This window comes from Hyla sarda, chromosome 8, assembly GCF_029499605.1.
Source record: "Hyla sarda isolate aHylSar1 chromosome 8, aHylSar1.hap1, whole genome shotgun sequence".
In the NCBI taxonomy this organism is placed as follows: Eukaryota; Metazoa; Chordata; class Amphibia; order Anura; family Hylidae; genus Hyla; species Hyla sarda.
Window position 1 is genome coordinate 125,749,469 of NC_079196.1, and position 72,089 is coordinate 125,821,557.

General features: G+C 45.0%; 1 protein-coding gene across 2 annotated transcripts; it reads right to left on the minus strand.

The window, feature by feature from the left end:
- Positions 1 to 10,395: 10,395 nt before the first annotated feature.
- Positions 10,396 to 41,088, minus strand: LOC130284650 (uncharacterized). Of its 2 annotated transcripts, none has more exons than XM_056535202.1 (4): positions 41,027 to 41,088; positions 13,814 to 13,955; positions 13,065 to 13,216; positions 10,396 to 11,651 (listed from the first exon to the last, which is right to left on the minus strand). In XM_056535202.1, exons 3-4 carry the CDS (start codon positions 13,157 to 13,159, stop codon positions 10,910 to 10,912), a joined length of 837 nt encoding a protein of 278 aa, XP_056391177.1. In that variant the 5' UTR covers positions 13,160 to 13,216; positions 13,814 to 13,955; positions 41,027 to 41,088; the 3' UTR covers positions 10,396 to 10,909. The 2 variants fall into 2 exon arrangements, with proteins under 2 accessions (XP_056391177.1, XP_056391178.1); XM_056535203.1 differs by lacking the exon at positions 41,027 to 41,088 and adding an exon at positions 23,273 to 23,353.
- Positions 41,089 to 72,089: the final 31,001 nt, after the last annotated feature.

A 72,089-nucleotide genomic window follows, 5' to 3' on the forward strand; every position in this document is an offset into this window, starting at 1 on the left:
CTCAATGAAAAGGGTAAATATTTATACAGGTCTCATATCAAGAGTACCAACATATAAAAATTTAACTGAAATGCCATAGGAAGTGAAAAACATGCTAACCGGACTAAAGAAGGAACCACATGCAATGATGGTACACATCAGTAAACCCCCCCCCCCCCCCCCACTCCCCAGCTACCCACCAAACCTCTGATGCGTTTCACTCAACGGGGCTTTATCCAGGAGTCACTCCTGGATAAAGCCCCGTTGGGTGAAACGCGTCGGAGGTTTGGTGGGTAGCTGGGGAGTGGGGGGGGGGGGTTACTGTTGTGTACCATCATTGCATGTGGTTCCTTCTTTAGTCCGGTTAGCATGTTTTTCACTTCCTATGGCATTTCAGTTCAATTTTTATATATGTTGGTACTCTTGATATGAGACCTGTATAAATATTTACCCTTTTCATTGAGGCCCTTTCTGCCTTTGTACATATCTCATGTTTACACATCTATATATTTACCCTGTGACTTACCTGTTTTTACATGCCATAGGCCAGTGCACCCGGATTATTTCTTTATTTCTTTATTTCTGGTCTCCCCCTGCTCCCTAGTTCCCACGTATGTTTGTCCACGCTGTGTTTGTTTTATGTATTATTGGAACTTTCCATAAATAAAATGTATTCTTTTTTACAAATGGTCCATCTTTAAGTGGGTTATTTTCTTTTCGGTTTTATAGTTAGTGTGTACACCACAGGACCTTAATTACCTAGCATAGGTATTTGAGCACATTGCCTTTCTTTTGTTTGGGATGATTGATTCCCTGTACAGATAAGTAAACAGGTACAGGGTAATATTGCAAAGGCTTAATAAAATTTGTGGCTAGTAATTGTTCCTATAGTAAACAATAACCTACACATTACAAAATAGCAGCAATATCATGACCGCAGTACAAACAAAAATTATGTTCAATCAAAAAAAAAAAGAAGACAAGTAGGTACAGGAGCAGGTGTCCCCCCCAGAAACAGGTCCCCAAGCATTCTGTCACAAGCAGTGACTGCCTCAGTGACTGCCGCATTTGATTACAAGCATGAATTAATGGGGACTGACATTAATGTGAACGAGCCCTAAGTCAGTTACCCACCCAAACACATTTGCATAACTTATGTACAATAATGATGTGCAGGCTGATGTGCAGGTCGGATGAAGCATTCCTTCATGGTGGCAATTAAAGGGGTACTCCGGTGCTTAGACATCTTATCCCCTATCCAAAGGTTAGGGGATAAGATGCCTGATCGCGGGAGTCCCGCCGCTGGGGACCCCCGTGATCTTGCACACGGCACCCCGTTTGTAATCAGTCCCCGGAGCGTGTTCGTACCGGGTCTGATTACTTGCGCCCACAGGGGCGACGGCATTTGACGTCACTCCTCCGCCCCCATGTGACGTCACGCTCCGCCCCTCAATGCAAGCCTACGGGAGGGGGCGTGACAGCTATCACGCTCCCTCCCGTAGACTTGCATTGAGGGGCGGAGCGTGACGTCACATGGGGGCGGAGGCATGACGTCACACGCCATCGCCCCTGTGGTCGCCGGTAATCAGACCCGGAGCGAACATGCTACGGGGACTGATTACAAACGGGGTGCCGCGTGCAAGATCACGGGGGTCCCCAGCAGCGGGACTCCCGCGATCAGGCATCTTATCCCCTATCCTTTGGATGGGGATAAGATGTCTAAGTGCCGGAGTACCCCTTTAAGGCTTAAACCTTTAAAAATCAGGAGAAAGAAAGGGACCCCTATTTATACATAAGGATCACTTGCTTTGTACCTGGACAACATTTGCCAAATTAATTTCTCTACACTGGGAAGAGAATGACTCCAAAAAATTTGCATTTTTTTCACATAAGAAAAGACATTACTTACCACTGTAAGGGTGCGTTCACACGCTATTTGTTTTTGCGGATTTTCCGCTGCGTATTTCGTTTCCAAACACTCAGCAAACTCTTAGCGTGTTTGCTGCGTGTTTTCCGCACAAAAATACGCATTTTCATGTTTCGAATGTCTTTTTCTTTTGTGCGTTTTTTCTGTGCGTATTTTCCGCAGCTGATTCCCTTTTTTTTTTCATGTGTCCATCATTTTGACAAATGTGATTTGATTTCGGATAGAATAAAGTTGGGTCAATTCTTTGGAAAAAAAAAAAGGAAGTCTACCTGTTTGTTTCCAAGAGTGTGAGTCCAAGGACAGTGTTGTTCCTGCTACTGGAAAGATGCCTTTGTTTCGTGGCCGAGGACATGGTCGTGTTCGTTTGCGTCGCCCAATGTTGAAGTTGCTGTTGCAGTCGGTTATTTCGATTTTGCGGAGGCAGCGTCATGAGGTAAATTTAATTGTATATGGATTCCTTTTCTTGGCCCTACATATTTGCTTCACACATTGATATTTTTGGTTTTGGAAATTTTTAGGAAGAATTGCGATGTTCTCGCCAATGGGTTCACCCTCTGCTTCTTGAACACGATTGGAAAGGTTGTTTTGTGAATTTGTATCAGGATTTACGAAGGTGCTTTATTTTAGTTTTGTATGCTATTTAGCATGTTACCACTACAATGTGTTTTTTTTTTCTAGATATCCAGACAAATTTCAGTCTTTTTGCTGATTGTCAATATCTACATTTGATAATCTGCTATCTATGGTTGAAATGGACTTGACTTTCAGTCATACTATCATGCGCAATGCCATCTGTCCCGAAGAACGTCTGCTCATCACCTTGCGGTAAGTATCTTATGTGTGCTTGTTTAATGTAGTTAATAATGATTTTTGTTAATAATTTGTGATGGTTGTTTTGTGTGCAATCCTATATATATTTATGTTTAAAATGTTAAATGTTCTTTATAGTAATTTTGTAATGTTGTAGGGTTGTTAGATTTTTAAAGTGTGTGCATTTTACAGCATTTAGAATTATGTTAAATTAGCCATGTGTTATTACTTTGTATTTTTTATTTATTTGGTTTTGGGTTAAATTAAATAAATAGTGGTTAATATCTTTGTAGAACAACTTACTTGTTTTTAATGTACGCCTTTTTCTTTTTTTTCAGATTTTTGGCCACAGGAGAGAGTTTTGCATCCCTGCATCTCCAATTCCGGGTTGGTAAATCAACCATCTCTGGAATTGTGAAGTGCACATGCCATGTGATCTGGCAGAAATTGCAGCCCATAGTGATGCCTTGCCCTAACGAGGAGACTTGGTTGCAGGTAGCAGCAGGCTTTCAATCTGTGACTAACTTTCCGAACTGTCTGGGGGCGGTTGATGGCAAGCATGTGAGGGTCATGCAGCCACCCCACTCAGGATCACTGTTTTATAATTACAAAAAATATTTTTTGGTTGTCCTGATGGCTGTGGCTGATGCCCATCACCGATTTATTGCCATTGATGTTGGCTCCTATGGCAGTACAGGTGATTCTCGTGTGCTGCATTCATCACAGATTGGACAGCAAATTCTTCAAGATTGTGTTTCGCTCCCAGCCCCACGACCTCTTCCTGGATCCACCCTTCCAGTACCCTTTGTGATGGTATCGGATGAGGCCTTCCCTGGTCTAACCAACCTGTTGCGCCCATACCCACGTAGAGGACTGGATGCTAGGAGGAGGATTTTTAACTATCGGCTGAGTCGGGCACGAAGAGTGGTGGAGTGCACCTTTGGGATTATGGTTAGTCAGTGGAGGATCCTGCACACAGCCATCAATTTAGAAACAACTACTGTTGATGCTGTCATAAAGGCATGCTGTGTTCTCCATAACTATACTCAGAATGAGAATCTGGGGCAGCATATGGAGAACACACATGATTCTTTAGACTCGCTGACCAATTTAGGACCCGAACCATTGGACAGTGATGGTGGCTCTGTTCGCGATTCATACGCTGATTATTTCATATCCCCTGAAGGTGCCACGCCTTGGCAATATTCCTGTGTTGGTGATGAGCATCCCCCTCCTCCACAGAGGCAACATCAGTAGACGTCATCTGAGGACCAAGATGGAAGCAGCATTGTAATGTGGCGCATGGTTTACTTTGGAGTGGGCAACAAGCAAGTTCATGTTTGACACCATGCATTATTTTCCTCTTTGTTTCTGTTTTTTTTTTGGTATATTTTTGGTTTAACTTTTGCAAAAATTCATTAAAAAAAAAATACATGTGCCTTTATGTTTAGTCATGTATGTGTTTATATAATAAATCTGTTATTTTTGTGGTAAGGTTAATTTTTTCATATTTTACCATATAGAAAAGTATGTTTGGTGCCCTTCAAAGCATAACCACGTTAAATTTAAAACCTTAATAGGCTTACTCATGTGTTTTTAGTTATGTATACTGTGTTTTGCCTAAACATAAAAATGTAGGTAGGCCATATGCATAAACTCAGCTTTATCTTCACGTAACCTTTACTTCCATCTTGCTTAGCACTTTCCCATTATGTATTGTTTGTTTGGCTACACCATGCTTTTTATAAACATTATTTTTACAAAGAAAAACATACCGGAACATTTTTAGAACATATAGCACTTTATTTTTGGCAATGTGTCAAGTCTGTTTTTTTTCTAATTAGAAAACCAAAATATAAAGCTGCCAAAGAAACAGGCATATTGAAATTACAAACAGTTTTTAATAAAAAACAAACACATTGTTACGCCGAGCGCTCCGGGTCCCCGCTCCTCCCCGGAGCGCTCGCTTCACTCTCCCCGCGGCAGCGCTCCGGTCACGTCCTCTGACCCGGGGCGCTGCGATTCCGCTGCCAGCCGGGATGCGATTCGCGATGCGGGTAGCGCCCGCTCGCGATGCGCACCCCGGCTCCCCTACCTGACTCGCTCTCCGTCTGTTCTGTCCCGGCGCGCGCGGCCCCGCTCCCTAGGGCGCGCGCGCGCCGGGTCTCTGCGATTTAAAGGGCCACTGCGCCGCTGATTGGCGCAGTGGTCCCAATTAGTGTGTTCACCTGTGCACTTCCCTATATCACCTCACTTCCCCTGCACTCCCTTGCCGGATCTTGTTGCCTTAGTGCCAGTGAAAGCGTTCCTTGTGTGTTCCTTGCCTGTGTTTCCAGACCTTCTGCCGTTGCCCCTGACTACGATCCTTGCTGCCTGCCCCGACCTTCTGCTACGTCCGACCTTGCTTTTGCCTACTCCCTTGTACCGCGCCTATCTTCAGCAGCCAGAGAGGTGAGCCGTTGCTAGTGGATACGACCTGGTCACTACCGCCGCAGCAAGACCATCCCGCTTTGCGGCGGGCTCTGGCGAAAACCAGTAGTGGCTTAGAACCGGTCCACTAGCACGGTCCACGCCAATCCCTCTCTGGCACAGAGGATCCACTACCTGCCAGCCGGCATCGTGACAGTAGATCCGGCCATGGATCCCGCTGAAGTTCCTCTGCCAGTTGTCGCTGACCTCACCACGGTGGTCGCCCAGCAGTCACAACAGATAGCGCAACAAGGCCAACAGCTGTCTCAACTGACCGTTATGCTACAACAGTTACTACCACAGCTTCAGCAGTCATCTCCTCCGCCAGCTCCTGCACCTCCTCCGCAGCGAGTGGCCGCTCCTGGGATACGCTTATCCTTGCCGGATAAATTTGATGGGGACTCTAAGTTTTGCCGTGGCTTTCTTTCCCAATGTTCCCTGCATCTGGAGATGATGTCGGACCTGTTTCCCACTGAAAGGTCTAAGGTGGCTTTCGTAGTCAGCCTTCTGTCCGGAAAAGCCCTGTCATGGGCCACACCGCTCTGGGACCGCAATGACCCCGTCACTGCCTCTGTACACTCCTTCTTCTCGGAAATCCGAAGTGTCTTTGAGGAACCTGCCCGAGCCTCTTCTGCTGAGACTGCCCTGTTAAACCTGGTCCAGGGTAATTCTTCCGTTGGCGAGTATGCCGTACAATTCCGTACTCTTGCTTCAGAATTGTCCTGGAATAATGAGGCCCTCTGCGCGACCTTCAAAAAAGGCCTATCCAGCAACATTAAAGATGTTCTGGCCGCACGAGAAATTCCTGCTAATCTACATGAACTTATTCACCTAGCCACTCGCATTGACATGCGTTTTTCCGAAAGGCGTCAGGAACTCCGCCAAGATATGGACTCTGTTCGCACGAGGCGTTTCTCCTCCTCGGCTCCTCTCTCCTCTGGTCCCCTGCAATCTGTTCCTGTGCCTTCCGCCGTGGAGGCTATGCAGGTCGACCGGTCTCGCCTGACACCTCAAGAGAGGACACGACGCCGTATGGAGAACCTCTGCCTGTACTGTGCTAGTACCGAACACTTCCTAAGAGATTGTCCTATCCGTCCTCCCCGCCTGGAAAGACGTACGCTGACTCCGCACAAAGGTGAGACAGTCCTTGATGTCTACTCTGCTTCTCCACGTCTTACTGTGCCTGTGCGGATGTCTGCCTCTGCCTTCTCCTTCTCTACAGTGGCCTTCTTGGACTCAGGATCTGCAGGAAATTTTATTTTGGCCTCTCTCGTCAACAGGTTCAACATCCCGGTGACCAGTCTCGCCAGACCCCTCTACATCAATTGTGTAAATAATGAAAGATTGGACTGTACCATACGTTTCCGCACGGAGCCCCTTCTTATGAGCATCGGATCTCATCATGAGAGGATTGAACTTTTGGTCCTCCCCAATTGCACCTCGGAAATTCTCCTTGGACTTCCCTGGCTTCAACTTCATTCCCCTACCCTGGATTGGTCCACTGGGGAGATCAAGAGTTGGGGGTCCTCTTGTTCCAAGAACTGTCTAAAACCGGTTCCCAGTAACCCTTGCCGTAACTCTGTGGTTCCTCCAGTAACCGGTCTCCCTAAGGCCTATATGGACTTCGCGGATGTTTTCTGCAAAAAACAAGCTGAGACTCTACCTCCTCACAGGCCTTATGATTGCCCTATCGACCTCCTCCCGGGCACTACTCCACCCCGGGGCAGAATTTATCCTCTCTCTGCCCCAGAGACTCTTGCCATGTCCGAATACGTCCAGGAGAATCTAAAAAAGGGCTTTATCCGTAAATCCTCCTCTCCTGCCGGAGCCGGATTTTTCTTTGTGTCCAAAAAAGATGGCTCCCTACGTCCTTGCATTGACTACCGCGGTCTTAATAAAATCACGGTTAAGAACCGCTACCCCTTACCCCTCATCTCTGAACTCTTTGATCGCCTCCAAGGTGCCCACATCTTCACTAAATTGGACTTAAGAGGCGCCTATAACCTCATCCGCATCAGAGAGGGGGACGAGTGGAAAACGGCATTTAACACCAGAGATGGACACTTTGAGTATCTGGTCATGCCCTTTGGACTGTGCAACGCCCCTGCCGTCTTCCAAGACTTTGTCAATGAAATTTTTCGTGATCTGTTATACTCCTGTGTTGTTGTATATCTGGACGATATCCTAATTTTTTCTGCCAATCTAGAAGAACACCGCCAGCATGTCCGTATGGTTCTTCAGAGACTTCGTGACAACCAACTCTATGCCAAAATTGAGAAATGTCTGTTTGAATGCCAATCTCTTCCTTTTCTAGGATATTTGGTCTCTGGCCAGGGACTACAGATGGATCCAGACAAACTCTCTGCCGTCTTAGATTGGCCACGCCCCTCCGGACTCCGTGCTATCCAACGCTTTTTGGGGTTCGCCAATTATTACAGGCAATTTATTCCACATTTTTCTACCATTGTGGCTCCTATCGTGGCTTTAACCAAAAAAAATGCTGATCCCAAGTCCTGGCCTCCTCAAGCAGAAGACGCCTTTAAACGACTCAAGTCTGCCTTTTCTTCGGCTCCCGTCCTCTCCAGACCTGACCCTTCCAAACCCTTCCTATTGGAGGTTGATGCCTCCTCAGTAGGAGCTGGAGCTGTTCTACTACAAAAAAATTCTTCCGGGCATGCTGTCACTTGTGGTTTTTTCTCTAGGACCTTCTCTCCAGCGGAGAGGAACTACTCCATCAGGGATCGAGAGCTTCTAGCCATTAAATTAGCACTTGAGGAATGGAGGCATCTGCTGGAGGGATCAAGTTCTCCTGTTATTATCTACACCGACCACAAGAACCTCTCCTACCTCCAGTCTGCCCAACGGCTGAATCCTCGCCAGGCCCGGTGGTCTCTGTTCTTTGCCCGATTTAATTTTGAGATTCACTTTCGTCCTGCCGATAAGAACATTAGGGCCGATGCTCTCTCTCGTTCCTCGGATGCCTCAGAAGTTGAACTCCCTCCGCAACACATCATTCCACCTGACTGCCTGATCTCCACTTCTCCTGCCTCCATCAGGCAGACTCCTCCAGGAAAGACCTTTGTTTCTCCTCGCCAACGCCTCGGAATCCTCAAATGGGGTCACTCCTCCCATCTCGCAGGTCATGCGGGTATCAAGAAATCTGTGCAACTCATCTCCCGCTTCTATTGGTGGCCGACTCTGGAGACGGATGTTGTGGACTTTGTGCGAGCCTGCACTATCTGTGCCCGGGATAAGACTCCTCGCCAGAAGCCCGCTGGTTTTCTTCATCCTCTGCCTGTCCCCGAACAGCCTTGGTCTCTGATTGGTATGGATTTTATTACTGATTTACCCCCTTCCCGTGGCAACACTGTTATTTGGGTGGTCGTTGATCGATTCTCCAAAATGGCACATTTCATCCCTCTTCCTGGTCTTCCTTCTGCGCCTCAGTTGGCTAAACAATTTTTTGTACACATTTTTCGTCTTCACGGGTTGCCTACGCAGATTGTCTCGGATAGAGGCGTCCAATTCGTGTCTAAATTCTGGAGGGCTCTCTGTAAACAACTCAAGATTAAATTAAATTTTTCTTCTGCATATCATCCCCAGTCCAATGGACAAGTAGAAAGGATTAACCAGATCTTGGGTGATTATTTGCGACATTTTGTTTCCTCCCGCCAGGATGACTGGGCAGATCTCCTCCCATGGGCCGAATTCTCGTATAACTTCAGGGTCTCTGAGTCTTCCTCCAAATCCCCATTTTTCGTGGTGTACGGCCGTCACCCTCTTCCCCCCCTCCCTACTCCCTTGCCCTCTGGTCTGCCCGCTGTGGATGAAATTTCTCGTGACCTTTCCATCATATGGAGAGAGACCCAAAATTCTCTCTTACAGGCTTCATCACGCATGAAGAAGTTCGCGGATAAGAAAAGAAGAGCTCCCCCCGTTTTTTCCCCTGGAGACAAGGTATGGCTCTCCGCTAAATATGTCCGCTTCCGTGTCCCTAGCTACAAGTTGGGACCACGCTATCTTGGTCCTTTCAAAATTTTGTGTCAAATTAATCCTGTCTCTTATAAACTTCTTCTTCCTCCCTCTCTTCGTATCCCTAATGCCTTTCACGTCTCTCTTCTCAAACCACTCATCCTCAACCGTTTTTCTCCCAAATCTGTTCCTCCCACTCCTGTTTCTGGCTCCTCGGACATCTTCTCGGTCAAAGAAATTTTAGCTGCCAAAAAGGTCAGAGGGAAAAATTTTTTTTTAGTGGACTGGGAGGGTTGTGGTCCTGAAGAGAGATCCTGGGAACCTGAGGACAACATCCTAGACAAAAGTCTGCTCCTCAGGTTCTCAGGCTCTAAGAAGAGGGGGAGACCCAAGGGGGGGGGTACTGTTACGCCGAGCGCTCCGGGTCCCCGCTCCTCCCCGGAGCGCTCGCTTCACTCTCCCCGCGGCAGCGCTCCGGTCACGTCCTCTGACCCGGGGCGCTGCGATTCCGCTGCCAGCCGGGATGCGATTCGCGATGCGGGTAGCGCCCGCTCGCGATGCGCACCCCGGCTCCCCTACCTGACTCGCTCTCCGTCTGTTCTGTCCCGGCGCGCGCGGCCCCGCTCCCTAGGGCGCGCGCGCGCCGGGTCTCTGCGATTTAAAGGGCCACTGCGCCGCTGATTGGCGCAGTGGTCCCAATTAGTGTGTTCACCTGTGCACTTCCCTATATCACCTCACTTCCCCTGCACTCCCTTGCCGGATCTTGTTGCCTTAGTGCCAGTGAAAGCGTTCCTTGTGTGTTCCTTGCCTGTGTTTCCAGACCTTCTGCCGTTGCCCCTGACTACGATCCTTGCTGCCTGCCCCGACCTTCTGCTACGTCCGACCTTGCTTTTGCCTACTCCCTTGTACCGCGCCTATCTTCAGCAGCCAGAGAGGTGAGCCGTTGCTAGTGGATACGACCTGGTCACTACCGCCGCAGCAAGACCATCCCGCTTTGCGGCGGGCTCTGGCGAAAACCAGTAGTGGCTTAGAACCGGTCCACTAGCACGGTCCACGCCAATCCCTCTCTGGCACAGAGGATCCACTACCTGCCAGCCGGCATCGTGACACACATTGCTTAATTTCAAAAATGAAAATCTAGCAACGCAACATTGTACAACATTGCAAAAGGCAATGTGTGCAAACCATTTCAAAATGGGTAAAAAGATTCACAAAGAAAGTTTTTAGGCACCAAAAACCCTAAAGCCAGACATTTAAACTATTCAGCTACTATATAACATTTGCGCAAAAAATAAGGACATTGCCAGAAAACATAAAGGCTCACATGTGATGTTTTCACATACAAAGAGTAAAGCATGACAGTTTACCCAGCAGGGAGTCTTATTGCATTGCATGTTTATGGCAATCTCACATTTGTGCATACAGTGTTGTAACGACTAATTTATCAAATAACAGATATGGTTATGTCATGGACCATGTAAATGACCCTACATTTTTTTTTTAAGCAGCTGCATATGGCCAAAAATATCCACATCCTTACATTGCTGGTTTGTTTGGCACTTTCAAAAATTAAACAAAGTTATTTTCGTAACGTAATTTAAACAAGGCCAATAATCTTGGCTTAGAAAGGCAGCTAAATAGCATTATCTAGATGGTAGACTCACAGACCGTGATCAACTTAACCATAACATTATTTTGCCTAAGTGCTTAGAAAATGTAAACTAAAATTGTCAAATAACTTAAGAAAAGTCATTACAGTGTCTGATAATGTCTTTGCTCTTGGCCAGATGTTAGCTCAGATGGTGATGTGAATTCCCTAGTGACCTTTCTAACAATACTATGTGATTCTTCTTCATCACATGGTTCATGTAGTAAGGCTAGATATGAAGAAGGATTTGAGCTACATTGTGCATTGTACTGTTGTTGCCACATTTCCTCTGTGGTGTTTGTAAATCTGGGATTAGGAGTTGAATTGTCAGACTGTACTGAGTTATCCAAAGTGTTGTTTGGCGGAGGTGTATTGACCATGTTATCACAGCAATATTTTTTACGTAAGTTGCCTATAGTCGCAATTACCTCAACATTATCTGGAATAGGATTAGGGGAGGCATATAAAGCCATAATTTCAAAAAGGGCAGGAACACATGACCATTGTCTTCCTTCAGGGAGTTTGCCCAGCCTTTCAGCCATTGTATATGTGATATGGTCCCAATGGTCCTCCGCATCTACCCTTTGAAGCATTGCTATTGCCTCACTTTCTACTGTGATTGATCGCCCCCTACCCCGACCGCCTGAACGGCCACCTCTGCGACTGCTACCAGCATTAGTATTGTATCCATCATTTGCTGCTCGTCTACTTGCCAAGTCCACATTTGGCTCAGATGGTCCAGCAACATCTTCTTGACTTCTTTCTTGATCTTGTGTGGACCCTGATGATTGTTGGCTTTCGTTGTCTGGTTCCAACGTCCGAGGATTTGTAATGTTGCCACTAGAACTAAAAAGAAAAAATAACAATATCAACATCGTTGACAAGTTAATTTTCAGAACATTCAACATAACAAGCAATATTACTTTACATTTTTTTGATTAAATAAAGCTTAAAATTCTCAAAAAAATGTCATGTTAAAAATGTAAACATTACATAACCCAAAAAAAAACACGGACAAGAAATAACTTACACATGTATGTTTGAAAACAAAACAAAAAGTAGACATACCGTATTTATCGGCGTATAACACTCACTGGCGTATAACACGCAGCACCACTAGCCATACAGACATTAAGCATTTAGTGCCTCCCCCCACCATCATTTCACCCTGTCTCATCATCCCCCCACCCTGTCTAATCATGTCCCCCATCATTGCCCCCCTCATCATCCCCCCACTCTGTCTCATCATGTCCCCCATCATTCCCCCCTCATCATCCCCCCACCCTTTCTCATCATCCACCCCCAACCTGTCTCATCATGTCCCAATCATGTTCCTCCTATGCCAGTGGTCTTCAACCTGCGGACCTCCAGATGTTGCAAAACTACAACTCCCAGCATGCCCGGACAGCAACTGCTGTCCGGGCATGCTGGGAGTTGTAGTTTTGCAACATCTGGAGGTCAGCAGGTTGAAGACCACTGTCACCTATGCCATTCTTCCCCTCCCTCATCATTCCCCCTTTTCCCCTGCTTTTCATATTTTTTTTCCTTACCTGGCTGCGCTTTGGCTGTCTTGCGGGCTGCAGTCAGTGAAGCAGATGAGTGACGTCCTCTCCTGGCTTCTCTGAGCGGCATCAGTGAGGTCACTTTTCATTTCCTGTAACCGCCGCTAGTCAGAGTTTGGACAGGAAATGAAAAGTCAAATAAAGAAAGGTTCCCGGCACCGGGTGCCGGGACCCTTTCTTTATTTGGATTATCATTATATTTGGTCCTCGGGCACCAACTACCTATTGCTGTGCCGACCTTCTTGGGACTTTAGGAAATGAAAAGTGACTTCTCTGATGCTGCACAGAGAAGCCGGGAGAGGACGTCATTCATCTGCTTCACTGACCGCAGCCCGCAAGACAGCCGAAGCACAGCCAGGTAAGGGGAAAAAAAATCATGGGAAAGGGGGAATGATGAGGGAGGGGGAGGTAAGAAAAATTACAAGTAAAACTGTCACTTGTGTTCTCCCGCACTATCCACCAGTACCTGTGGATAGTGCGGGAGAAAACAAGTGACAGTTCTCAAGAGCGGGGAGTAGACGCCACTGTTCACTCATTTAAAGCTTTAAATCAGTGCCCAGAATCTTTATCGGCGTATAACACGCAGGCAGGCTTTTTGGCTTAAATTGAAGTTTTAAAAGTGCGTGTTATACGCCGATAAATATGGTATATTATTTTTAAACAGGATAATAAAGAAAGTACACAAAGAAATACTCACTTGCAAACAACGCGGCTGGTTAGAAGAAACTGTAGTTGCTCAAAATGGGAAACTTTTTTTTGTAGGCGCAGCAGACCCACTTTTGCCAACATCATTCATATATTTTCGAAAATGATCTTTGTTTGACCTCCAACGGTTCTTGACATCTTGCACTGCAAAATACATCGAATTTGTGTTATCAAAACAATATAAAACATTATATTAACTCAAAAAAATACTATAATAAATCATAACGTTTATCATGCTCACACACAGTAAACACAAGACACATGTTTGTAGTGCATGGGACCAGAAGACTGATGCCTGTTGTTTCAGTGTTCAAAATACATGGAGTGTGACGGCCGGTCCCTCTGATGACGATTATCTTCCTCATGGGCTGAATTGCGCACATGAGGTATTCCTTTTGTCCAGATTGGAATAGTCACCAGAATGTGCAAAGTAAGTGCTTGTACATACTGAACACTCACATGACCATCACACAGGAATATCCAAATTTTAGACACTGGGAATACCTACAGCACGAAATTCAGCACATGAGTAAGACAAGCAGCATTAGACGGTCCATCCGCCAGACTGCAGGGATGTATAACAGTCCAACACAACACATCATACTCCTTTTCCTGTTACAACATTTTACCATTAACCCAAAAAAACTAAAAATTGTGAGCCAAAACTTTCTAGATTGTTGTTATTAGACCAAAAAAAAAAAAAAAAAGACAAATGTTAAAATAAGGAGAAAATAAACTTACATATTGTGGACTGTAGCTTTTGGTCAAGCCCATCCCATTCGGGATATAATGTTCGACAAATTTTGGTCCAAATCTCGTATGTAACTTGACGATTCCTAAAATCATCACTAACAGGATCCCATAAAGCACGATTCTCTTGAACCTAGGTACACAACAAACTCTAAGTAAATGGTCTATCATATATGTTTAAACAATTTCTAAAAAATTTATGGCCACAACAAACAAACACAAATTATGGCCAAAAATAGATTAGATCACATAAAAAATACAATAGGCCACATGAAGAAATACTCACATCACTTAAAACATGAGGTAATCCAAAGGCCACACAAAAACATGATTCGTCATAGGAAAATAATACCTATACAAAGGGCACACAGCACAAACTGCAAAGGGCACACTGCACAAACTGCAAAGAGCACACAGCACAAAATGTAAACAAATGCAAACAAATTACTTACCAAGGAAAGGAGCCGCGAGACGTTTATACTCATCCTGCTGTAACCGGCCATGGTGCTGAAAATGACCGACCGCTCGGCGCTGTCCACTAGCTGAATCTTCCAGGAAGTGACTGAATTACCTCACTTCCGGCAACGGCTGATGTAACTTTAACTACGCAGTAAAAATTAAAAAACGCACTAAAATACGCAACAGAGAATAAACACATGCGGAATTCAAGAACACCCATAGACAACCATAGAAGAAGAAAGGAAGAAACACGCAACTCACTAAAGTTAAACACGCAGCGGAAAATACGCAGTGCGTAAAAAAACAAGCAAGACGACGAAGAAATACGCATATACATTTACGCAAAACAAACACGCAAACATTTCTAAAATAAAATTACACTGCGGATTCACGGAATACGAAATGCGCAGCGGAAAATCCGCAAAAACAAATAGCTTGTGAACGCACCCTAAAAACCTGCCCTGATAAAGCTGAACAGTGAATAAAATATTTATTTTATAGCATGCCACACATATTTGGTTTATTAATTTTCTCCTTTATTCATCCTGTTATAAGGCTATGTTTCCACTTGTTTTTTTTTTTTTCTGGCAGTTTTTGAAAAACTGCCAGTGCAGTTTTTGAGCCAAAGCCAGAAGTGGATAAAAAAGGAATAGGACATATAAAGGAAGGACTTGTACTTTTCCTCCTTTATGGATCCACTTCTGACTTTGACTCAAAAACTGCAGTGGCAGTTTTCCAAAAACTGCCAGAAAAAAAACCAAGTGAAAACCTAGCCTTAGGGTGCGTTCACACGGGCGTATTTGTCAGCGGATCCGCAGTTGCGGATCCGCTGACAAAGGCCCCTAAAGTGCTACCCTTTTTGTGCCTGCTAATAGCGGCAATCCGCCGCTACCAGCAGACACACTGCGATGTGCGAGTTACCCTGCAGTGTATTCACACACATCGCGGCCACTCTCTGTGTATCTCAGAGAGCCGGAGGAACGGCCGCGATGTGCGGAAACACTGCGACTCGCACATCAGTGTGTCTGCTGGTAGCGGCGGATTGCCGCTATTAGCAGGCACAAAGAGGGCAGCACTTTAGGGGCCTTTGTCAGCGGATCCGCAGCTGTGGATCCGCTGACAAATACCCCCGTGTGAACGCACCCTTACATTACTTTTTTATACCCTGATGTACTTCATAGAGTTTACACATGTCCCAATTATTAACTCAAATACTAGTAAAACTCCGAAGAAAACTTACAATACCACAAGATAAAAACCATGATGTGTTAAGTTTTAAGAATAGGATTATTTCTAGGGAATTCCCACACTTATGGGTCTTTGAGGCATTGTAAACGTACATGGAAGCCAAAAAAACTATTTCCGACAAATAGGGCTTCTTTCCTTATGATTCTTAACATTTGTTTACATCCACAAATATGATATCATATTTTCATAACGGTGAGAACTTTCATGATCTAAAAGTATGTGTCCTAGTTGCACAATTATGGCACAACAAATGAGGCAATGAAATTGTGAATGTCACCAAATTTAGCCACAGATGTACATGGATGGTGCACTTTCATACCTAAACCCAGGCAGAAGATAAGGGTCACGTATATAGGGTGTTTCTAGGATCTGGAAACCAATATGGTAAGTTCTTGGGAAACTTTGCTAGTACCATGGGGATTTTGCATATGTGATATGGTACACAGCAACCGTTCTTTCCTTCTGAGCCATGCCATGTGACCACACAGAATTTAAATGCTACATATGGGGTATTGCCATGGATTGCATTACACATTTTGTTATGCTTTTTCTCCTTGTGCCTCTTGTAAAAAAAAAATGAGACTAATCCACGATTTTACTATAAACAATTTAATTTTTTTCAGTTTTACTGCCATTGTTACCAAAATCAAAAACACTTATGGATCCAACTGTTAACAGCTACTCTTGCTAAATTCCTTGATGAGTTTAAAGGGGTACTCCGGTGGAAAACAATTTTTTTCAAATCCACTGGTGCCAGAAAGTTAAACAGATTTTTAAATGACTATTTAAAAATCTTAATCCTTCCAGTACTTATCAGCTGCTGTATGCTCCACGAAGTTGTATTTCTTTCTGGAGTTCTTTTCAGTCTGACCACTGTACTCTCTGTCCGTTTTCGGAACTGTTGAGAGCAGGCAACGTTTGCTATGGAAATTTGCTTGTACTCCGGACAGTTCCTGACATGGGCAGCGGTATCAGCAGAGAGCACTGTGGTCAGACTGAAAAGAACTCCAAAAAGAAATACAACTTCCTATGGAGCATACAGCAGCTGATGAGTACTGGAAGGATTAAGATTTTTAAATAGAAGTCATTTACAAATCTGTGTAAAGAGTACCTGTCATAAAATCATATTTCCTAAACTAAGGGTGGGTTCACACTACGTCTGAAGTGTACGGGTGCTGAATCCGGTTGGGAGGAGCGAAAACCGTCCGCTCCCGTATCCCAAGGCCCTATTAAAATTCATATGAGTGTAGGTAAAAAAGGGAGTTCAGTCCTCAGATTCTACCTGGTTGGGATATGTGGTGGGGGAAGTGTTTTGAGGGGGGGAGGGGAAAGGAGTAAGGGAGGAATAAGAAAGAAAGAAACCAGGGAAAAGGGAGAGAAAGGGGGAAAAAAGAATATAGAGAGATGAGGGAAAGGAGTAAGGAAAATCAAGATTAAACCATAAAGTGTGAATAATAATTTATTTGTACTGTGTGATAAAACAGAATTTCAGCAAAAGGAGGTGTGGCGCAGGGCCCTTGCGTTTGCCTCCTCCACACACAAATATATACATAATAATAAATAATAGTATTAAAAAGATCACATATATCAAATGTATTACCTAATAATAGTATTAAAAAGATCACATATATCAATGAGTAGTGATGAGCGGCCTAGGCCATATTCGAATTCGCAATATTTTGCGAATATATGCGCGAATATTCATCATATATTCTCTAAATTCGCATATTCGTTATATTCTTGACTTGTTTCACTTATGCGGAAATTCGCGTATGCGAAAATTCATGTATGTGAAAATTTGCGTATATGGAAATATTATTCACATATGCGAAAATATATTATTATTCATATATGCGCGAATATATTTTCCTTACAGTCTAAACATATATCTGCGCATGAGAAAAATTTGCTAAACTACAACTCCCAGCATGCCCAGACAGCAAACAAATGTCAGGGCATGCTGGGAGTTGTAGTTTTGCAACATCTGGAGGGCCAAAGTTTGGAGACCACTGTGCAGTGGTCTCTAAACTGTAGCCCTCCAGCTTTTGCAAAACTGCAAATCCCAGCATGCCCAAACAGCTGTCTCGGCATTCTGGGAGTTGTAGTTGCGCACCTCCAGCTGTTGCATAACTACATCTCCCAGTACATGCTGGGAGTTGTAGTTTTGAAACAGCTGGAGGCACATTGGTTGGAAAATACTGAGTTAGGTAACAGGACCTAACTGAAGGTTTTCCAACCAGTGTGCCTCCAGCTGTTGCAAAACTACAACTCCCAGCATACATGGTCTGTCAGTGCATGCTGGGAGTTGTAGCTTTGCAACAGCTGGAGGTTAGCCCCCCCCCCCCCCATGTGAACGTACAGTGAGTTTCCTGTTTCAAGTTTCCGTTGTGGCAAGGACGCTAAGCAGAACCCTTCTAAACCAGCAGGGCGTGAGAGTGCCTCTAGCACTAGCACGCCAGGCCCTTTAGGCGACAGACGCGCCGGGGTGGCCGACAGAAAATAAAAAGATTATTCCCTTACTGGGACCGGAGCGAAACGCAAGCAGGTCTCCTTGAGGTAGTAGGAGATGTTGCTACGGGTGACTCTGGGACATTTGATAAGGTCAGTTCCAACTTGGGCAAAAATGTTATTAATATCTCTAAAGTTCAACTGTCTAATGCTTGCTTATCTTTGCTGTCTAGGGGGTTGAATTATTGTACCATTAGCCAGTATGACGCTGTCAATTTTGAGATTGATCTTGCAAAATCATCACGCAAATTAAACCTGCATAAAATATTTAAAAATAAGCCATCCCATAGCAATATGGAAATTTTCTCAGGGGAGATACCTGCTGATATTGGCCCCTTAGGATTTATAGCTAATCCAGCGTATACTGAGACTGACAGAAATATTGTCAGTGATTTATTTTCCCTTCTAACAGAGGAAAATGAAGTGGTGAACATACATAATGCCGACATATTCTCAGGCGGTGTGAAATCAAAATTCTTTCCCACTTTGTCACCGGGTTCGAGTCTGGAGCATTTCTATAATATAGTGCTGTCTGAGGTCAAGAGCCTCATATATCCTGAGGCCATTGACAATCTTAATAATGATGAGAAGACAGCACTGAAATGGTTACAAAGCAACAACCAAATTATTATCAAGCCCGCTGACAAAGAGGGAAACATTGGCGTGATGGACAAGGAGATGTACTCTAATGAGGCGATGCGGCAACTGTCAGACCCCCTTACATACAAAAAACTAGATAAAGATCCTACTATTATCTATCTAAGCCAGCTACAGACACTTCTCCGAAAAGGTGTTGAGAGTAGAGTCATCCCCGATGAAATGGCTAAAAAGCTGTTTCCAACTAATCCTACCAAACCCACTTGGTACCTTCTCCCCAAAATTCATAACGGCTTCAGGAACCCACCGGGGAGACCGATCGTCTCTAGTCGTAGATCGGTCACTGAACCCCTTTCTCGGTTCATTGATTGGTTCCCGAGGCCCTTATTGAATTCTGTTTCATCATATCTGCCAGACACCAAGGCCCTGCTCCAAAGCTTGGATGACATAGACTGGCCGGGTGACTATTGATATGGTGGGACTGTAAACCTGAATTTGCCACGATGATGCCCTCCATGCCGTGCAGCAGTTGCTGTTGGGAGCGGGCAAAGACACAAAGTGTATCGATTTTATCTGTGATTCTGTCAGATTCATTTTAGAGAATAACGCATTCAAATTTGGGGACCACTGGTATGCCCAGTGCCTTGGCACCAACTTTATCAATCATCTTTCTGGCCATGTGGGAAGAAAACGCCGTCTATGGACCGGGTAACCGATATGCCAAACATATACAGCACTGGACCTGAAACATAGACAACGTGCTGGTGGTGTGGACAGGTACTGAAACTCAGTTTTTTTTCATTTTTGGATTACATTAATATCATTAATATCAACTATGTAAATATGGAATTTACGGCCAGTTTTGGGGGCGACAGGGTCCAATTCCTTGATTTGGAGCTATCCTTACGACAAAGTAAAATAGAAGTTAGGGGTTATCAAAAACCTACCGCAACTAACTCCCTGTTGGCATACACTAGTTACCACCCCTCACACGTTACTAAGGCTTTACCATACAGCCAGTCCCTTAGCTTGTGCAGGAATAACTCTGACTATGGGAGCTTTATTGAACAGTCCTGTGCTCTGATGGATAAACTGAGGGAGAGGGGATACCCTGACTCCTCTATCCAACAGGCGTTCCACAGGGCCAGAATTCAGGACTGACGTCAATCAGTCTTTGGAGCAAGAAATCGTAACAAAAAAACAGCGGTAAAAAGGGCTATTTTTTCGTTTGAACTTAACCCCCTATCAGATCTAACAAAACAAAGCATTAACAGAAACTGGCATCTTCTTCACACAGACAGGGATCTGTCAGATTTAACTATGCAGCGCCCCCTTATCTCATTTCGCAGAACAAAGAACTTGTGGGATGTACTTGTAAAGAATCGCATCTCTCCTGTGAGTGAGTGTGAACTGGTTGCAACGGAACTTGCCCTCTGGCAACTTTTAATGCAGGCAGTGCTCATTCTGCCAGCATTTGGATACCTCTCGCTGTGTTCGCCTCGGTCTTGTCAATCATGTGGTGAAAGATTTCATAACATGCAAGTCTGATGTAATAGTTTATGTTATTATGTGTCCCTGCTCATTGTTTTATATCTGCAAGACCATTCGCCCACTATTCCACAGAATTCGTGAACATTTTTTATTCTATCTGTACAGGTAAAGGATGTCCTCGCTTCATCACCTACATGATTGACGTTCATAAGGGGAATACAGCGGGAGTGCGCTTTGCAGGATTACAGCAGATCCATAACCCTGACAGTAGTACAGACAGACATACTAGGTTGCATCAAACAGAAGCCAGGTGGATAATCCAAACTGGAGCCACCGGTAGTTTGGGTTTAAATGACAGAAATTATCAGTCAGCCTTTTTGTAAGATGTTTAAGTGCTATTGATCTGTGTATTACTGCCACCACTCTTTTATAACCATGTTATATATATATATATATATATATATATATATATATATATATATATATATATATAAAAGCACGTCTGAGTATTATTTTTGTATAGAGCACTTTGGTATTGATTTCATGTGTGCACAAGGGGTTAAGAGATGGTACCACCCTCTCCCCTCTTTACCTTGAGAAAGCGTCATAATGACGCGAAACACCTGCGGTTTGTTGGTTTGTGCATTCCTTGTGTACCCCGCTTCCAGCAATAAAGCTGCTGTCTGCATGAAGTTTCCTGAGTGCCGTGTCTTTCATCTCTTCATTGGTTACGGTTGCTAACTTGCTATGCACGAGCACCGGATAGTCTGCTTCATGCCTGGATCCAGCCTTGGAGTGACGTGACCCCACAGGTGGAGTGGTGCTGACTATATTCTTCTAATTGATTTAACCTTTTAGTAGTGCTGGGCCCAAATTTTTTTTAAGTCACTTGGTGTGCTGGTAACATGGGTGTGGCTTGCTGTGGGTGTGGCTTGCTGTGGGTGAGGTTTGTGGGTGTGTGCCACAGGGTGGGTTTTTACAGAGTTGTCCCTATATATTGTTCTCATTGTAAGGACCTTACAGTGAGAACAACCATTTTAACTCAGACCTGTATAATACAGACCCTAGAATCCATCCACATCACAATACAGACCCCAGAATCACCACCTGCCATAATACAGACCCCAGAATCAGACCCCACCATAATACAGACCCCAGAATCAGACTCCACATAATACATGCCCCAGAATCAGACTCCACCATAATACAGACCCCAGAATCAGACCTCACCATAATACAGACCCCAGAATCAGACCCCACCATAATACAGACCCCAGAATCAGACTCCACCATAATATAGACCTAAGAATCATTCTGCACCATAATACAGACCCCAGAATCAGATCCCACCACAATACAGACCCCAGAATCAGTCCCCACTATAATACAGACCCCAGAATCAGACCCTACCATAATACAGACCCCATAATCAGTCCCGACCACAATACAGACCCCAGAATCAGTCTGCACCATAATTCAGACCCCAGAATCAGACTCCATCATAGTGCAGACCCAAGAATCAGACCCCACCATAATACAGACCCCTGAATCAGACCCCACAATAATACAGACCACAGAATCAGACCCCACTATAATACAGAGCTCAGAATCAGTCCCCACTATAATACAGTGAGGTTTGGGGGGTGTCACAGGGTGGGTTTTTACAGAACTGTCCCTATATATTGTTGTTGCTGTAAGGACCTTACAGTGAGAACAACCATTTTAACTCAGACCCGTATAATACAGACTCTAGAATCCATCCACACCACAATACAGACCCCAGAATCACTACCCGCCATAATACAGACCCCAGAATCAGTCCCCAACATATACAGACCCCAGAATAAGTCCTCGCCACAATACAGACCCCAGAATCACCACCCACCATATACAGACCACAGAATCAGAGCCCACCGTAATACAGACCCCAGAATCAGATTTCACCATAACGCAGGCCCTAGAATCAGACTCCACCATAATGCAGACCCCAGAATCAGACTCCACCATAATATAGACCCCAGAATCAGAGCCCACCATAATACAGATTCCAGAATTAGACCCCACCATAATACAGACCCCAGAATCAGACCCCACCACAATACAGACCCCAGAATCAGTCCGCACCATAATACAGACCCCAGAATCAGACCCCACTATAATAGAGACCCCAGAATCAGACCCCACCATAGTGCAGATCCCAGAATTAGACCCCACCGTAATACAGACCCCAGAATAAGATTCCACCATAATACATAGTTACATAGTTAGTATGGTTGAAAAAAGACATACGTCCATCAAGTCCAACCAGGGAATTGAAGTGAAGGGTGTAAGGGGATAAGGGAAAGGGATGTAGTTTTATAATTCTGCATAAGCATTAATGTTATTTTGTTCCAGGAATGTATCTAACCCTGTTTTAAAGCTGTTAATTGTTCCTGCTGTGACCAGTTCCTAAGGTAGACCGTTCCATAAATTCACAGTCCTCACGGTAAAGAAGGCGTGCCGCCCCTTTAGACTAAACCTTTTCTTCTCCAGATGGAGGGAGTACAGGCCCCAGAATCAGACTCCACCATAATACAGACCCCAGAATCAGAGCCCACCATAATACAGATTCCAGAATTAGACCCCACCATAATACAGACCCCAGAATCAGACCCCACCACAATACAGACCCCAGAATCACCACCCACCATATACAGACCCCAGAATCAGCCCTCACTATAATACAGACCCCAGAATCAGTCCCCACCACAATACAGACCCGAGAATCAGTCCGCACCATAATACAGACCCCAGAATCAGACCCCACCATAAGTCAGACCCCTGAATCAGACCCCACCATAAGTCAGACCCCTGAATCAGACCCCACAATAGTACAGACCCCAGAATCAGACCCCACTATAATACAGACCCCAGAATCAGTCCGCACTATAATACAGACCCAAGAATCACCGCCCACCATAATACAGACCCCACCATAATAGAGACCCCAGAATCAGACCCCACCATAATACAGACCCCAGAATCGGTCTGCACAATAATACAGACCCCAGAATTACCACCCACCTCAATACAGACACCCCCCTTACATAATACAGACCCCAGTCGTGTTCCACAATAATATACATACAGTTACATTAACTGACTCACAATTCATGTCTTTTTACGGTTGGCGTCAGCCTCTTTCCTTCTGTTCTCCTTCTGGATCAGACCACCATGACGACATCTTCCAGCAAATACCCATTACTGCAGCATCTGCAAGACAAACATCTTTGAGTTTATTCCATTCCTAACAGCGTTATAGAGCGAGCTAGGTTTCAGCGATCTGTCTTCGTCTTTGCCAAGCATAAGAGGCGACAAAATGTAGCCTGCTCTGTAACACTGTATGAAAATGGAATAAACTGCACTGAATTCTGCACTTTATACTTTAGTGAGCTATGATTTTCATTGGATATAATTAGGTAGGTATGTAGCTATGCAGGTAGGTAAGTAGATATGAAGGTAAGTTCATAAGTAGGTAGCAAGGTAGGTAAATGGGTAGCTATGTATGTATGTAGGTAGGTACCTGGGTAGATAGGTAGGTAGTTAGGTAGCAAGTAGGTAATTAGGTAATTAGGTTTCTATGTAGGTAAGTAGCCATGTAGGTTGGTCGCTAGGTAGGTATGTAGCCAGGTGGCTAAGTAGGTGGGTATGCAGCCAGGAAATTAATAAGGTAGGTCGCCAGGCAGGTAATTGTGTAGATAGCCAGGTTGGGAAGTAGCCAATGCTCCTTCACATTCAAATGATCATCCCTCTCCCTGTCACTTGCTCCCCCTTCCCCCCTGTCACTTGCACCTCCATCATCATTTGCACCCCCTCCCCCATCATCACTTGCACCCCCCTTCCCCCATCGTCACTTTCAGCCCCCTTCCACTCATCATCACTTGCACCCCCCATCATCACTTGCACCTCCACCATCATTACTTGAAACCCCCCTCATCACTTGCATAATTGTGTAGTTAGCCAGGTAGGGAAGTAGCCAGTGCTCCTTCACATCCAAATCATCATCCCCCTCCCCATCACCCCCTCCCCTGCACCCACTACTGTCACCTGCACCCCCTTCCCCTTGTCACTTGAACCCCATCACTTGCACCCCCATCATCACTTGCACCCCCCATCATCACTTGCACCCACCCATCATCACTTGCACCCCATCATAATTTGCACCCCCATCATCACTTGCACCCCCATCATCCCTTGAACCCCCCATATTATCCCTTGCAATCCCCATATCATCAATTGCACCTCCCCATATCATCAATTGCACCTCCCCATCATCATTTGCACCTCCCCCATCATCACTTGCACCTCCCTCATCATCGCTTGCACCCCATCATCATTTGCACCCCCATCATCTTTTGCACCACCATCATTACTTGCACCCCTCGCATCATCACTTACATGCCCCCATCATCACTTGCATCTCCCCATCATCACTTGCACTCCCCATCATCACTTGCACCTACCCATCATAACTTGCACCCCCATCATCACTTGCACCCCATCATCATTTTCACCCCTCATCATCACTTGCACCCCCCATCATCACTTGCACCCCCCCCATATCATCACTTGCACCTCCAGATATCATCAATTGCACCTCTCCATCATCATTTGCACCCCATCATCATTTGCACCCCCATCATTACTTGCACCCCCATCATTAATTGCACCCCTCCCATCATCACTTACATGCACCCATCATCACTTGCACCCCTCTTTCATCATGTGCACTAGCCCATCATCACGTGCACCCACCCATCATCACTTGCCCCTCCCCATCATCACTTGCACCCCAATCAACATTTGCATCCTCCATCATCACTTGCGCCCCCCCACCATTACTTGCACCCCTCCCATCATCACTTGCATCCCCATCATCACGTGCACCCCCATCATCATGTGCACCCCCCATCATCACGTGCACCCACCCATCATCACTTGCACCTCCCCCATCATCACTTGCACCCCCTTCAACACTTGCACCCCATCATCACTTGCACCCCCATATCATGATTTGCACCACCATATCATCACTTGCACCACCCCATCATCACTTGCACCCCCCATCATCACTTGCACCTCCTCCATCATCACTTGCACCTCCCCATTATCACTTGCACCCCATCATAACTTGTACCCCCCATATTCATTTGCACCCCACCATCATCCCACTTGTACCCCCCTTCCTGCCCCCCCCCCTCCCGTCACCTTCCCTCCCATGCTTTGCAGATTCCAGGATGATAAAAAAAACTTTTACTCACCTATATCGCATGCAGGGATCTCCTGGGCATCACTAGCTGATGGGGAGATGTCACAGTTCTCCTCTCAGTGAAGCTGCAGTTCCTGCAGCTCACACTGAGAGGATGCATTAACTGTGCGTGCGTGTGCGCAACACAGCTTGAAGTGGTGCTCGCTCGCCTGAGGATCCAGGACAATTGTCCTGGATCCCCATTAGCGGAGCAAACGCCTCTCCGACCAGAGCCAGCCCTGTGTGCCATGAGTGGCACGTGTGCCAGGGGTTGCCGACCCCTGGCCTAGATACTGTGAAAGGCCAGGCAAAAGTACACACCTGCTGGTGTTGTAGAGAAATACTGTTTTAAGTGTACTGGAGCGCATTGTCCTCCCCTCATAAGTGCATACCACATACATATATCTAAATGGTGTACCATTTTGTTCTTGTTAAAGTCTTAAGGGCCTAGGTACTGGGAAAGATAAGCCAAAAGCACACCTGCTGGTGTTGTAGACAAATACTGTTTTAAGCGTAGTGGAGTGAATTGTACTCCCCCCCCACATGCGCACTAAATATGTCAAGCAGAGAAGTGCCAGGACGTGCACAGAGGAGTGGAAGAGGCCTAAATTCATCAGGCAGAGCTAAAAGCAGACTAGGTGTGAGTGGCAGCAGGAGTCGCAGCGAGAGGCCTGAGCCCCCGGTATCAGCTACTGGTCGTGTCTCGACTAGCAACCCATCTGCCGTCATCGATCAGTTAACACAGTCATCCACTTAATCACAAGTGACATCTGACACCACCAGTCAACAGTCGGTGGGTTCCTCAGACACAACCCTCAGTTGGCATGGCCCGGAAGCAGTACCTGTACTCCCATTGCTTTTGTCCTATGCTGTCCTCCACAGAAGTATATTATGCTGTGGGTCCAGCTCCATTATTTAGTGAGTACAATCTAGAGGACAGTCAGCAGCTACTGCCCAGCCAAGAAGTTGAGGAGACATCCGCCGCTTCCTCCACTAGTCAGGCAAGTAATGATGAGGAGAGTGGTGTGGGAAGTGATGTTGCAAACATTCAGGCTCCTGAAGCAGACACTGTTGAGGAACCTGAGAAGGACATCAGTGATGTGCAGACACAACTCGATGATGATGAAGCCGATCACACTTGGGACCTGGGTGCAGAAGGGGCTTCATCATCATCAGGAGAAGAGGGTTGCAGGTTGCAGCTGAAGAGCCAGCAAGATGGTAGCATGGTTGGGAGTAAACATGGTTGCAGAAGTGGAAAGTCTGGAGCCAAATGTGCCTGGGGTAGAACACCTGATTCATGGCAGCTTACCTTCCCGGGAGGTAGTGAAACAAGGGTTCTTGGACTCAACGGCAGTAGCAGTCAATCAGTGCGGACTGTTGGTGGGAAAAATCATCTACTCTACGGTATGGCAGTATTTCAAAAAGCATACAGAGGATGTTAACCTGGCCACTTGCAATATGTGGCGGCAGAAGGTGAAGCGTGGCCAGGGTCCCAATGTTGGCACCACGGACCTGCGTCAACATATGCAGCGTCACCATAAAGCAGAACTGTGGCTCCGATGTGGTGGTCCAGCCTGTTGTATCACCCAGTGGCACGCCGCTCCCTCTCCCTGTTTCAGCCAGCCAAGGCTTCACCACCTCAGCCGGAGGGAGCTGTGTGTTATACCCATCTTCTGTCGCTCCAGAAGCTCCTGCTCCTCCAGGGGCAGACTGACAACACTCGGGGCCCCAGGACCAAAAAAAAGGCAAAGGCCCTTGCTAGACTCTGCAGCTCGTCAATCTTCCTCCACGCTCCTATTCCACCCAAATCCCACACACAATAAACAAAAATTTATATATGTAAGAAAGACTTTAACATTTTCATGACCAATAATATTGGTATACAAGGAGTAAATATATACCACCACACAATAATTATACCACCATACTGTACTGAAACCACTATACACATACCAGTATACTATAAAAGATCTGTATAAGTGATTATATACAGGACAATATGGCGGTAGATATCAGCTGTACACAGGATGTGTATACCATATAAGTGATTACAGTAACATTTTTTTGACTCACAATTACGTATTTTCTGATCAGCGGCATCCTCTTTCCTTTTCTTTTCCTTCAGGATAAGACCACCATGTGGATCTCTTAACATCTGCAGGACAAACATGTCAGACTCTGCATTTTTCCAGTGCATTCCCCTCCTCTACACAATCGTTCTATCTATAGGACCACAAACTGTAATAATGCCCTCCTTGGTGTCCTGCACAGTAAAAGGGCAGGTAGGTAGGTAGCCAGGTAAATAGGTAACTAGGTAGGTAGGTAGATCAGGAAGCCAGATATGTAGGTAGGTGACAACCCAGGTAGGTAGAGGGCTAGCTAGGTAGTTAGGCAGCCATGTATGAAGGCCAGGTATGTACATAGTTAGGTAGCTGGGTATGTAGGTAGTAGTAGTAGAGATGGTAGCACTCCTTTAACAAATGTGTGAGGGTGCCTCCCGCTGTCGATCCTGGTTAGGAATCCAAAAATATACTTGAAGAAAAGTCAGTGGTACTCCAAATTGGTGAAGAAAAGTGATGTTTATTCACTCCCAAATAAAGCTAAGTTTCGGCAACCTCACACTGCCATTTTCAAGCAAAGAGGGATTCACAACAGTGAGTATTTAAGGTCACACAGGACCGTCTCTTTAACTAACATGTTAAATGAAAACAAAGTTTGCAAAGTATGCAAATGGTGTATATACAATGATCAAAAAGAAATGCTCGGTACATTGATGCATATACAGTGGTCCCTCAACATACGATGGTAATTCGTTCCAAACGAGCCATCGTTTGTCCAATCCATCGTATGTTGAGGGATCCGTGCAATGTAAAGTATAGGAAGCTGTACTCACCTGTCCCCGCCGCTCGAGATGGTGTCCCCGCAGCTCCCGATGGTGATCCCGGGCCTCCTCTGGGCTCTCCGCTGTCTTCTCCGGTCCTCTTCTGTCTTCTCCGGTCCTCTTCTGTCTTCTCCGGTCCTCTTCTGTTTTCCGCAAGGCCTTACTGGGCCTGCGTAGCGACATCATTACGCCGCTGCGTACGCCATTCCTATTGGATGGCGTGCGCAGCAGCGTATTGACGTCATCGGAGGGGGCCGAGAAGACGCCGGAAGACCAGTGCTGGACCCGGAGGGCACCCCGAAGCATCGTGGAGGGGTAAGTAATACTTACCGCACCACACGAGGAACATTAAGCTGCTATCCGGCAGCATCTTAAGCATTTGGCGCTGCCGGATAGCACTTGGGATGGCCCCGACATAAAAAAGCATCGTATGTCAATGCTGACATCGACATGCGATGGCCTCTGAGAGGCCATTGTATGTCGATTTCATCATATGTCGGGGCCATCGTAGGTCGGGGGGTCACTGTACAATCAAATCAAATATTCAGATCATGCTCGATATATATATATATATATATATATATATCTATATATATTAGTGCAGCAGAGTGATTAAGTGCACAGGTGTGTTATATAGTGTGTCCAGGTAGTGGGTGGGCCGACGGTGTCACTCACCAGCAATGTGGTAGTTAGATAGTCTGGTATGTAGGTAAGTAGTTAGGTAGTAAGTTAGGTAGCCCCTCTGTCCCCGTAGGTATAGGCAGCAGAGTTAACCCCCCTTCCCTGCAGGTATAGGCAACCGAGTTAACTCCCCCTTGCCTGTAGGTATAGGCAGCAGAGTTAACCCCCTTCCCTGTAGGTATAGGCAGCAGAGTTAACCACCCTTTCCTGTAGGTATAGGCAGCAGAGTTAACCCCCCTTCCCCAAAGGTATAGGCAGCAGAGATAGCCCCCCACCCCTCCACATAGGTATAGGCAGCAGACTTAACCCCCCTTCCCCATAGGTATAGGCAGCAGAGTTACCCCCCCTTCCCAATAGGTATAGGAACAGAGTTAACCCCCCCATTTCCCCGTAGGTATAGGCAGAGTTAAACCCCCTTTTCCCCATAGGTATTGGCAGAGCTACCCCCCTTTATCCATAGGTATAGGCAGAGTTACCACCCCCCCTCTTCCCCATTTGTATAGGCAGAGTAACCCCCCTCTTCCCCATAGGTATAGGCATAGTTACCCCCATCTTCCCCATAGGTATAGGCAGAGTTACCCCCCACCCTCTTCCCCATTGGTAAAGGCAGAGTTACCCCCCCCAACCTCTTCCCCTTAAGTATAGGCAGAGTTACCCCCCTCCTCATAGGTATAGGCAGTTACCCACCCTTTCCCCATACGTATAGGCAGAGTTACCCACCCCACCTCTTCCCCATAGTAATAGGCAGAGTTAAAAAAAAATTAAAAATTATGCTCACACAGCGATCTCCTCAGCAGCAGGGGCCCGTGTCTTCTCCCCTCCACAGTATAGGCGTCGATTAGTGACGTCTTCAGCGACTGTACTGCATGCTGCGCGAGCGCGGAGGTCACATCTCCTCTGTGTAAGGTGCAGATGCGGCTCAGACAGAGTGGAGGCCTTCTCCTTTATGTGCATGTATCGCACATACCGGAGAAGACAGCGCTGTCTGCTGGGGATCTGGGACGAGTGTCCCGGATCCTCAGTAGCGGCTGTGGGCCCTTAACCCGGCCGGGCCCTCGGACAACATCCGATCGGACCGTCCGGTCAGTCCGCCCCTGTGCTCCTCCTACTTCGAGTCAGTCATTTCACCAGCAATCCATAGGCGAAGCCATATCCAAGAGACAACAGTATGCGCCCACTCATCCAACGGCACAGAAGCCGAATGTGCTCCTGTCCAAGTTGCTGTCCAAGTTCCTCCCTTTTCAAATGGTGGACTCTGCACCTTTCAGAGAACTGATGGCTTGTGCCGATCCAAGGTGGAGAGTGCCAAGCTGTCAGTTCCTTGCGAAGTACCTGCCCTGCACAGTTTGTGGAACTGAAGATGGGCCAGTCCTTGAGTCTGTCGGTATGTACCAAAGTGCACAGCAGCACCATCGTGTGGAGCTGTAACTACGGTCAGGGACAAGACATGTCCTTTTCTGCCCACTGGGTAAATGTGGTTCCTGCACAGCCATAACAGCAACTTGGACAGGTCATGCCGCTTCCTCCTCCACGCTCCCAGGCCGTTGGTCCTGTGACAGTTTGCGACTCCGCCTCCTCATCCTCCACCGTGTCCTCAGCCTCCACTGCATGGACAAGTCTCAGTGTCCCTTCAGCATACCATGTGTGCAGGGCACAGCGGTGTAATGCTGTTCTTCACATGGTTTGCCTTGGCGAACGGAGTCACATAGGAGAGGAACTGCTAAAAGTAATTCATCAAGAAATCGAATCATGGCTTACGCCACAAAAACTAGAAATGGGAACGATGGTGACCGACAACTGGAAGAACATCTTGTCTGCGCTGCGACAAGGAAGCGTAAGACATGTGCCCTGCATGGCACACATGTTTAATCTGGTTGTCAAGCTGTTCCTGAAGTGTTCCCCCCATCTGCAAGACAATGGGAAGGAAACTTTGCATGCACTTCAGCCATTCGTACACCGCAAAGCCCACCTTCCTTCAGCTGCAGCGTCAGAACGGTATCCCCCAACATAGTCTGATTTGCATCGTTTCCACACATTGGAATTCCACCCTCCATATGTTGGACCAACTATACGAACAGAGAAAAGCCATCACCGATTTTTTGATGATCCAAGCAGATAGGGGAACTTCCCTGTGTAACTTCAATGTCAACCAGTGGCAGCTCATATGTGACACCTGCCGTTCACTCAGGCCCTTTGAGGAAGCCACATTATTAGTAAGTCGTCACGATTATGGGATGAATAACATTATTCCACTGCTTCATTTACTAGAACACGTGTTGGAAACGATGGATGGCCAGGGCACTGGAGACGTGGCACCTACATCTCACTGCCACCTGAGCCAGTAGTGTGCCATCAGAGCGGGTGTTTAGTGAGGGGGTGGCCATAGTAACCCCAAGGGGAACTCATCTGTCCACTAAAAATGTGGAAAGAGTGACCTTTGTGAAGATGAATCAGGCATGAATCAACCAGGATTTCCATCCACCAATGCCTGATGCATCAGAGTAGATTGACCATGGTGCCACACCAACACTGAACAAATATGGATAGTGTTAAACATATTTAAGGAGCTGCTCCCCAGTTACAGCCATTGATTGATACAATACAGTTACAAGTATTGATATGATGCAAAGACCTCTAAAAGGTGGAAGGGAACAACGTATGGTCCATTGTAACTGGTGGGGGTAAAAACTTCCCCTGTAAGGCCCTACTCACGCTATATTAATTCTGTTCTTGGCAAGTGTTACTCGCCCTTAAAAGGGCAGCCCCACACAGGAACATCTCCCTATTAATACCTACAAACTACCATTTCACAGACTTTTTAGGTGGAAATAGGGAAAGTTTCCTGTGTGGGGCCACCCTTTTTAGGGCAAGTAGCACTTGCCAAGAAGGGAATCAATAGGGCGAGAGTAGGGCCTTACAGGGGGATTTTTTTTACCCCCACCTGCTACAATGGACAATTGATTGTTCCCTTCCACCTTTTCGAGGAAAGCGTTGCTCGTTTTCAAAAGGGCGGCCCACAAAGGAACCACTCATTATTTCCACCTTCGTCACTGGGTAATGATATTGCACCCCACCGCCCCACTATGTCCCCGGGTCATTTTCAGGACTCCTGATGCCAGCTCCAGCTGTCTCATTCTGCGTCCATATGTTCTCATCATGCTGCTGCCACCTCCAGGCTGTATCATTCTGCAACTATGTGGTCTCCTCATGCTTTCGACACATCGAGGTTGTGTCATTCAGCCACTATATGGTCTCCTCATGCTTCCGTCCACCTCCAGGCTTTGTCATTGTACCGCCATATTGGTCTCCGCAAGCTGCTGGCACATTAAATAAAACTTTACGCTCTGATCTTCTCCTGTAAAAAAAGCAATGCAGTTTATAGGTGCAGAACTCTGTGCTGTAGTGGTGCTCCTGCATAGAGAAAAACAAGTCTTTTGGCTGCTGCTGTAAAGTAGGAAATTGGACTATGTCCCGCTCACCTGTTGTTGGGCCTCATTTGTTTCCTCCAGCAGTGCGGTGAGCCGTGAAAGGTGGTTGTCACCTGTACAGTGAGCGCTGTGGGGGCGGAGGCTTCGCCGGGTAGGATCCCATGTCAAAGAACGTGTGCTCCTGTAGATTGATGCCAGTTTCTGAGGATGCAGCTGGAGGCATCTGTCACTGATTGCTCAGAGGGTAGTTGATGTCACCTGCTCAAGGGGATCATCAAATAAAGTGCCATATGCGTTTCAGGAGTCTGCTGCTCCTTTCTTAAGTGGCTCAGTGTCTGAGTTAGGGGGGGTTGACACTACGTTTGTAGTGTACGGGTGCCGGATCTGGTTGAAAGGAGCGAAAATGGCCGCTCCAGTATTCCATGGGGATCCCAATGGGGTTCAGGCCGCATCCGGCTGGTATACGGGAGCTACCGGTTTTTGTTCCTCCCAACCGGATCTGGCATCCGTACACCACAAACGTAGTATGAACCCACCCTAACTCAGATTATATTCCCTAACTACTCCGAATACCACTCCTGCCCTTAAAAAAAAATTCTGAACTTTAAAAAGCTCTGTATCATACCGTTACCTTTGTTTACACCATGTGAGCTCCCAGTGGAGAAAGTGGGAATTCGCCAGCAGACACGATGTCTCTGAAGCCTGTGAGAGCAGTGCCTCGCCATGCCCTGCACGTACTTCCTGAGTTTGGTCTCCTGCCAGGCCGGGAGGAGACCAAGCTAACTGTTTGACCTTCGGCAGGGAAAAGGACAGAGCCACCTATTGGCTGTTTTTTCAATCACATTAAAAACATATAAAGGTTGAGACTTTTAAAAGCAAGTAAATATCAAAGTGTCTAATAATAACATAAGAAACAATATGTTAAAAGCATTCTAAACACAGAAGCTTGGAGTTTCTCTTTTCGTGATGTCACGCTATACACCCTCTATTCATGTCTATGGGAAGGGGCGTAATGGCCAATACATAGCCATAATGCCTCCTCCCATAGACATGAATGGAGATGGCATGAAAGCTGTGGTCGCTCTGTGCACTGGATGACTGGGGTGCCGCACCAGAGATCATTGGATAGGGAATGAGATGTGAAGGGGTGGAATACCCCTTTATGTTTTGAAAACTTGAAGTGGTACTTTAAAAAACACAAATAAAAAGAAGCCTCATAAACTATTAGGTGCTCCTTCATTTCTAAGGCCTGTAGTCTGATAGCATTCTATGACAACATATGGGGTATTTCTTTAAAATGCTGAATTATTAAAAAGGCCACTACAAAATGAGAGAAGCTGTATTTCAAAGAGGGTTATTTATGGCGGCTTCTAACATACAGACCCCTCATATCTACTTCAGATCCAGTGCCTAACAAAGAATCTGTTTGGAAAATGTTCTTGAAAATTTAATGGATTAGGTCCTGCTAACGAGTTTGATTTCATCGTCTAAATGATTGTTAACCTTGCAGCGATTGTCACTTCAGACTATTAGCTGCGGCCTTTGACTATATCAACCAGGGGCCGTCCAGTACAGAGCAGGATTACAGCAAAATCCTGATTCAAAGCCATTTCCCCATCTCTCCCCCATACCCATACATCCTGACTAGGGAATAGGTTAAAGTAAATTTATCACCTAAACCTCTGATTAGAGACAGGTACTGAAATGTTTTCTTTTTTCTAATGTGTTTCAGTTTTCAGATTTTTCATTTTTTATTTAATTTTGTGTACATTATTATGGGGGCTTTCATCTTGCCTGAGCTGTTTTTAACAGGATTTGAAGATATTTTTTACAGCAGGAAACAATGGCCATAGACAATTATAGACAGGACTTGTCCCATTCAGTTGAATTACAAACACTACTGGGCATTATCTGTGACCTTTTCAGAGGTAATTCTACAGGGAGGGGGGATGCTGATCTCTGCTTTGAATGGTGGATTCAATGTTATCTCTCTACTGGTGTCCTCTTTCACCATTCTCCTGTCTACGCTTAGAAGATTCGCATTACAAATAAATTATCTGTACAGAACAGGAAGTCTCAGCTTAGTTTTAAGCCCAGTGTCCAGAATGAAAAATGCAATATTTATGTATTATTATAAAATATAGATAGTAAAATGGAAAATGAGAAAAACCATCACCAACAATTGTTAAATGGGTGGATAACATAAAAGCTTGATTTACACAATAGGTCATTTTGATGGTACATTCCCTTCAAATGGAAACGTTATACCAAAGTTCACAGTAAGAGAGAGAATGAGAGAGAGAGGCATAAAAGGCAGATTGATAGTGATATTCTGCCTACTCACAGACACTGACTTTGGATGTACTTAAGTGTTTTGTTAGTTTGTTTAACTTAGTCTAGTTTATCCACTTTGTATGTGAGATATTTTTTGGCAAACATAACAATATTGCATAATTTTAACAAGTCATATTGGTTTTATGCCATGTAGCCTGACACAACATTGATCTAAGTCTTTGCTGGCTGCAGGAGTTGGATGTGATGGTGATGATGGAGAACTCATCAGTATATTAGGGTGTAAGGATTTCTCTACAGCTGGACTATCTAAAATCAGAAATGCCAGTATATAAAAATGTATTTTTTAAAGCAATGTAAGGCCCTGTTCATATAACATTTTGCATCCTGCAGATATACTTTTATTTTTTAAGGGTGGGGTGTGCAAATTTACTGTTTTATGTTAACCAGTGGGTGAGAAATGAAAACATTATGAAAGCTATAAACTTAATTTCATTATATAAGCTGCAAACAGCCTTGACCTTGTCAGAGAATTCAAATAAATATACCAGTGTAACAAGTGATAAGCATCTGAAGATTTATAAAACCCTGTGTCAGGAAGCTGAAGCCAAGCTGTTAGAGTGCCACAACTTGATCCCCCACAACTTCATCACCTACTTGATCCCCCATCACCTCCTAAAGATGTTCAGGACCTGTCTTCTAGCTCCAGACCCTATTTCCAGATCACATGTGGAAAATCATGTTTAGAGTTAAACAAGCTTTTCAAAAGTCATCTGCCAGTCAGTGGCGGATCCAGGGGGGGGGGGGGCAACGGGGCAATTGCCCCCCCGAGATTGCTGCCCCCCGCCCCCTAGAATGGTGGAACCGAAGCTGTAAGCTCCCGCTCCACCATTCACTAACCTTGGCAGTCACACGCTGTGAGTACACAGCATGTGAGCTACGGGGACGCGATCCACTGCAGGCCGGCACGATGACGTCACATCATGGCGCCGGCGCCCGGAAATCCCGTCCCCGCGGCCAGCATATTGTAAGTACTAAGAGTATGCTCAGGGCCCAGGGGATTTGGGGGACAGAATATGTGCCACTGTTAAGGGCACTATATTGTACAGGGGGAGGGGGGAGGGGGGGGAGAAGGGAATTTTTAATCTAAGGGGCTGCAGGGAAAAGCACTGGGGGCACTATATGTGAAGAGCACATGACAGGGGGGCCTCCTGTGCTGTGCCCCTCACATATAATGCCCCCTGTGCTGTGCCCCTCACATATAATGCCCCCTGTGCCCCTCACATATAATGCCCCCTGTGCTGTGCCTCTCACATATAATGCCCCCTGTGCTGTGCCCACCCATATAAATTATATGTGTGGGGGGCACAGCACAGGGGGTATTAAATGTGTGGGGCACAGCACAGGGGGTATTTATTATATGTGTGGGGCAAAGCACAGGGGGCATTATATGATATAATGCCCCCTGTGCTGTGCCCCACACATAATGTCCCCTGTGCTGTTCCCCTCACATATAATGCCCGTGCTGTGCCCCACACATATAATGCCCCCTGTTCTGTGCCCATCACATATAATGCCCCCTGTGCTGTGTCCCACACATATAATGCCCCCTGTGCTGTGCCCCTCACAAATAATGCCCACATCATGCGCCCCTCATATATAATGCCCCCATCCTGTGCCCCTCATATATAATGCGCCATCATGCGCCCCTCACATATAATGCCCCCTGTCCTGTGCCCCTCACATATAATGCTCCTGTCATGTGCCCCAAACATATAATGCCCCCTGTGCTGTGCCCCTCACATATAATGCCCCCTGACTGGACAGGACAGGGGGCATTATATGTGAGGGGCGCATGATGGGGGCATTATATGTGAGGGGCAAAGAACGGGGGCATTATATGTGAAGGGCACAGCACAGGCATTATATGTGAGGGGCGCATGATGGGGGCATATATGTGAGGGGCAAAGAATGGGGGCATTATATGTGAGGGGCAAAGAACGGGGGCATTATATGTGAAGGGCACAGCACAGGGGGCATTATATGTGTGGGGCATATGACAGGAGCATTATATGTGAGGGGCACAGCACAGGGGGCATTATATGTGAGGGGAACAGCACAGGGGACATTATATGTGAGGGGCACAGCACGGGGGGCATTATATGTGAGGGGCACAGCACAGGGGGCATTATATGGGAGGGACGCATGATGGTGGCATTATATGTGAGGGGCAAAGAACGGGGAATTATATGTGAAGGGCACAGCACAGGGGGAATATATGTTAGGGGCACAGGGCATTATTATGTGGGGGGAACAGGACAGGTCACAATTATTATATGTAGGGGCACAAGATGGGGCATTATTACTATATGTGAAGGCACAGAGTGTTCTGCATTTCAGAAGTATATTGTAGATTATGAGGAATTTCTGGGGAGATACGTTTTTTTATGGGCCACAATACATTTGGGTATTTTATTCAGAGGGTGCACTGCACAGCAAGTTATATTCAGAGAGTGCAGTGTGTGGTAGTATTAAATTTAGAGGGTACAGTGTGTGGTAGTATTATATTCAGAGAGTGCAGTGTGTGGTAGTATTATATACAGAGGGTACAGTGTGTGGTAGTATTCTATTCAGAGAGTGCAGTGTGTGGTAGTATTCTATTCAGAGAGTGCAGTGTGTGGTAGTATTAAATTTAGAGGGCACAGTGTGTGGTAGTATTATATTCAGAGAGTGCAGTGTGTGGTAGTATTATATTCAGAGAGTGCAGTGTGTGGTAGTATTACATTTAGAGGGCACAGTGTGTAGTAGTATTATATTCAGAGAGTGCAGTGTGTGGTAGTATTATATTCAGAGAGTGCAGTGTTTGGTAGTATTAAATTTAGAGGGCACAGTGTGGTAGTATTATATTCAGAGGGCACAGTGTGTGGTAGTATTATATTCAGAGAGTGCAGTGTATGGTAGTATTATATTCAGAGAGTGCAGTGTTTGCTAGTATTAAATTTAGAGGGCACAGTGTGAGGTAGTGTTATATTCAGAGAGCACAGTGTGTGGTAGTATATTTAGATGGCGCAGTGTGTGGTAGTATAATATTCAGAGGGTACAGTGTGTGGCGGTATTATATTCAGAGGGTACAGTGTGTTGTTTATTCAGGGGGTACAGTGTGTCAGAATTATATTCAGAAGGTATGTGCCAGTATTATATTCGAAGAATATAGTGTCTGGCAGTATTATAATAATTATTGTTTTCATATAGAGGATAAGAATCCGCTGACATAGTGAGGAGACGTCTGGGCATCAAGTTCTGCAGAGAGAACATTTAGATGGAACAAGTCCTGGTGATATGTACATCTGAATTGGACAAGGAAAGACTATAGAGAAGACATCACCTATAGTCACTGATATCATTCTGTATCCTCCTGTGTGTGTCCCATCAGAGCTGGAGTCACTGAAGAAGTTCTGCAGTAATGATGGGTGTAACAACAACTCCCAGCATCCCCTCATCACTGCTTAGGTCATATTGGGAGCTGTAGTTTTAAATGGTAAAAACTTCTTTAGCACTTTCCCATTCTGTGGCAGTTGGTATATTTGATATTTATTCTGACATGTGAACACGGCCTAAGAGTCTTAAACAAGGTTAGGACTGTATGATACATTTAATAATATTGTAAGTTCCGTAAGCAACACCTTGTTTTCTGTCCGCCAACACAAAATACTCTAATAGTGCCCCTCCCGAGACTCGACTCTGGATCCGCCCCTGCTGCCAGTAAAAATGTTGGTGGAAATTTTAACACCAGTAGAAGTAGCAGCAGTAAGCAGGTGCCTGGAACTTTTCAAAAAAGTTTAGTTTCAGCGAACAGGTTCTATGCAAACAGGCAATGCAATCAGCCACAAAACACGTGTATGACACTGCCTAAGAGTAAAGATGAGTGAATCAAAGCTGATGAACCGGAATTAATTACACATTTCAGGAAATATTCGATTTGCAACGAATGCGAATATTGCTGCGATTTTATCGCACAAATTGCTTCATTAAACAGCGTTCCAGGCTCCAGGGCATCTAAAATGGCAGATCCACATCAGGCGGGAATGCAAGGCGGGAAGAGAAGTTGTCGGTATGACTAGAGATGAGCAAATCGAAGCTGACGAACCCGAATTCATTACAAATTTCCTGAAATAACCGATTTGCAACGAATGCGAATATCGCCACGATTCTATCACGCAAATCACTTAATTAAACTGCATTTTACAGCGTTCCCGGCTAAAGGAGACCTAAAATGGCAGATCCACATGTCACTACATGGGGCAGAGGATTATGGGAGGGCGGGAAAGTACAGCTGGAAGGGAGGTAGGCGGGATGACCCTGAGTCACATGATTGATACAGCCTATCAGCATCCATTCACCCCTGTGATGTCACTGCGCTATGTAATCCCCATCCATTTTAAAGAGGCTCATTTCCTCCATGCACTCAGAGAGAGAGGATGGAGCCTGCGAGTGTGTTTGTGTAGTGCACCACAGATACGCTGAACTTAATAGCACAGTGTTTCATCTGCTAGCCAGCCAGTGACATTCCGCTCGCCGTTGTTGCAGTTTGCCTGTGTGACATTGGAAAGAATTATTACAACCTTTAATTTGTGGACACTGAATTCAGTCTTTTATCAGAGAGGGGCAGATTGGATATCTTTGCCTCATACATGAAAACAAGCTTCCTCCAGCCTCTTGAACCTTAGCAGGGCCGGCCTTAGGTGTTCAGGCGCCCTGTGCGAGCTAACCTCGCACAAAAATATATTTTTCTACAGGAGTGCCCCTTTAAAAGGACCTTCACAATGAGTGAGACATTCAACCTTTGGGATCAGAGCAACCAGGGGTCAGGTCCTGGAAAAAAAAAAGTGTGGGAACTCACCCAAGATTTATAATACAACCCGCAGATTGCGCAAAAAAAAAAAAAAAACGTCCAAGCTAAAACTTGACATCCTGCACGGTTCCAGGCTTCTTACAGGCTGCAGGCATACAGCTGCCCATCGTTTATAAGAGCTTAGTAACAGGGCTCAGTCACAGATTTTAACTGTATACACACTGTAACAAACCTCCTCCTCATGTAATCTCCTTACTACTGGGGTGACACACTGTAACAAACCTCCTCCTTATGTAATCTCCTTACTACTGGGGTGACTCACTGTAACAAACCTCCTCCTCATGTAATCTCCTTACTACTGGGGTGACACACTGTCACAATCCTCCTCCTCATGTAATCTCCTTACTACTGGGGTGACACACTGTAACAAACCTCCTCATCATGTAATCTCCTTACTACTGGGGTGACACACTGTAACAAACCTCCTCCTCATGTAATCACCTTACTACTGGGGTGACACACTGTAACAAACCTCCTCCTCATGTACTCTCCTTACTACTGGGGTGACACACTGTAACAAACATCCTCATCATGTAATCTCCTTACTACTGGGGTGACACACTGTAACAAACCTCCTCCTCATGTTATCTCCTTACTACTGGGGTGACACACTGTAACAAACCTCCTCCTCATGTAATCTACTGGGGTGACACACTGTAACATACCTCCTCCTCATTTAATCTACTGGGGTGACACACTGTAACAAACCTCCTCCTCATTTAATCTCCTTACTACTGGGGTGACACACTGTAACAAACCTCCTCCTCATGTAATCTTCTTACTACTGGGGTGACACAGTGTAAAAAAACCTCCTCCTCATGTAATCTCCTTACTACTGGGGTGACACACTGTAACAAACCTCCTCCTCATATAATCTCCTTACTACTGGTGTGACACACTGTAACAAACCTCCTCCTCATGTAATCCCCTTACTACTGGGGTGACACACTGGAACAATCCCCCTCTTCATGTAATCTCCTTACTACTGGGGTAACACTCTGTAGCAAACCTCCTCCTCATGTAATTTCCTTACTACTGGGGTGACACACTGTAACAAACCTCCTCCTCATGTAATCTCCTTACTACTGGGGTGACACACTGTAACAAACCCCTCCTCATGTAATCTCTTTACTACTGGGGTGACACACTGTAACAAACCTCCTCCTTATGTAATCTCCTTACTACAGGGGTGACACACTGTAACAAACCCCCTCCTTATGTAATCTCCTTACTACTGGGGTGACACACTGTAACAAACCTCCTCCTCATGTAATCTCCTTACTACTGGGGTGACACACTGTAACAAACCTCCTCCCCATGTAATCGCCTTACTACAGGGGTGACACACTGTAACAAACCCCCTCATGTATTCTCATTACTACAGGGATGACACTGTACTAATCTCCTTCCATGTAATTACCTTACTGTAGTGACATGTGATCTCTCCTCGAGCTCAGCTCCGGCTCCTCCACAGCATCACACAGGTCCTTAAGACACAATCTCTCCTTTTCCTCCACAGCTTAGCTCCGCCCCTAACATGTGATGGTGACATCATCACAGGTCCTACATCTCCACATTCAGCAGTCCGGGCCAGGGGAAGAGAGGGAGGGTAAGAACAGAGGTCGGTCCTGCAGGACTAATGTAACAGGGACGGTGTTCCTTCTCTGGAAAAAGCAAAGGAACACCGTTCCTGCCGGACTCGTGCCCTGAGAGCAGCCTGCTTCTCTGTTCATCCCTGCAGCGCTAATGCCTTGCCCATATCTCCGCTTAGCAGTGGGGATGTAGTGAAGTGTGTCTTGCCCCGTGGGAGCGCTAGTCCCGCCTGCAGCGCTCGCTATGTGTCTAGCTCCCTGCAGTAATATCCCCACTGTTCCCTGATCCCTAAGAGCGGAGATCAGGAAACAGCAGAGGGGAGTGTAAAAAATTGTGTCTGCAGTAAGCGCTAGGAGTTCTAAGTGTGTCTGGCCCTGAGCAGCGCTTCAACTCTACCCTGGCCGCCCGGCGCCCCTGTTGCTATGGCGCCACGTGCGACCGCACAGCTCGCACACCCCAAAGGCCGGCCCTGAACCTTTGTATGAAAGGCAGGAGGGATTTTCAGCACAATTTTGTGTATTTTTTCACACATGAAAGAATCTGCTGCATACCTACAAATAAATAGTGTGCTTTTTTGTACCTGTTAATCTGAAACAAACCTACATACAGTGAAAGGCCAGAGAACAGTAACCACCAGCAAGTGTACTATAGAGCCTTTTTTTCTTTCATATGTGCATACCACATAGCTACATCTAGTAGTGTACTTTTTTGAACCTGTTAATCTGCAACAAGCCCACATATAGTGAAGCGTATTTTACTCCCCTTGTATACGCACTAAGCATGTCAGGCAGAGAAGTGCCAGGATGTGCTCAGAGGAGTGGCAGAGGCCTAAATTTATCAGGCAGAGGTCGCAGCAGACTAGGGGCGAGTGGCAGCAGGAGTCACAGCGAGAGGCCTGAGCTCCCGTTATCAGCTACCGGTCGTGTCTCTACCGACAACCAATCTGTCATCTTCGATTGGTTGACGCGGTCATCCACTTCATCACAAGTAACATCTGATACCCCCAGTCAACAGTCGGTGGGTTCCTCAGACATAACCCTCAGTTGGCATGGCCCGGGAGCAGTCCCTGTCCCCAAATTGCCTCTGTCCTATGCTTTTCCCTCCCCTAAAGAAGTATCTTACGCAGTGGGTTGAGCTTCACTATTCAGTGAGGAAGATGTATTAGACGACAGTCAGCAGCTACCGCCCAGCCAAGAAGTGGAGGAGACATCTGCCGCTTCCTACGCTAGGCGGGCAATTATTGATGAGGAGGGTGACGTGGTGTTTCCAGCATTCAGGGTCCTGAATCATACACTTTTGAGGAACCTGAGGAGGACATCAGTGACGTGCAGAGACATGTTGAACACTGGCTCATGGATCGTACCCAGAGAGTGGTGGTCAACGATTCGTACTCTGATTGGTCCCCGGTTATTAGTGGTGTACCCCAAGGTTCAGTACTGGGCCCGCTGCTGTTTAATTTATTTATCAATGATATAGAGGATGGTATTAACAGCTCTGTTTCTATCTTTGCAGATGACACCAAGCTTTGTAGCACGGTACAGTCTATAGAGGATGTGCATAAGTTACAAGATGACTTGGATAGACTAAGTGCCTGGGCATCCACTTGGCAAATGAGGTTCAATGTGGATAAATGTAAAGTTATGCATCTGGGTACTAATAACCTGCATGCGTCGTATGTCTTAGGGGGGATTAAACTGGCAGAGTCACTGGTAGAGAAGGATCTGGGTGTACTTGTAGATCACAGACTACAGAATAGCATGCAATGTCAGGCTGCTGCTTCCAAAGCTGGCAGGATATTGTCATGTATAACAAGAAGCATGGACTCAAGGGACAGGGACATAATACTCCCCCTTTATAAAGCATTGGTACGGCCTCACCTGGAATATGCTGTTCAGTTTTGGTCGCCTGTTCATAGGAGGGACACTGCGGAGTTGGAAAGGGTGCAGAGACGCGCGACTAAACTAATATGGGGCATGGAACATCTTAGCTATGAGGAGCGATTAAAGGAGTTACAATTGTTTAGTCTTAAGAAGAGACGTTTAAGGGGGGATATGATAAACGTATATAAGTATATAAATGGCCCATACAAAAAATATGGAGAAAAACTGTTCCAGGTTAAACCCCCCCAAAGGACGAGGGGGCACTCCCTCCATCTGGAGAAGAAAAGGTTTAGTCTAAAGGGGCGACACACCTTCTTTACCGTGAGGACTGTGAATTTATGGAACGGTCTACCTCAGGAACTGGTCACAGCAGGAACAATTAACAGCTTTAAAACAGGGTTAGATACATTCCTGGAACAAAATAACATTAATGCTTATGCAGAATTATAAAACTACATCCCTTTCCCTTATCCCCTTACACCCTTCCCTTCAATTCCCTGGTTGGACTCGATTGACGTATGTCTTTTTTCAACCATACTAACTATGTAACTATGTAACTATGATGAAGCCGATCGCAATTGGGAGCCAGGTGCAGAAGGGGCTTAATCACCATCAGGTGAAGAGTAGAGATAAGCGAACTTACAGTAAATTCGATTCATCACAAACTTCTCAGCTCGGCGGTTGCTGACTTTTCCTGCATAAATTAGTTCAGCTTTCCGTTGCTCCGGTGGGCTGGAAAAGGTGGATACAGTTCTAGGAAAGAGTCTCCTTGGACTGTATCCACCTTTTCCAGCCCACGGGAGCACCTGAAAGCTGAACTAATTTATGCAGGAAAAGTTATCAACTGCCGAGCCGAGAAGTTCGTGATGAATTGAATTTAATGTAAGTTCGCTCATCTCTAGTGAAGAGAGTTGCAGGTTGCCCGTGAGGCAGCAGCTGAGCCAGCAAGGTGGTAGCATGGTTGACAGTCAGCGTGGTGGCAGAGGTGGAAATTCTGGAGCCAAACGTGCCCGAGGGAGACCACCTGCTTCGTGGCAAATAGCGATGAGCGAATGGAAGCTGAAGAACCCGAATTCGTAACGAATTTCATGAAATATTCGAATGTGCGAATATTGCCGCGATTCGATCGTGCAAATCGCTTCATTAAACTTCATTTTACTGCGTTCAAGGCTATTGGAGACCTAAAATGGCAGAACCACATGTGAGTACATGGGGCAAGGGAATTATGGGAGGGAGGGCCGCCATCTTGCCTCTCTTCATTTCGTCTATGCACTCAGAGATAGAGAGAACGGGACTACGTGTGTCTGACTAGCTTATACCACAGCGTACCACTGCAACTGCTGGTCACATCAGCATTGGGAAAAGACAGGAGTGCAGAGTGCTTTGCTGTTCTCAATGAGAAGGATCATTGTTAGCTAAACCTCCTATTCACGTTATTGAGCATTGCAGCAAAGAGGGGCAGATAGCTGTTCTGCCTCATACAGATCTCCAAGCTGCCTGAACTTTGTGAACCATCTTATCTCCTCATTTTTCAGCGCAATTCAGTGTTTTTTTTTGCTCCACAAATCATCTGCTGCTCAATTTAGGGTTTAATCCCTGTATTTATATATTTTTTTTGTGGCACTGCACTGTTGGGTCCTGCTGCTGCTCACAAATACGTTATTTTTCAGCGGACTGTAGTGCATTTGTCTGCCCTCATACGTGCATAACACATACATACATCAAAGCAGTCTACTATTCTGTATCTGTAACAAGTCTAGATACAGGGAAAGTTCTGACTCCTGGCAAAAGTAATCACCTGCTGGTGTTTAAAAAAAATACTTATTGTTTCTGCATATTGTTGCTCATACTATTGCCCTCATCAGTGCATACCGCATAGGTACATCCAAGTATTGTACCATTTTGTACCTGTTAATCTGTCAAGGGGCTACATAATGTCAAAGTCCAAACAATAGTATTCACCGGCTGGTGTTTTACAAAAATATAGATTTTTTTTATGCGTATAGTTGCGCATATTACTGCCCTCATCAGTGCATACCGCATAGGTACATCCAAGTATTGTACCATTTTGTACCTGTTAATTTGTCAAGGGGCTACATAATGTTAAAGTCTAAACAATAGTATTCACCGGCTGGTGTTTTACAAAAATATAGATTTTTTTTATGCGTATAGTTGCGCATATTACTGCCCTCATCAGTGCATACCGCATAGGTACATCCAAGTATTGTACCATTTTGTACCTGTTAATTTGTCAAGGGGCTACATAATGTCAAAGTCTAAACAATAGTATTCACCGGCTGGTGTTTTACAAAAATATAGATTTTTTTTTATGCGAATAGTTGCGAATATTACTGCCCTCATCAGTGCATACCGCATACGTACATTCAAGTATTGTACCATTTTGTACCTGTTAATCTGTCAAGGGGCTACATACTGTCAAAGTCCAAATAATAGTATTCACCGGCTGGTGTTTTACAAAAATACAGAGTTTTTTCTGCGTATTGTTGCACATATTATTGCCCTCATTAGTGCATACCACATACATACATACAAGTATTATACCATTTTGTACCTGTTAATCTGTCAAGGGGCTACATACTGTCAAAGTCCAAACAATAGTATTCACCGGCTAGTGTTTTACAAAAAAAATAGTTTTTTCTGCATATAGTTGCGCATATTACTGCCCTCATCAGTGCATACCGCATACTTAAATCCAAGTATTGTACCATTTTGTACCTGTTAATCTGTCAAGGGGCCACATACTGTGAAAGTCCAAACAATAGTACTCACTGGCTGGTGTTTTACAAAAATACAGACTTTTTTCTGCGTATTGTTGCGCATACTTCTGCCATCATGAGTGCATACCGCATACGTACATCCAAGTGTTGTACCATTTTGTACCTGTTAATCTGTCAAGGGGCTACACACTGTCAAAGTCCAAACAATAGTACTCACCGGCTGGTGTTTTAAAAAAATACAGAGTTTTTTCTGCATATTGTTATGCATATTTCTGCCCTCATCAGTGCATTACGCTTCCTTTCATCCAAGTAGTGTACCATCTTGTACCTGTTAATCTGTCAAGGGCCTACATACTGTGAAAGGACAGCCATAAGTAATCACCTGCTGCTGTTCTAGACAAATACTTTTTAAAGAGTAGTGTAGCGTATTGTAATACCCTCATATACACACTAAGTATGTCAGGCAGAGAAGTGCCAGAACATGCACAGAGGATTGGCAGAGGCCTAAATACTTCAGGCAGAGTTGGCAGTAGACTAGGGGCGAGTGGCAGCAGGGGTCGCAGCGAGAGGCCTGAGCTCCTGTTATCAGCCAGCGGTCGTGTCTTGACCAGCAACCCATCTGCCCTCGTCGATTGGTTAACACACTCATCCACATCATCACAAGTGACATCTGACACCCCCAGTCAACAGTCGGTGGGTTCCTCAGACACAACCCTTAATTGGCATGGCCCGGGAGCAGTCCCTGTCCTTCCATTGCCTTTGTCCTATGCTGTTCCCTCTCCTAGAGAAGTATCTTATGCTGTGGGTTCAGCTCCACTATTCACTGAGGACGATCCAATAGAGGACAGTCAGCAGCTACTGCCCAGCCAAGAAGTGGAGGAGACATGCGACGCTAGCTCTGCTAGGCGGCCAAGTAGTGATGCGGAGAGGGACGTGGGAGGCGGTGTTGCAAGGGTTCAGGGTCCTTATCAGACACTGTTGGGGAACCTGAGGAGGACATCAGTGACGTGCACACACCTGTTGATGATGATGAAGCCGATCGCAATTGGGAGCCGGGTACAGAAGGGGCTTCATCATCATCAGGAGAAGAGAGTTGCAGGTTGCCCTTGAGGCAGCAAGGCGGTAGCACGGTTAGCAGTCAGCGTGGTGGCAGGAGTAGAAATTCAGGAGCCAAACGTGCCCGTGTGAACCACCTGCTTCGTGGCAGTCTACCTTTCCGGGAGGTAATGGAACAGGGGTTCCATGAGACGGCGCCAGTAGCAATCAATAAGTGCAGACTGTAGGTGGGAAAATCAGCTACTCGGCGGTGTGGACGTTTTTCATCAGGCATCCGGAGGAGGTTCACGTAGCCACATGCAAGATCTGTCGGCAGAAGGTGAAGCGTGGCCAGGGTCCCAATGTTGGCACCATGGCCCTGCGTCAACACATGCTTCGCCACCATAAAGCGGCCTGGGAGAACCGTGGCTCCGATGTAGTGGTCCAGCCTGCTGCATCACCCAGTGGCCATCCGTTCCCTCCTTCATCCAGCCAAGGCTCCACCACCTCAGCTGGAGGAGCTGTGTGTCAAACCCTCCTTCTGTCGCTCCAGATGCCCCTGCTTCTCCTGCTTTTAGTCAGCCAGTCCGCCAACAATCCATCGGCGAAGCCATGTCCAAGAGACAACAGTATGCGCCCACTCATCCAACTGCGCAGAAGTTGAATGTGTTCCTGTCCAAGTTCTTGGTGCTGCAGTCCCTCCCTTTTCAAGTGGTGGACTCTGCACCTTTCAGAGAATTGATGGCTTGCACCGAGCCGAGGTGGAGAGTCCCAATCCGTCATTTCTTTGTGAAGAAGGCAGTACCAGCCCTGCAGAAGTTTGTACAAGAGAAGGTGGGCCAGTCCTTGAGCCTGTCGGTGTGTTCAAAAGTGCACGTCAGCGCCGACGTGTGGAGCTGTAACTACTGGCAGGGACTTGTCTTTTACAGCCCACTGAGTAAATGTGGTTCCTGCATAGCCACAACAGCAACTTGGACAGGTCACACCGCTTCCTCCTCCACGCTATCGCTCTCAGGCAGTTGGTCCTGTTACAGTGTGCGGCGCCACCTCCTCATCCTCCACCATGTCCTTGGCCTCCACTGCAGTCCAAATCTTGGTGGCCCTTCATTGTACCATGTGTGTAGGGCACGGCGGTGTCAAGCTATTCTTCACATGGTTTGCCTTGGCGAACAGAGTCACACAGGGGAAGAACTGCTAAAGTTAATTCGTAAAGAAATCCGAGTATGGCTTACTCCACAAAATCTGGAAATGGGAACCATGGTGTCCGACAACGGGAAGAACATCGTCTCCGCGCTGCGACAAGGAAGTGTGAAACATGCGCCCTGCATGGCACTGTGTTGAATCTGGTTTTCAAGCACTTCCTCAAGTCTTCACTCCATTCGCAAAACATCCTGAAAATGGCAAGGAAACTGTGCATGCACTTCAGCCTCTCATACACTGCCAAGCACACCTTCCTTGAGCTGCAGCGTCAGAACGGTATCCCACAACATAGTCTTATTTGTGAAGGTTGCAACACGCTGGAATTCCACCCTCCATATGTTGGACAGACTATACGAACAAAGAAAAGCCATCACCAATTTCTCAATGATCCAAGCAGATAGGAATACTCCCCTGTGTAACTTCAATGTGAACTAGTGGCAGCTCATACGTGACACCTGCCATTTGCTGAGGCCCTTTGAGGAAGTCACATTATTTGTAAGTCGCCTGGATTACACCATGAACAACGTAATTCCACTCCTACATTTCCTACAACAAATGATTGAAACGATGGCTGGTCACGGCAATGGAGACGTTGCGCCTACATCTCAAGGCTACATGAGCCCTGTAGGGGCTGAACTGGAGGAGGAGGATGAGGGGCACTATGGAGCACAGTTTAGGTTTCATGAGATGGGCATTTGTTCTAGTCTGACAGGAGAGGAGGAGCATGATGAACTAGAGAAGCTAGAGGGTTATGAGGCAGAGACCGAGGACCCAGACAAACCTTGGAAGTATGCAATGGAGATGGAGGCAGGAAGTCCCTCCGAGTCACTTGCACAAATGGCACCATGCATGTCCACATTCGACAGCGGGATGACTTCTGGGTCTCCACCTTATTGGACCCTCAATACCGGCACAAAATGGGGGCCTTTTTTACACCCATGGAGAGGGAGGACAAACTGACCTACTACAGAGAGATCCTACGTAGTCAGTTGGCCTATGTTTATCGGCGCCATTGTCCATCCACTCATAGGTCTGACTCGGGGGGCCCTCTACGCTCACCTTCCACTGCCATGGCTGCTGGGGAGGGGAGGGGTGGCAGGAACAGTACCAGCTCCATTAGCAGCTGCCTAAGTCTACATTCACTGATGAGTACCTTTCTTCACCCGCATAGTGAAGCAACTCATCAGCAGCAGGTAGACATGGAGCAGTACCTGAACAGCAGATGGTGGCATACCTTGACATTGCCATGCCAGCAAACATTGAAGACCCGCTGGACTTCTGGGCAGCCAAACTTGATTTATTGCCGCAACCAGCAGAGTTTGCCCTGGAAACGCTGTCCTGCCTGGCCAGTAGTGTGCCCTCAGATGGGTGCTTAGTGCGGCGGGGCCATAGTCACCCCAAAGAGAAGTCGTCTGTCCATGAAAAATGTGGAGAGACTGACCTTTGTGAAGATGAATCAAGCATGAATCAGCCAGGATTTCCACCCACCAATGCCAGATGCATCAGAGTATATTGACCATGGTGCTACATCAACACTTTACAAATATGGATAGTGCCAAACAGATTTAAGGCACTGCTCCCCAGTTACAGACATTCCATCTACCTTCATCACCGGGTATTGGTATTGCAACCCACAGCACCACTCTGTCACTGGGTCACTTTCAGGACTCATGATGCTGCTGCTGCCACCTCCAGGCTGTTTCATTCAGTCACTATTTTGTCTCCTTATGCTTCTTCCAACTCCAGGTTGTGCCATTCAGACACTATATGGTCTCCTCATGCTTCGGCCACCTCCAGGCTGTACCATTCAGACACTATATGGGCTCCTTATGCTTTCCCCACCTCCAGGCTGTCTTTCAGCCAATATATTATTTTCTGATGCTGCTGGGACCGTCTTGGATATTACCTACAATTTTTTTAATGGTAGCACTAGCAACATACATGCTCAATAGAGATTTCAACATTGATCTTGTAATGTTAGGGGTTGTGAAGCCCTCTGATGTAAGCATCCTGCTGCCTGATCCAGGCTGTGTGTTTCAGGAACTACTTGGCTTACTGATGCTGCTGGGCCTGTGCCTACATTTTTTTTATGTTAGCACTAGCTAACATACTTCTTCTATACAGATTTCAACATTACCATTTTAATGTTAGGGGTTGTGAAGCCCTCTTGTAAACTCATGCTGATGCCTGCGTCAGGCTGTGTGTTTCAGGAACTACTGTGCTTAGTGATGCTACTGGGTTTGGGCCTTAAATTATTTGATGATGGCATGAGGTAACATACCTTTTCAATAGATATTTCAACATTGATCTTTCAATCTTAGGGGTTATGAAACCCTCTTTAGTACTGCTGCTGCCTGCTCCTGACTGTGTCTTTCAGGAACTACTTGGCTCACCGATGCTGCTGGGCTTGGGCCTTACATTTTTGGATGTTAACACTAGCTTACATACATGCTTAATTGAGATTTCAACATTGATCTTTCAATGTAAGGGGTTATGAAAACCTCTTCTGCACTGCGGATGTCTGCTCCTGACTGTGTGTTTCAGGAACTACTTGGCTTACTGATGCCGCTGGGCTTGGGCCTTAAATTTTGGGATGGTAGCACTAGCTAACATACATCTTCAATAGAGATTTCAACATAGTTGCATAGTTACATAGTATGGTTGAAAAAAGACATACGTCCATCAAGTCCAACCAGGGAATTGAAGGGAAGGGTGTAAGGGGATAAGGGGAAGGGATGTAGTTTTATAATTCTGCATAAGCATTAATGTTATATTGTTCCAGGAATGTATCTAACCCTGTTTTAAAGCTATTAATTGTTCCTGCTGTGACCAGGTAGGTGTAGTTTTATAACTCTGCATAAGCATTAAAGAAGAAGTATCATGGACCAAGTCACAAATTTTTATATCATGTGAAAGTGCATCAGCTCACCATTCTGACAATCTGCTCCTCATGTATCTCACCCTCTCCATTCTCCTGCAATCCCCTCTGAAAGATCGGTACTTCCTGGTCCATTGAGGTCCCTGACTTCCTGTCTCCCATAATGCCTTTCAGTTAATCACAGAAGTAGCCCAACCTAGACCAGTGCTTCCTAACCAGGGTGCCTCCAGCTGTTGTGAAACTACAACTCCCAGCATGCCTGGGAGTTTTAGTTTTGCAACAGCTGAAGGCACCCTGGTTGGGATACACTGACCTAGACACTGATCACTTTCCTAACAGCAGGCTCAGTGTTTCCCCTCCCCCTGCTTCTTTTCTCAGGACATCGTTCTTTCAGACTGACCTGCTGTCAGATTGTGATCAGTGCAGGGGAAAGCAGGGATCTCCCCTATCCCTCTGCTTCTTCTTGGGACATCGCTCTTGCTCTTATAAACACTGAGCTGGCTGTCAGATGCTTCCCTGCCGAGGAGATGAAGACGCTTGCTCAGCTCACTGAGGCTTCTATGATTGGCTGAAGCTGCACATGGGAGGTGCCCTTGCTGTGCACAGAGCTGGCTAAGCTGCAGGCAGCACACAGAACTATGGGAAATTGTGACATCACGGCCCCCAGCATAATGCAGCTCAATGGGGGGTCGCAAGTCATCAGAACAGGGAGCTGCTGAACTTCCTATCTGAACAAAGAAGCTAGAAAAACAGGTTTTACATACAAGATGGGTAAAGTCAGTGATTTACAAAGTGATATAACTTTTGCTTCTGCATTTAAAACACAATAATTTTTCTACATGGGACTTCTCCTTTAATGTTATATTGTTCCAGGAATGCATCTAACCCGGTTTTAAAGCTGTTAATTGTTCCTTCTCTGACCAGTTCCTGAGGTAGACTGTTCTGTAAATTCACAGTCCTTATGGTAAAGAAGGCGTGTCGCCCCTTTAGACTAAACCTTTTCTTATCCAGATGGAGGGAGTTCCCCCTCGTCCTTTGGGGGGTTTAACCTGGAACAGTTTTTCTCCATATTTTTTGTTTGGGCCATTTATATACTTATATACGTTTATCATATCCCCCCCTTAAACGTCTCTTCTCAAGACTAAACAATTGTAACTCCTTTAATCGCTCCTCATAGCTAAGATGTTCCATGCCCCATATTAGTTTAGTAGCATGTCTCTGCACCCTTTCCAGCTCCGCAGTGTCCCTTTTATGTACAGGCGACCAAAACTGAACAGCATATTCCAGGTGAGGCCGTACCAATGCTTTATAGAGGGGGAGTATTATGTCCTTGAGTCCATGCCTCTTTTTATACATGACAATATCCTGCCGGCTTTGGAAGCAGCAGCCTGACATTGCATGCTATTCTGAAGTCTGTGATCCACAAGTACACCCAGATCCTTCTCTATCAGTGACTCTGCCAGTTTAATCCCCCTAAGACATACGACGCATGCATGTTATTAGTACCCAGATGCATAACTTTACATTTATCCACATTGAACCTCATTTGCCAAGTGGATGCCCAGACACTTAGTCTATCCAAGTCATCTTGTAACTTATGCACATCCTCTATAGACTGTACTGTGCTACAAAGCTTGGTGTCATCTGCAAAGATAGAAACAGAGCTGTTAATACCATCCTCTATATCATTGATAAATAAATTAAACAACAGCGGGCCCAGTACAGAACCTTGGGGTATGCCACTAACAACCGGGGACCTATCAGAGTACGAATCATTGACCACCACTCTCTGGGTACGATCCATGAGCCAGTGTTCAATCCAGTTACAAACTAAAGTTTACAAGCCCAAAGACCTTAACTTATCTGTCAGACGTCTATGAGGGACAGTATCAAATGCTTTAGCAAAATCCAGAAACACTATATCCACAGCCATTCCTCTGTCAAGGCTTCTACTCACCTCTTCATAAAAGCAAATTAGATTGGTTTGACAACTTCTATCCTTAGTTAACCCATGCTGGCTATCATTTATAATACTATTATCCCCTATGTATTCCTGTATGTAATCCCTTATAAGTCCTTCAAACAATTTACCCACAATGCACGTTAAACTTACCGGTCTATAAATGCCTGGCGAAGACCTAGAGCCCTTCTTGAAGATTGGCACCACATTCGCCTTGCGCCATTCCCTTGGCACAATACCAGACACCAGAGAATCTCTAAATATCATGAACAAGGGTACAGATATTACTGAACTTACCTCTCTAAGAACTCTTGGGTGTAGTCCATCCGGTCCTGGAGATTTGCTTACATTTACTTTACTTAACTTACCTTTTACCATCTCTACATTAAGCCAGTTCAGTACATTACATGATGTGTTACCAGCACTGACCTGTCCAATGTCAGCTCCTTCTTCCATAGTGTATACAAAGCTAAAAAACCCATTCAGTAGCTCCGCCTTCTCTTGATCGCCCGTGACAACCTCCCCATTATCATTATTAAGGGGTCCTACATGCTCTGTCCTTGCTTTTTTTGTATTTATATATCTAAAAAAATATTTAGGATTAGTTTTGCTTTCTTTGGCCACCTGTCTCTCATTTTGAATTTTTGCTGTTTTTATTACATTTTTACAGATTTTATTAAGCTCCTTGTACTGTTTAAATGTTATAGCTGACCCATCAGATTTGAATTTTTTGAAGGCTATTTTTTTGTTGTTTATTGCTCTTTTAACATCATTTGTCAGCCATGTAGGATTTAGTTTTAATCGTTTATATTTGTTCCCCTTTGGTATATATTTAGCTGTATAGTTATTTAGAGTTGATTTAAAAATTTCTCATTTACCTTCTGTATCAGTATTTGACAACACCTCCCCCCAGTCTATGTCCTGTAGTGCAGCTCTCAGCCCAGGGAAATTTGCCTTTTTAAAGTTATATGTTTTTGCCTTCCCCGCCTGTCTTTGTTTTCTACATTTTAAGTCAAAAGTAACTATATTGTGGTCACTATTACCAAGGTTTTTCCGCACAGTTACATTACCAACCAGCTCTGCGTTGTTGGAAATGATCAGATCCAACAAGGCATCACTTCTTTTAACCTTTTAATGTTAGGGGTTATGAACACCTCTTGTGTACTCATGCTGCTGCCTGCTCCTGTCTGTATCATTCAGCAACTACATGGTTTACGGATGCTGCTGGGCCTTGGACATTACCTATATATGTTTATGGTAGCATTAGGTACATACATCTTCAATGGAAATTTCAAAATTCATCTTTTATTCTTAGACATTGTGGGGCCTTATTGTCTTCCCATCTGCTGTCAACTCCAGGCTATGCCATTCAGACACTATATGGTCTTCTCTTGCTTCTGCCAACTCCCAGCTGTGCCATTCAGACACCATATGGTCTCTGCATGTGTCAGCCACCTCCAGGCTGTGCCATTCAGCCACTATATGGTCTCCACCTAATGATGCCCCCACCAGACTCTGTTATTGTGCTGCCATGTGACATGTGACTCCTTGTTAGATTTGATCCTTTGTACCCACACTCCAGGGCCCGGGACACTTTTAGGGAGTTAAAAGCTCAATTTCAAAATCCTTAATTTAAATTTCAAAATCTTAAATTTATATTAAAAAATCATACATTTCAATGGTCTCCTCATGCTTCTATCAACTCCAGGCACTGTCATTCAGCTGATGCTGATGCTGCTGGGCCTGGGAATAAAAATGTTGCTACCCAAAATCTTCAGTTTAAATTTCAAACTTTGTCTGTTTCTTCTTTGGGATTGTGAAGCACTGGAGTCTCCTCATGCTTCAGCCAACTGCAGGCTGGGTCATTCAGTCAATATATGGTTTACTGATGCTGCTAGGTCTGGGAATGAAAACTTTTGTTATGTTAACACTAGCTACCCAAAATCATCTGTTTAATTTTCAAACTTCATCTTTTTTTCTTAGGGATTGTGAAGCCCTGGGGTCTCCTCATGCTTCAGCCAACTCCAGGCTATTTCATTCAGCCAATAAATGGTTTACTTATGCTGCTTGACCTGGTAATAAAAATGTTATGTTATGTTAGCACTAGCTACCCAAAATCTTCAGTTTAAATTTCAAACTTTGTCTGCATTTTCTTAGGGGTTGTGAAGCCCTGGGGTCTCCTCATGCTTCAGCCAATTCCAGGCTGGGTCATTCAGTCAATATATGGTTTACTGATGCTGCTGGACCTGGGTTTGGGAATGAAAACTTTTGTTATGGTAACATTGTAACATAGTTCATGAGGTTGAAAAGAGACAAGAGTCCATCAAGTTCAACCTATATCCCTACTGAGTCCCTACTGAGTTGATCCAGAGGAAGGCAAAAAAAACCTCATACTAGAGGTAAAAATTCCTTCCCGACTCCAAATATGGCAGTCAGAATAAATCCTTGGATCAATGTTCTGTCCCTATAAATCTAGTATACATAACCAGTGATGTTATTACTCTCCAAAAATGCATCCAGACCCATTTTGAACTCTTTTACAGAGTTCACCATGACCACCTCCTCTGGGAGAGAATTCCACCGTCTCACTGCTCTTACAGTAAAGAACCCCCATCTGTGCTGGTGTAGAAACCTTCTTTCCTCTAAACGTAGTGTTATAGATACAGTCCTGGGTATAAATAGATCATGGGAGAGATCTCTGTATGGCCCCCTGATATATTTATACATAGTTATTAGTTCACCCTAAGCCTTCTTTTTTCAAAACTAAATAACCCTAATTCTGATAATCTTTCTGTGTACTGTAGTACTCCAATTCCCCGTATTACCCTGGTTGCCCGTCTTTGAACCCTCTCCAGCTCCACTATATCTTTCTTGTACACTGGTGCCCAGTACTGTACACAGTATTTCATGTGTGGTCTGACTAGTGATTTGTACAGCGGTAGAATTATTTCCTTGTTATGGGCATCTATGCCCCTATTGATTTTATTAGCCTTGGCAGCAGCTGCCCGACACTGGTCACTACAGCTAAATTTACTGTTAACTAAGACTCCTAAGTCCTTTTCTATGTCAGTCTTCCCAAGTGTTCTCCCATTTAATACATAATCCCAGACCGGATTTTTTCTCCCCATGTGCATTACCTTACATTTATCAGTGTTGAACCTCATTTGCCACTTCCCAGCCCAAACCTCTAACCTATCCAGATCCAGTTGTAATAGTGCACTGTCCTCTATTGTGTTTACCGCTTTACAGAGTCTAGTATCATCTGCAAAGATTGTTACTTTACTATTCAACCCCTCTACAAGGTCATTAATAAATATATTAAACAGAAAAGGACCCAAGACGGACCCCTGTGGTACCCCACTAGTAATAGTCACCCAATCAGAATAAGTACCATTAATAACCACCATCTGTTTCCTATCACTGAGCCAGTTACTTACCCACTTACACACATTGTCCCCCAGCCCGATCCTTCTCATTTTATGCACCAACCTTTTATGTGGCACCGTATCAAATGCTTTGGAAAAATCCAGATATACGACATCCAGAGATTCCCCCTGGTCCAGTCTGGAGCTAACCTCCTCAAAGATGCTGATCAGGTTAGTTTGACAGAACCGATCCCTCAAAAAGCCATGCTGATATGGAGTCATACATTTATTTGTATCAAGATATTCCAAAATAGCATCTCTTAGAAAACCATCAAACAATTTACATACAACAGAGGTTAAACTAACAGGTCTATAATTCCTGGGGTCACCTTTTGTTCCCTTTTTAAATGTTGGTACCACATTTGCTATGCGCTAGTCCAGGGGAACAGTCCCTGTCACTATAGAGTCCCAGAATATTAAAAATAGGGGTCTGTCTAGAACATTACTTAATTCCTTTAGAACATGGGGGTGAATGCCATCTGGACCTGGTGATTTGTCTGTTTTGATTTTTTGTAGGCGGCACTGTACTTCTTCCTGGGTTAGACATGTGACCTGTACTGGGGATTTTACCTTATCACACTGTATTTCACCTGGCATTTCATTTTCCTCGGTGAATACAGTGGAGAAGAATTTGTTTAATATATTTGCTTTTTCCTGATCCCCGTTTATAATTTCTTCCTCATAATTTTTTAAAGGGCCCACACTTAAATTTTTTACCGTTTTGCTATTAATATAGTTAAAGAACATTTGGGGGTTAGTTTTACTCTCTTTGGCAATAAGTCTTTCTGTTTTTTTTTTCTCTGCTGCTTTTATTTGTTTTGTTTTTTACATATTTTACATTTTTCTCTTTAGCTTTTTAATGCTTCTTCACTGCTGTCCTCTTTTAGTATTTTAAATCCTTTCTTTTTGTCATTTATTGCCCCTTTAATGTTTTTATTCATCCATAATGGTTTTCTTTTATTTCTGACCCTTTTATTCCCATAAGGTATATATTTATTACAGTGATAATTTAAGATATCTTTAAAAGTCTCCCATTTAGTGTCAGTATTCCTGTTTATGAGGACAATATCCAATTTTATATTGTTAAGAGCTTCTCTGAGCTGATCAAACTTTGCCTTCCTAAAGTTCATTGTTTTTGTGGCCGTCGAGAGATTCCCTTATTGAAGAACAAGTTATAATGTATTATATTATGATCACTATTTCCCAGGTGTCCTTTTACCTGCACATTAGTTATTCTGTCAGGTCTGTTGGTCGGGCTCTGCACCATTTGGGACAGATAATTGTCTTTAGTTATAGTCAGAAATCTGTTTCCTTTATGAGATTGACAGATCTCAGTCTCCCAGTTTATATCAGGATAGTTAAAGTCCCCCATTATTACCACATCATTTTGATTTGCTGCTTTGTTTATTTGCCTCAGTAATTGATCTTCTGCCTCTTCCATTATGTTTGGTGGCTTATAACAAAACCCTATCAGAATTTTTTTTTATCTCCATATATTTCTACCCATAATGCCTCCACATTATCGTCCCCCTCCCATATATCCTCCCGCAGTGCGGCCTTCAGACTTGATTTCACATACAGACAAACTCCTCCCCGTTTCCTGAATAGACTATAACCCTGTATGTTGACCGCCCAGTCACAGGTATCATCCAACCAAGTCTCTGTTAAACCCGCAATGTCATAATTTTCCTCAGACATCAACCACTTCAGTTCATCAGTTTTATTGGACAGACTTCTGGCATTAGTTATCATGCAATTCAATGGTGTATGTTTTTTCTTCCTATGAAGCCTATCCGTATTAACTATTCTAACTGCCCCCTCTGCTCCACACCCAGGTACATTACTAGGTTCCCTCCCCCGCAGTCCCTAGTTTAAACACTCCTCCACCCTTCTAGCCATCTTCTCCCTGAGCACAGCTGCACCCTCCCCATTGAGGTGCAGCCCGTCCCTACGGTAGAGCCGGTAACCAACAGCGAAGTCAGCCCAGTTTTCCATGAACCCAAACCCCTCCTTCCTACACCAGCTTCTGAGCCACTTGTTTACCTCCCTGATTTCCCGCTGCCTCTCTGGTGTGGCTCGTGGTACAGGTAATATTTCAGAAAATATTACCTTGGAGGTCCTTGCCTTAAGCTTGCGGCCTAAGTCCCTGAAATCATTTTTAAGGACACTCCACCTACCTCTTACTTTGTCATTGGTGCCAATATGTACCATGACCACTGGGTCCTCTCCAGCCCCACCCAGCAACCTGTCAACCCAATCCGCGATGTGCCGAGCTCGAGCGCCAGGAAGACAACACACTGTTCGGCGATCCCGGTCTTTGTGACAGATCACCCTGTCTGTCCCCCTAACAATTGAGTCCCCCACTACCAGTACCTGTCTAGCCTGCCTGCACTCCTCTTTCCCTCCTTACTGGTAACACTAGCTACCCAAAATTTTCTGTTTAACCCCTTAAGGACCAGGCCAATTTTCACTGTAGGACCAGAGCGTTTTTTGCACATCTGACCACTTTCACTTTAAGCATTAATAACTCTGGGATGCTTTTACCTTTCATTCTGATTCCGCGATTGTTTTTTTCGTGACATATTCTACTTTATGTTATTGGTAAAATGTTGTCGATACTTTTTCTAACTTTGAAGCTCTCTGCTTGTAAGGAAAATAACCATTCTAAATAAATAATATTTTGATTCACATATACAATATGTCTACTTTATGTTTGCATCATAAAGTTGACATGTTTTTACTTTTGGAAGACATCAGAGGGCTTCAAAGTTCAGCAGCAATTTTCCAATTTTTCACCAAATTTTCAAAATCTTAATTTTTCATGGACCAGTTCAGGTTTGAAGTGGATTTGAAGGGCCTTCATATTAGAAATACCCCACAAATGACCCCATTATAAAAATGGCACCTCTCAAAGTATTCAAAATGACATTCAGTAAGTGTGTTAACCCTTTAGGTGTTTCACAGGAATAGCAGCAAAGTGAAGGAGAAAATTCAAAATCTTCATTTTTTACATATGTTCTTGTAGACAGGTAAGTTAAGGTCTTTGGGTTTGGAAATTTTAGTTTGTAACTGGATTGAACACTGGCTCATGGATCGTACCCAGAGAGTGGTGGTCAATGATTCGTACTCTGATTGGTCCCCGGTTATTAGTGGTGTACCCCAAGGTTCTGTACTGGGCCCGCTGTTGTTTAATGTATTTATTAATGATATAGAGGATGGTATTAACAGCTCTGTTTCTATCTTTGCAGATGACACCAAGCTTTGTAGTACAGTACAGTCTATAGAGGATGTGCATAAGTTACAAGATGACTTGGATAGACTAAGTGTCTGGGCATCCACTTGGCAAATGAGGTTCAATGTGGATAAATGTAAAGTTATGCATCTGGGTACTAATAACCTGCATGCATCGTATGTCTTAGGGGGGATTAAACTGGCAGAGTCACTGGTAGAGAAGGATCTGGGTGTACTTGTAGATCACAGACTACAGAATAGCATGCAATGTCAGGCTGCTGCTTCCAAAGCCGGCAGGATATTGTCATGTATCAAAAGAGGCATGGACTCAAGGGACAGGGACATAATACTCCCCCTTTATAAATCATTGGTATGGCCTTACCTGGAATATGCTGTTCAGTTTTGGGCACCTGTCCATAAAAGGGACACTGCGGAGTTGGAAAGGGTGCAGAGACGCGCGACTAAACTAATATGGGGAATGGAACATCTTAGCTATGAGGAGCGATTAAAGGAGTTACAATTGTTTAGTCTTGAGAAGAGACGTTTAAGGGGGGATATGATAAACGTATATAAGTATATTAATGGCCCATACAAAAAATATGGAGAAAAACTGTTCCAGGTTAAACCCCCCCAAAGGACGAGGGGACACTCCCTCCGTCTGGAGAAGAAAAAGTTTAGTCTCAAGGGGCGACACGCCTTCTTTACCATGAGAACTGTGAACTTATGGAACAGTCTACCTCAGGAACTGGTCACAGCAGGAACAATTAACAGCTTTAAAACAGGATTAGATACATTCCTGGAACAAAATAAGATTAATGCTTATGAAGAAATATAAAATCTCATCCCTTCCCCAATATCGCGCCACACCCCTACCCCTTAATTCCCTGGTTGAACTTGATGGACATATGTCTTTTTTCGACCGTACTAACTATGTAACTATGTAACTAGACCCAGTTTTTTTATTTTTACAAGAGGTAAAAGGAAAAAAATTCTTTCGAAATTTGTAACCCAATTTCTTTCGAGTAAGAAAATACCTCATATGTGTATGTCAAGTGTTCAGCGGGCGCTGTAGAGGGCTCAGAAGGGAGGTAACGACAATGAGATTTTGGAGAGTGAGTTTTTCTGAAATGGTTTTTGGGGGGCATGTCACATTTAGGAAGCCCCTATGGTGCCAGAACAGCAAAAAAAAAAAAAAACACATTGCACACTATTTTGGAAACAACAACCCTCAATGAATGTAATGAGGGGTACAGGGAGCCTTAACACCTCACAGGTATTTCATGACTTTTTGTTAAAGTCGGATGTGTAAATGAAAAAAAAAAATGTTTTCACTAAAATGCTGTTTTTCCCCCAAATTTTACATTTTTACAAGGGTTAATAGGAGAAAATTACCCCCAAAATGTATAACTCCATTTCTTCTGAGTATGGAAATACCCCATGTGTGGACGTCAAGTGCTCTGCTGGCGCACTACAATGCTCAGAAGAGGAGGAGCGTCATTAAGCTTTTGAAAAGGGAATTTGTTTGGAATGGAAGTCAGTGGTCATTTGCCTTTACAAAGCCTCCCTGTGGTGCCAGAACAGTGGACCCCCCCACATGTGACCCCATTTTGGAAACTACACCCCTCACAGAATTTAATAAGGGTTGCAGTGAGCATTTACACCCCACTGGCGTTTGACAGATCTTTGGAACAGTGGGCTGTGCAAATTAAAAATTACAATTTTCATTTTCACGGACCACTGTTCCAAAAATCTGTCAGACCCCTGTGGGGCGTAAATGCTCACTATACCCCTTATTACATTACATGAGGGGTGTAGTTTCCAAAATGGGGTCACATGTGGGTTTTTATTTTTTTGTCAGAACCACTGTAAAATCAGCCACCCCTGTGCAAATCACCAATTTAGGCCTCAAATGTACATAGTGCGCTCTCTCTTCTGAGCCTCGATTTGCCCCCGCCAAGCATTTTACGCCCACATATGGGGTATTTCTGTACTGTGTTACAAATTGTGGGGGTCTTTTTTTTCCTTTTACCTCTTGTGAAAATAAAAAGTAAAGGACAACACCAGAATGTTAGTGTAAATTTCTTTTTATTTTTTTACACTAACAGGCTGGTGTAGACCCCAAATTTTCTTTTTCATAAGGGGTAAAAGGAGAAAAAGCGCAATTTCTCCCGAGTACAAAAATACCCCATATGTGGCCCTAAACTGTTTCCTTGAAATACGACAGGGCTCCGAAGTGAGAGAGCGCCATGAGCATTTGAGGACTAAATTAGGGATTGCATAAGGGTAGACATAGGGGTATTCTACGCCAGTTATTCCCAAACAGGGTGCCTCCAGCTGTTGCTAAACTACCAGCATGCCTGGACAGTCAGTGGCTGTCCGGAAATGCTGGGAGTTGTTGTTTTGCAACAGCTGGAGGCTCCGTTTTGGAAACACTGCCGTACAATACGTTTTTCATTTTTATTGGGGGGGGGGAAGTGTAAGGGGGTGTATATGTTGTGTTTTACCCTTTATTTTGTGTTAGTGTAGTGTAGTGTTTTTAGGGTACATTCGCACTGGCGGCGGTTTACAGTGAGTTTACCGCTAGGAGTATGTGCTGCAGCGAAAAATTTGCCGCAGCTCATACTTGAAGCAGGAAACATGGAGAAGAAAAAGTTTAGTCTCAAGGGGCCTTCTTTACCATGAGAACTGAGAACTTATGGAACAGTCTACCTCAGGAACTGGTCACAGCAGGAAAAATTAACAGCTTTAAAACAGGATTAGATACATTCCTGGAACAAAATAACATTAATGCTTATGAAGAAATATAAAATCCCATCCCTTCCCCAATATCGCACCACACCCCCTACCCCTTATTTCCCTGGTTGAACTTGATGGACATATGTCTTTTTTCGACCGTACTAACTATGTAACTATGCAACATACTGTAAACCTGCCTGTGTGAATGTACCCTGTACATTCACATGGGGGGTGGAGCAAACCTCCAGCCATTTCAAAACTACAAATCCCAGCATGCACTGACAGACAGTGCATGCTGGGAGTTGTACTTCTGCAACAGCTGGAGGCACACTGGTTGGAACACCTTCAGTTAGGTTCTGTTACCTAACTCAGTATTTACCAACCAGTGTGCCTCCAGCTGTTGCAAAAAAAGCTGGAGGTACACAACTACAACTCCCAGCATGCCGAGACAGCTGTTTGCTGTTAGGGCATGCAGGGATTTTCAGTTTTGCAACATCTGGAGGGCTACAATTTAGAGATCTCCAAACTGTGGACCTCCAGCTGTTGCAAAACTACAAATCCCAGCATGCCCTGACAGCAAACTGCTGTTTGGGCATGCTAGAAGTTGTAGTTTTGCAACATCTGAAGGGCCACAGTTAAGGATAACTGCCAGTGATCTCCAAACTGGGGCCCTCCAGCTGTTGCAAAACTACAAATCCCTAACAGCTGTCTGGGCATGCTGGGAGTTGTAGTTTTGCAACATCTGGAGGGTTAAAGTTTAGAGACCACTGTATAGTGGTCTCAAACTGTACCCTCCAGATGTTTCTAGGCAACTTACCTGCTTCCATTGGATCCAGGGAGCCAGCCGCACGACATTGCGGGACTCCGATCTCCTCCACCGATGGTCGCCCGCAGCCTCGCCCGCGGGGTAAGTGGAAGTTGGCGGCGTTCCTCTGTCGGTTCCCCATTCAGCCCCGCCTACTGTGGGTGGGCAGAACGGGGAAACCGAAAGTAAAGCCCCCCTGCCCCCGATCTGCTATTGGTGGTCGCGTCCAGACCACCAATAGCAGGGATAGGAGGGGTGGCACCCCTGCCACCTCACTCCTATGCCTTCAGGGGGATCGTGGGGGTCTTGGACAACCGCGATCCCCGTTATATTTCGGGTCACCATAGACCCGTATGACCCAGAATAGCCGCAAATCGCAAGTGTGAATTCACTTGCGATTTGCGGCGATCGCCGACATGGGTGGGGGGTCTAATGACCGCCCTGGGCATTTGTGCGGGGTGCCTGCTGATAGATATCAGCAGTCACCCCCGTCCGGTCCCCGCTCGGCACGCGGCATGGACCGAAATTCCCACGGGCGTAAAGGTACGCCCTTGATCCCTAAGTACCAGGGAGCAAAGATGTACCTGTACGCCCTTGGTCCTTAAGGGGTTAAATTTGATGCTTTAAATACACCTATAGGTGATTTATAAAAGAGGGGGATTTTTGTTATAGGGGTTTTATACCCCATCACCTTTTGGCGATTGGGGTTTGGTATTGAACTATTGGTTTATCCCTTCCCCACTCTGGGCTTTTTTGGTTCAGTTAAAGCCCCGAATAATACTGAGGCCACCTAAGAATGTATTTGCTTGCTGACATGGTAGATGCTACCACTACCACCAGGCACCAGGCTACTTGCACTGGTGCTAATACTGTCACCAACATTCTTACAGGCAGAGGACCTGGCAGGGGTGTCCTCTACCCCATCCAACAATTCCTTTACTAGACATACATTTGTTGTTATTTTTTATTTTTTGCATTGTAAAAAATTTTTAGGTTATTTTTATGTTTTTGGGGTGATTTGTCACTCACCTGCTAGTCAACTTTCACTCTCAACTCTTTAAACTGCAATGTTATATTACAACCAGGCAGAAATATTTTCGAAACCCAAAATATACATGGTAGGATGGGGGATAAGATGTCTGATTGCGGGGGGTCCCTGCAGCATCCCCGTTCACCAGCGGAACGAAGAACATTCCATGGCTACATGGGCCAGAGTATTGTGACTAAACGGCCCCGTCCCCTTGAGATGTCACGCTCCGCCCCCTCAATGCAAGCCTATGGGAGGGGGCGGGACTGTGACGTCACAATGCTCCGGCCCCTCTATCACCCGTCATCAGACGGGGAGCATTCTTTGCTCCGTGCAGCTGGTGAACGGGGGTGCTGCAGGAGAGATCGTGGGGATAAGATGTCTAGGGGCAGAGTGCCCCTTTAAAGACATTAAGGATTAAACTGCATTGTTATGTTACAACCAGGTAAAAATATTTTGTGCAAGATTCAACTCAGAATAAACATGCAACTATGCTTTAGATGACTGATACCTGTTTAATTGAAATGCTTTAAACTGAGTTGTTATGTAGCAACCAAAAAATACACATAAATGTGCTTAATATAGCAGTGCTGCAGTTACAACGCTTTAACATGTATTGCAAACATACAGGTCAGTCCACTGCTTTGCTAAATTTTATGGATATTTGTATTTGCATGAGCAGATTTCTGCAGAACAGATTAATGCTGTGGAACTGTATATATTAGGATTTGTGTTCCGCTTACTGATTAGAGGAATTGTATAGGTTAGAATGTGTGCTCACCTTGTGCTCATTTGTAGATTTGTACAGAATATTGTTAGAATTTGAGAAGGCCTTCTAGCTTATGCAGCGCTTGCTCCCTCTCTCTCTGCCTCTCTCCAGAATGTTGGCTGCACGCACTTTGGCCCTCATTTACTTAGAAAATCGGGTTGTAAGTCTATGTTGCTTTCTTACCTGACTGCTTTTTTCCCCTGGTATTTATTATTATTATGTTGCATCCTGTTTGTCGCATGTGCGTCTTTTTGGCTTGGTTTCCAACTTCTCTGAGTTGTCGGGAAAAAATCCACAACAATTGAACAACTTCGGGTTTGAAAGCTTTATAAATAAGTGGGAAAGCTCAGAAATGTCGGGTTACGCCCCTTTTTCGGGTTTGGGATAATCCACATCGGGTCCGTCGGGAAACAATGTTGCATCGTGTCGCAGACTGGCGCACGATGTCTGCGACATGTCGCAGACAAAGATGCGACAAAAGAACCCGACAAAACAAGTCGGGTTTAGAATAGTAAATGAGGGCCTTTATGTGGCTTTATCTGTGTCTAGAATCCTAACCCCTGTGTTATGTTCTATTGGCCTGGAACTGTCTGATACTTAAATCATTCTATATCCTGGGGTCATGTGATAGTGGCAAAATATGCTGAACCACCTTGACGTTGTCTCACTGTCTCAGTTCTTCCTCCTTTCCTGTGGGCGCAAAAATGACATGTGTTTCTCTTCCCTTGTGGTATGCTTGTTGACATTGCCAAGTTAAAGAAAACACAGAACCTGGCACTGTTTGAAAGTTCTGCAAGCCACACCCACCCATCTGAATACCATATATGTGATTATATACAGGACCACATGGCAGTAGATATCAGCTTTACACATATAAGTGATTACAGTTACATCTAGAGATTCGTGTCTTTTCTGATTGGCGGCATCCTTTTCACTTTTCTTCTCCGTCCAGATCAGACCGCCATGTTGGTCTCTTCACATCTGCAGGACAATGCAGACTCTGCCTTTTTCCAGTGCTCTCCCCTCCTCTACACAATCTTCCCATCTTTAGACCCACAAACTGCAATTATGCCCTCCTTGGTGTCCCGCACAGTAACATGGCAAATAGGTAGGTAGCCACGCAGGTAGATCAGGTAGCCAGATATGTAGGTAGGTGATAGCCATATAGGTAGTTAGGTAGCCAGGCATGTAGGTAGGTGGCTAGCTAGGTAGTTAGGCATCCATGTATGAAGGCCATGTATGTACATAGTTAGGTAGCCAGGTATGTAGGTAGGTAGCAAAATATATAGGTAGATAGTTAGGTAGCCAGGAATGTAGGTAGTTAGATAGCCAAGTATGTAGATATGTAGTAAGTATGTAGGCATTAAGGTATAAAGTTAGGTAGCCAGGTAGTAGGTAAGGTAGGTAGCCAGCACCACCCAGTGGCGGATCCAGAGTCTAGTCTGGGGAGGAGCACATCAGAGTATTTTGTATTAGCGGACAGAAAATAAGGTGTTGCTTACAGAAGTTACAGGTAGGTAATGCCCCCAGCTAGGCAATGTCCCCTTGAGGTAGTGTCCCCTAGTAGGTCATGCCCCCAGGTAGGTAAGGTTCCCCAGGTAGGTGGTCATGCCCCCTGTAGGTAAATCCCCCAGAAAGCTGCCCGGTATGAAAGCCCCCTATGTAGGTAGCCCTCCTATTAGTTTTGCAGCAGAGTTCCCCCATAGTAGGCATAGGCGGAAACAGAGTTCCCCTCTACAGTACATATAGGTGGCAGCAGTGTTCCCCCACAGTAGGTATAGGTGGCAGCGGAGTTCCCCCACAGTAGGTATAGGCGGCAACAGAGTTCCCCGCACAGTAGGTAAGGGCATCAGCAGAGTTCCCCCACAGTAGGTATAGGTGGCAGCAGAGTTCCCCCACAGTAGGCATTGGAAGCAGCAGCGTTCCCCCACAGTAGGTTATAGAATTGACGTAAAGAATTATGGCTCTACCTAACCAAAATAATGAACCTATCGCAGCTAAACTATTAATAATTGTGAAGATAAAACTTAGCTTTTAATATATAATAATAAAACAACACCATATAAGTCAGTGTATGTGTTTACTATCACCATTAATAAAATCAATATAATTGCAGTTCCCACGGTCGGACTCTGACAATGACTGTAATCTTAAACTACAAACTGAATATAGGTATAAACCCCTACTACTTATAGAGCAACCCAACACGTTTCTGTCGTCAGTAAAATACGCGAACCAGACTTCATCAGGGTAAATATAAAGCAAATATAGTTCAGTTTGATTAAATTCAGTACAGCGTACAATAACCAGCAGCCTGATGGCCACGTCAGGAATAATCGAGTCAACAAACAATAATGTCGTGGTTGCCCTTAGCAACCAAACTTCTTCCACGAAATACAGTCAGCGTACTATTGGGGCAAGACCTGCATGCCTATGCACCAAGAGATGTTCCAAAATAACTGAAATTTTGGCCGTAACCCATAGCAACCATCATGTCGCCCATGGCGTTAAACACAGCCCTTTGATACTATACAATTATGCACAGAAACCCCGCAGGTATGATAACCAGCTCAATGGACAATGCCTAATATATAGGGGTGGAATACCCGGTTCCACAGCGCAGTCCACAAATTCAGTCAGAAGATGATGATGAATGTATATGATATTTATTAAGCCAGGGTGCAATGCGTTTCGGGGCTTAGGATCCCCTTCGTCAGGCAGATAGGCATCTAGTAGGTCATGCCCCCAGGTAGGTAAGGTTCCCCAGGTAGGTGGTCATGCCCCCTGTAGGTAAATCCCCCAGAAAGCTGCCCGGTATGAAAGCCCCCTATGTAGGTAGCCCTCCTATTAGTTTTGCAGCAGAGTTCCCCCATAGTAGGCATAGGCGGAAGCAGAGTTCCCCTCTACAGTACATATAGGTGGCAGCAGTGTTCCCCCACAGTAGGTATAGGTGGCAGCGGAGTTCCCCCACAGTAGGTATAGGCGGCAACAGAGTTCCCCCCACAGTAGGTAAGGGCATCAGCAGAGTTCCCCCACAGTAGGTATAGGTGGCAGCAGAGTTCCCCCACAGTAGGCATTGGAAGCAGCAGCGTTCCCCCACAGTAGGTTATAGAATTGACGTAAAGAATTATGGCTCTACCTAACCAAAATAATGAACCTATCGCAGCTAAACTATTAATAATTGTGAAGATAAAACTTAGCTTTTAATATATAATAATAAAACAACACCATATAAGTCAGTGTATGTGTTTACTATCACCATTAATAAAATCAATATAATTGCAGTTCCCACGGTCGGACTCTGACAATGACTGTAATCTTAAACTACAAACTGAATATAGGTATAAACCCCTACTACTTATAGAGCAACCCAACACGTTTCTGTCGTCAGTAAAATACGCGAACCAGACTTCATCAGGGTAAATATAAAGCAAATATAGTTCAGTTTGATTAAATTCAGTACAGCGTACAATAACCAGCAGCCTGATGGCCACGTCAGGAATAATCGAGTCAACAAACAATAATGTCGTGGTTGCCCTTAGCAACCAAACTTCTTCCACGAAATACAGTCAGCGTACTATTGGGGCAAGACCTGCATGCCTATGCACCAAGAGATGTTCCAAAATAACTGAAATTTTGGCCGTAACCCATAGCAACCATCATGTCGCCCATGGCGTTAAACACAGCCCTTTGATACTATACAATTATGCACAGAAACCCCGCAGGTATGATAACCAGCTCAATGGACAATGCCTAATATATAGGGGTGGAATACCCGGTTCCACAGCGCAGTCCACAAATTCAGTCAGAAGATGATGATGAATGTATATGATATTTATTAAGCCAGGGTGCAATGCGTTTCGGGGCTTAGGATCCCCTTCGTCAGGCAGATAGGCATCATGACATATCAGACAAACTGGTGCCCTTAAATAAAACCATTTTTTGGTGCCAAGTGAAGCTCTGCCCATTGGGCGTGGCCTCCGTGAGCGGAAGTAACATAATAAAATAACATAAATGTACTGAAATAACAGAATAATGAAGTACATATACATTAAAAACATTCCTCATAAACAGCTTGGAAATACCTGAAGCGCATCTGAAAAAACTAACAGCCCTAGGAGAACGTGGATCTCCGAACTTGCAGCGCATGCGCCAACTCCCGATGATACTAATGAGGACGGCCGGGGAAGAAGACAGCACATGCGATCGCCCGCACCGTGTAGAGAAAGACGGCGCCCGAGCGCACGCTCACTGGAGACGGACAAAGTCCGAGAAGTGGACACAATGCGCGTGCGCCTCGGGACCCGCCGTAATTGAACACATGTGTCTGCGCAGCGCGCACCCGCAGCTTACCCATCCGGCACAATACAACATAAGCATGGGGGAGGCGCGCATGCGCTAGCCAAGCATGGTATTACTAAAATAGTAGGTAGAAGTATAAATAATATACTTGAGCTGACTGGGCTAATGGAACAAATCTTAAAAAATGTCGGTACATATAAAAAGAATGAAATTAAGGTAAAATGCAGAAGCAAAGCGTGCAAATGTTTTAGCAATATCATTGAAGGCACTACTAATCTTATCAGCAATGTGACTAAAGAATCTTTTACCCTGAAAAGCAGAGTGGACTGCTCTACGCCCTACGTCATATATCTACTTGAATGTTCCTGCCACTTACTATATTTAGGTAGAACTATGCAGTAGCTACGCTGCCGGATGAACAAACACCGCTTTAACATTCAGCGGGGATTCCTGAATCATAGTGTTTCCAAGCATGCGACTATGTGTCACAACAAAGATTTTTCTGTTTTTTCTCTAAGAGTTATTGAACATATTCCTGCCAACACATACGATAGATTTGACAGATTACAGAAAAGAGAATCCTATTGGATTTACAAGTTTAACAGTTTGTATCCATTAGGTCTGAACGAAGCCATTGATATCATCCGGTAAATTCGCCACATCTTTATCACGTTCAATTACCTGAACTCACTGCCATTTCCTTAGGGTGCAGTTTGAGATTCACCGGTAACCCACACCTTGGGGTTCATGTTGATGTATATTTAGTCTTAGGGGTTTAGTACCAGAGTCTTAAGTTACTATTTATTTATTCTAGTACACTTAATTTTGCGCTATTCGAATGCGTTACCTATGGTGGCTGTTGAAGGAGTATTTGCATCAGCCGCCTATTGTTTTTACTAGTGTAAAGCATCTGTCTCTATTTTTCTACTTATTTATTTATATACTTTTTAATTATGTCTATCATCTACAATATTTAGTGGTAATTTTTATCATCTTTGGTTGTAGGTATTGCATCCTATCTTTACCTTTATATATATATATATATATATATATATATATATATATATATATATATATATATATATATATATATATATACTCTTAATTTTTAGTTATTATGATCAGGATACATTGTAATATGGTATTTTTTCTAATTTGATTATAGACATTGCATCCCATCTTTGTTATTCCATTTCTTCATATTCCCCATTACTAATGCATTTCATTTTACCTTAATTTCATTCTTTTTATATGTACCCACATTTTTTAAGATTTGCTCCATTAGCCCAGTCAGCTCAAGTATATTATTTATACTTATACCTAGTATTTTAGTAATACCATTCTTGGCTAGCGCATGTGCGCCTTCCCCATGCTTATGTTGTATTGTGCCGGATGGGTAAGCTGCGGGTGCGCGCTGCACCGACATATGTGTTCAATTACGGCGGGTCCCAAGGCGCACGCGCATTGTGTCCACTTCTCGGACTTTGTCCATCTCCGGTGCGCGTGCGCTTGGGCGCCGTCTTTCTCTACATGGTGTGGGCGAGTGCATGCGCTGTCTTCTCCCCCGGCCGTCATCATTAGTATCATTGGGAGTTGGCGCATGCGCTGCAAGTTCGGAGATCCACGTTCTCCTAGGGCTGTTAGTTTTTTCAGATGCACTTCAGGTATTTCCAAGCTGTTTATGAGGAATGTTTTTAATGTATATGTACTTCATTATTCTGTTATTTCACTACATTTATGTTATTTTATTATGTTACTTCCGCTCATGGAGGCCATGCCCAATGGGCGGAGCTTCACTTGGTGCTAAAAAAATGGTTTTATTTAAGGGCACCAGTTTGTCTGATAGGTCATGATGCCTATCTGCCTGATGAAGGGGATCCTAAGCCCCGAAACGCCTTGCACCCTGGCTTAATAAATATCATATACATCCCTCATCATCTTCTGATTGAATTTGTGGACTGCGCTGTGGAACCAGGTATTTTTCCTCTATATTCATATATTCTGTTCTGAATCGGCCTGCTCATCGCTGGATCCGATACTGGGAGGCTGCACCACTATCTTCATGTGCTTGTGTGGTTGTGTCAATTACACAACCGTACCAGGTGAGAGGACCACTAAAACGGCTGTGATTCCTGTACTTACCTACTTTTACATTGTCTACAACGTACTGTCCTGTGAGGAGCTCTGCTTTTTGTTGTTTTTAGATTTATAATATATAGGGGTTTCAAACAAATGTTGACTCTTCCTGATCCTCAACTGTGAATGGGGTCCAACCTGTAAAAAAAATATATAACAGAATTGACCCTTAGAATTCAGAGCTAGGAGACTTACCCCTTCCTGATGTAAATGTATACAAGTACTCACAGTGGATAGGATAATGCCAAGATACAGTGCTGCCTACAACAAGAAGACTTAACTATGAATTAATATTCATCCCTAGTCAGACAGAAGGCGCATAAAACACTGTCTGACAAACCAAAAAGTAAGGTACAGGAGAGCAGGAGAGCCCGTCCGGTGTGGGGAAACGCACATGTGTTTGTGCGCCTTGGCGTCTTAAAATCAGGCAGGCTTCCGGGTTACCGTCATGTGAGCGCATCCCACATGACGCCCATTGTGGGCGCGTCTCACAGCCGGAGCCTGAGGCTCCGAGAATGCATAGTGGTGACGGGGAGCTCCGCCTGTACTTTGTCAAAAGGGCTAGTACCACCTGATTTATAGGCTGGAAGCACAGACTGGGACTTAGAAACGCTACCTATTTATTCCGAATCAGTAATGCAAGAACCATGCACGTGTACAAGCGCTCATAGTTAACTCTTTCAGTAAGATCACTGAACTTAAGATTGCGGCATGTAGGATTTTAGAAAATTTACAAATTGCAGAGATGTGTAAACATTATATAAACAG

Bases quoted from the DNA above. Each gene is read 5' to 3' on its own strand.
- LOC130284650 (XM_056535202.1), bottom strand. From the start codon at position 13,159: ATGATGTTGGCAAAAGTGGGTCTGCTGCGCCTACAAAAAAAAGTTTCC. The intron at 11,652-13,064 runs GTGAGTATTTCT...TTTTCTTTTTAG, and splicing joins ACCAGCCGCGTTGTTTGCAA to TTCTAGTGGCAACATTACAA.